This window comes from Zeugodacus cucurbitae, chromosome 6, assembly GCF_028554725.1.
Source record: "Zeugodacus cucurbitae isolate PBARC_wt_2022May chromosome 6, idZeuCucr1.2, whole genome shotgun sequence".
Classification (NCBI taxonomy): Eukaryota; Metazoa; Arthropoda; class Insecta; order Diptera; family Tephritidae; genus Zeugodacus; species Zeugodacus cucurbitae.
The window spans coordinates 13,367,749-13,428,696 of NC_071671.1; the positions used below are offsets into that span (position 1 = coordinate 13,367,749).

Below are 60,948 nucleotides of genomic sequence, written 5' to 3' on the forward strand. Positions count from 1 at the left end.
CCTACCACGATCGTTTTTGATTGGCATTCTCGTTAGTGAATCATTTTTCATCATCAGTAACCATCAGCGATTCCCAAATGGACTGAATCCATGAGGATTATTGCGTTAACTCGTGTGGCACCCATACATTAAGGTTTTTGTAGTAGGAAATCGTATCCTATTATTTTCTATAATTTATTCAGCTTTGTATGGTAAATATTTATTGCACCATTATCCTATATATGGTACGAATGAAGACCGTGAACCCCCACGAGATTGGTTAACAGACGAAAGGTACTCCCAAATTATCTTAGTATTCAAATTTCAATATATTAGGAGCATTTTTTTTACAAATTACACTGATCTAACTAAACTCCGCTGAACTAGATATTTAAATTTTTATGTGAAGATAACGTTTTCATTTTTAGAGGTAGAATAAACACAAAATATTCAGTCAGGAGTACGTCCAACAGTTTTCAATACGGAGGCGAATGATTTATAGACTTGAAGCGCGCTTTCAAAGCAATTATTGGAAATAATCTGATCTATTATTTCCTTGTAAACTTTTAAAAGGTTTGAATTCTAATTCATTTTTCTGGATATGTTAGCTTATATTTTTTATCTTAGTTTGCTATCAACTAATCTTTTCTCTGTCTCTCTAGAATATTTTCCTACTAATATCATCTACCACTCACCTTGATGTCAATTGGCCAAATATACTTCGCCGAATCTACATGAAAGCCCGCTACACCCAAATCCACCAGTTTATTCAGAAATTCCGTCAAATTTGCGCGTACATCCAAACGATAATGATTGAGATCGGGCCAACCGTTTAGCTCACAATTGCGCACCACATGAGCATCCATATAATTCAATAACTTACAAGGTTTATGAAAGTGACGGCTTGTAAATGGCAACGCCGTAAAGTCATATGAGCTCGCATTGGCTGTTGAACCGGCGAAACCCTCAAGCAAACGCTGGCCGCTAGCTGTCGCCTGATCGTAAGCGCCTGCCATATGATTGAGCACCACATCGACATAGACGCGCACACCCGCCGCATTACAAGCCTGAGTCATTTGTTGAAACTCTGCCTCGCCGCCAGAGCGCGATGCAATTTGAAATGAGAGCGGTTGATAGCGTTCCCACCACGGATGCTGCATAGACTCGGAGCGCACATTCAAATGCTCCGCAACGGGCGACACCTACAAAAGCGCGCGGTGTATTAGAGAATTATAGTCAACCTGAAAATAATAATAAATCTAACGCGCGCCAGACCTGTACGCCCGCGTAACCATGCGGACCCAAAAACTCTTCGCATTCCCTCGCTATATCGGCGAACTTCCATTCGAAGAGTTGCACAATGCCCGTGCGATTTGGCAAAAAATACGACTGCGTGTGATCGAGCAGCGCCTCGGCTGGCTGCTCTATTTGCAGCTTACTGCTGCCGCCGTCCATTGTATCTTCAGCGATGGCGTCGCACTGCAACACAAACGCCACTAGTAAGAGCAGCGCGGAAAGGCGCGCGCTCAAAACGCGTGCCGCGTTGCATTTCACGCACATTTCATTCGCTTTGCACTCTGTTCTGCGTGCGGAAAGTGAAATTATTTTTATTGCAATCGGAAATTATTGTGCGTGACGCGTTGCACTAAAGCGCGCTGTTACCGCGTTTCAACTTCCGCTTGACTGACCGCGCTGAATGAGTCCACTGACGACACTAACTGTGCGCTGTGACATCGACCGCTCGCTTGGTGTGTGACCTGTGTTGGGAAGTGTCACTTTTTTCACGCGCATTGTCTGATTGTCATCAGCGCGCAATGCATTACATGTTGGTTTTGTTGTTTTCTTTTGGATTGTTCTTTTCTTCTGCATTGTTTCTGCAGTTATAATCCATTGGCTGCACGCAACTGCACAACATTTAGATTGACAATCGCAGCGCGACCCCAAACACTTCCCCCTTTTACATCGTTATTTCAAAATATTTGCGCTTAATGAATCAAAACAGTGTAAACTTGTTCGCAATGTACACCCGAATCGCTTCAGTTAACCCTTGCAACCAACAACAAACATCGTTACTGGTTGCATGCAACTTCAGCGTATTCATTAAGCTTTTAAGGCGCCCCGCGCCCACTCCAGGTCTGTTCACCTCTATTCCACCTTTGCTCAACTTCCTTTTAACTCCATCTAACTTTTGAACTCCTCACCCCCTTTAGACCCATACACTCTTTTAGCATGTAGTATGTGGCACGTAAGACCACTTTTAACTTATCCGCTGTCACTTGTCGCTCGCCTTCCGCTGCTCGTCAGTTCATTACTCATAACTTGGCAGTATTTATACAATTTCCTCTTTCCATTCATCCATCCAACTTGTTTGCAGTAATCTTATTTGTATTTCCACCTCTCTTCTGCATTTTTTAGCTTGTTGCATGCCACATAATATACGACTCTCATGCTTATTATTGGACTAACAACAAAAGTATACTAAGCACCTACTAATCGCTATCGTTGTGGGACATTTGACAAATGAGAAATTGCAATTTACGAGCAAAATTTGAATAAATTTTTAATGAAGTTCCCGGGAGATTTTTGTGGTCAAATTGGGTTGTAATTGTTTTAGTGGAAATTGTTTTGAGCACTGACCTGGAATTGTGATAAAATTTAGTTATTTGTAGTTATGTGGAAAATGTAATGGTTGATAATGAGTTGCGCACTTCATTTTGTTTTGGGAAAGAATAAGTGAAAATAAATTCAGTTTTATTTCAAATTAGCTTATCATAGTTAATTTTTATTATTTTTTTCAGATTTTAATGTTGTTTGTTAGTCCTCCAGTCTTGGATAATTGCATAAGACTTTGTTTTTACATAGAGGGCTCTAATCCCAATCCGCGAGTAAAATCTTTAACCAAGTTAATATGACGCTGCATACCTTTGTGAACTCTCAAACCCAGTAAGTCGGAGTGGGTTCACCAAGGCTTCCTAACATTTAGCGAAGAGCTTGTACTCCAATCGGGATTACTCACGTTGTTCAGGGTTTTCGATGTGAACGAAGGAGTAGAAAGTGATCATGATAGGTAAACCAAACTCTTGACAACAGGTGCTATCATGGGCTCAGTTGGCTATTGAAAAATAGAACCCCTTCTCACTCATAATACCATGGATGGATGATGACAAACACTAATGAGCATTCAACATAGTGCGGCGCATATGAATACAGCGTCATGCTGGCCGTTCCGTTGGGGTAAGGAAGAAAACGATACAGTTCTCAAAACGTACGATACGGTGCCACCTGTAAGCAGACAAAAAAAACGAGGACCCAAATCTTCAATTGGCGTGTGTAAAGAAAAAAGACTGTTGAAGACTTATCGACGCGGCCAAGACCGATATATATATATATATATATGTATATATATTTGGCGTAGGAACCGCTTTAAGCGATTATAGCCGAATCCACCAGAGCGCGCCACTTTTTCCTTTTTGCTTTTTGGCGCCAACTGGATACACCAAGTGAAGCCAGGTCACTTTGCACTTGGTCTTTCTACCGTAGTGGAGGTCGTCCTCTTCCGCGGCTTCCTCCAGCGGGTACTGCAACGAATACTTTGGAGTGTTTTCTTCCATCCGTACAACATGACCTAGCCAGCGTAGCCTCTGTCTTTTTATTCGCTGAACTATGTCAATGTCGTCGTATAAATCGTACAGCTCATCGTTCCATCGTCTGCGGTATTCGCCGTTGCCAATGTTTAGAGGACCATAAATCTTGCGCAAAACCTTTCTCTCGAAAACCCCAAGAGTCGTCTCATCGGATATTGTCATCGTCCACGCTTCAGCGCCATACATCAGGACGGGAATAATGAGCGGCTTATAGAGTTTGATTTTGGTTCGTCGAGAGAGGACTTTACTTTTCAATTGCCTACTCAGTCCAAAGTAGCACCTGTTGGCAAGAGTGATTCTCCGTTGGATTTCAAGGCTGACTTTGTTGGTGTTGTTAATGCTGGTTCCCAGATAAACGAAATTATCTACAACTTCAAAGTTATGACTGTCAACAGTGACGTGGGAGCCAAGACGCGAGTGCGCTGACTGTTTGTTTGATGACAGGAGATATTTCGTCTTGTCCTCATTCACCACCAGACCCATACGCTTCGCTTTTTTATCTAGTCTGGAAAACGCAGAACAAACGGCGCGGTTGTTGCTTCCGATGATATCAATATCATCGGCATACGCCAGGAGCTGTACACTCTTGTAGAAGATTGTACCCTCTCTATTTAGTTCTGCAGCTCGTACTATTTTTTCCAGCAATAAATTGAAGAAGTCGCACGATAGTGAGTCACCCTGTCTGAAGCCTCGTTTGGTATCGAACGGCTCGGAGAGGTCCTTCCCGATCCTGACGGAGCTTTGGTGTTGCTCAACGTCAGCTTACATAGCCGTATTAGTTTTGCAGGGATACCAAATTCAGACATCGCGGCATAAAGGCATCTCCTTTTCGTGCTATCGAAGGCAGCTTTAAAATCGATAAAAATATGGTGAGTATCGATTCTTCTCTCTCGGGTCTTTTCCAAGATTTGGCGCATTGTGAATATCTGGTCAGTTGTCGATTTTCCAGGTCTAAAGCCACACTGATAAGGTCCAATCAGTTCGTTGACGGTGGGCTTTAGTCTTTCACACAATACGCTCGACAAAACCTTATATGCGATATTGAGGAGACTTATACCACGGTAGTTGGCGCAGATTGTGGGGTCTCCCTTCTTATGGATTGGGCAGAGCACACTAAGATTCCAATCGTCAGGCATGCTTTCTTCCGACCATATTCTACAAAGAAGCTGATGCATGCACCTTATCAGTTCTTCGCCGCCGTATTTGAATAGCTTGGCCGGTAATCCATCGGCCCCCGCCGCTTTGTTGTTCTTCAAGCGGGTAATTGCTATTCGAATTTCTTCATGGTCGGATAATGGAACATCTATTCCATCGTCATCGATTGGGGAATCGGGTTCGCCATCTCCTGGTGTTGTACTTTCACTGCCATTGAGCAGGTCGAAGAAGTGTTCCCTCCATAATCCCAGTGTGCTCTGGACATCCGTTACCAGATTACCTCCTCGGTCCCTACATGATAATGCTCCGGTCTTGAAACCTTCTGTAAATCGCCTCATCTTTTCATAAAATTTTCGAGCATTACCCATGTCGGCCAGCTTTTCAAGCTTTTCATACTCACGCATTTCGGCCTCTTTCTTTTTATGTCTGCAAATGCGTCTCGCTTCCCTCTTCAGTTCTCGATATCTATCCCACCCCGAACGTGTTGTGGTCGATCGCAACGTTGCGAGGTAGGCAGTCTGTTTTCTCTCCACTGCGGAACAACAATTCTCATCGTACCAACTGGTTTTTTGGCGTTGCCGGAGACCAATTGTTTCGGCTGCAGCGGTATGCAATGAGTTTGAGATGCCGATGCCTTCCTTGTGTTTGTTGACGGGCGTTCTTTGCTGCACAGAGGCGAGTGCGTATCTTTGCTGCTACTAGATAATGGTCCGAGTCAATGTTTGGTCCTCGGAGCGTACGCACGTCTAAAACACTGGAGACATGTCTTCCGTCTATCACAACGTGATCGATTTGATTGCGCGTGTTTCGATCAGGGGACAGCCACGTTGCTTGATGAATTTTTTTATGCTGGAATCTGGTACTACAGACGACCATATTTCGGGCCCCAGCGAAGTCGATCAGCCTCAGGCCGTTTGGCGATGTTTCGTCATGGAGGCTGAATTTTCCGACTGTTGTGCCAAAGACACCTTCTTTACCCACCCTGGCGTTAAAATCGCCAAGCACGATTTTGACATCGTGTCGGGGGCAGCGCTCATAGGTACGTTCTAGGCGCTCATAGAAAGCATCTTTGGTCACATCGTCCTTCTCTTCCGTTGGGGCGTGGGCGCAAATCAGCGATATGTTAAAGAACCTCGCTTTGATGCGGATTGTGGCAAGACGTTCATCCACCGGGGTGAATGCCAGGACTCGGCGACGTAGTCTCTCTCCCACCACAAATCCAACACCGAATTTGCGCTCCTTTATATGGCCGCTGTAGTAGATGTCACAAGGACCCACCTTCTTCCGTCCTTGTCCCGTCCATCGCACTTCTTGGATGGCGGTGATGTCAGCCTTTAGTTGTATGAGGACATCGGCCAAGACCGATACCCAGTTGTAATGCCAACCTGATAATGATAATGGTCTTAATTAGCTGTGAATATAATATTCTTCAAGACAATGTAGAACTTCGGGTAACATTGACTGCAAAACTCGAACTAGATTAAAAGATAAGCGCGAAAACAAAAAATTAAAGCCTGGAATGCAGTTATAACAACGTCTACATTATTTATCCAAATGGAAAATAGTAATATACTCATGACTCTTTTTACAGATAAACTGCCGAGAAAGACAAAGACGAATATATGATCCGTTCCTTAATAAAACAAATAACCTTCTTAAACCGTTACGGTGGTAAGAATTTCAATGAGTAAGATATAACATATATATATTAATATCATCCTGAAACATTTATTATTAAAATCTCTGTAAAATTTTTGCAAATATCATAAAATGTCAATAATGCCTACCACCCAACTATGCCTTTGTCTCTCAAATTTGTTCTAAATTTACATTACGTATACGCCATGTTGGACAGCTATTCACTATCAACTCACTTATGGGACTGGAAAAAGGGTATAAAACATCTAAAATGTATACAAGCCTCTATACAAAAATAGTTTAATCAAATAATTATTATATAAACCTAGTACAAATGAGTCCCCACTCTACAGCATTATTGACACCAGAAGTGATTTTAGCACAAAATCAAATGGAATTCTAACATAAATTCTGTCCATAAATTTAATGTTTAAAGTGGCGAAACAAATATGTTGGCATACCAAAGCATGCCAAACATGCTAAACAAAAATATACGAATATTGAACATGAAAGCGCATTGCAATACAATATGCACACACATGTACACTCACGCAGCAGCGGCGCATGGGAATTTACGTTGACTAAATCGCAATATTATAACTTTCTCACCCAAACTCACACAACAATTTGTTTGTTGGCATTATTTTATGCGCGTGGGTATGAGCAAGTATTGCTTGTTGTTTTTGTATGTGTAACTGTGTATATATATTGGATTGTGTGTGTGTGCGCGCTGCGCGGCGGCATTGTTTCAGTCTCAGCAACACCTAGCGATTAATTAAAATAACTTGTTTATCAACGAGTATTAATCGGAATTGCACATGTCGCCGGGCATTAGTTGCGGTTCGTTCGTTCGCTCACCTCGCCACGTACGCTTCGTTTCGTTTCGATTCGTTTCGCTTTATGCCAGCCTGGCCGCTCCATGTCCATGTACGTGCGCTGCCATACTTCACTCGAGGCGCTTTCATGCGAAAATAACGAGTGAAAACTACAACAAAATCAAAAGGCACACAACACCAACAACAAGAACAGGCATTGTCCTGCAAGGATAATAAAAAAAAATATTGTTGTGTATAAATCCACGATATACAACCGAGTCATGCAACAGCGAATCTGGATAAAAGTTATTTTATGGATATATGATATACAGGCGCCGTTTGTATGTAAGCCGCGCTCTATACACGCCGTTTGTGTTGTGTGGGCAGTTCGAGGTATGTGTGCTCGTGAGTTTTGTTTCAACTGTTGCTACAAATTTATTATATGACCAATGCTGGTACCCTTGGGACGCGTGACAAGCTCAACCGGAAAGGCGGTTCAATTGCAGTAACAAGCATCACCTTTTGGCTATACAACAAGTGGGCGTTCGTTGTTGAGGGGTTGGTATGTTGGACTCAATTACGAGGAATTTGATGTATGACCTTAAATGGAATTTAAGGAAAATTCGATTTATATTATAAATTTTAAATTAGCTTTTGAGGAAAAACTTTAAAATTTTTATAACATAATAATATAACCCTTCATATAACGTAATTAACAAAGCTTATCTGATCTCGATCATTTTTAAGAGGAAGTTACTCATGGAAGTTTATTCTCAATTATGAATGCAACAACAACTATTGTTGTAAAGGAAAGGCATTACCTAGATCTGAGATTACTCATCTAATTTATGAAACTAGCTGGAACTTTTCAATGAGTCCTCTATTAAGATCTATTTACACGTTTAAATATAAACTACTGAAGAGTTGACATTCGTTGTAGCAACCCTTGTTTGACATAAAATAATTGTTTCCGTTCTCACGATAGTTGAGTATGCGTAACTCGAAGGAATCTGAATTTACCACCAATCATGGACTGTCATCCCGTCATGGTAGCATTCTTTAAAAATATTTTTCTAAAGAAATCGAATTAGTCTTACAAATCATATTCAAATCTTTCAAGTCAAACACATTACTTCACCTACTGTTCGACCACATGTAGTATTAACCAAAGCACCCCGGCTCCAGTACCGCAGTGCCAGTTGAATTAGTTCCTCCATGTCAGGAATGCTAAATCCAAGTCAGTTCCTCAAAGGCTCCCTAAAGGTTTCTTTATCATTTTGGGTATATTAAAGCGATAGAGATTTTTGATGGTCCAAATCGGCTTGTGTGCTGGGAAAGCTGGGAAACATAAATTCATTTAAGGCTGCGACTTTAACTTTTTCATTATGACTTGGCAAAAAACGGTTGGTTAAACATATTTGAATGTAATGAGAGCTGAAAGTAGATTGTAAACTGAATGATTCCAAAATTCTGATTAGGTTAGTACAGAATATCAACAAGTTTTACGTGTATATGTACATATATTGCTTCCTGTTCAATGGCTATTCGTTTTTATGTGGTGGGTCCCAACCTCTACGCACAACTGCATAAGCGGATATCTGTTAGCTACCCAGAGGATACTTGGTCTAAGACCGGAAGTCGTGAACTGCTTGAGCCACATGCATAAGAATCGTTCCTGGCCACTCCCAAGTGAATGAAAGTCAGGAACTTTCCTCATTTACGTGAACTTCTACACATGACCCCATCCTCCATCCTAAAAATATAGTACGAGCCGCAGAGCTAAACAGAGAAGGTACAATCTTCTATAATAGTGTACAGCTACTGGCGTACGCCGATGATTAGTTCTGCTTTTTTTCAGACTGGATAAGGAAGCAAAGCGAATGAGTCTGGTGGTGAACGAGGACAAGACGAAATATCTCCTGTCATCAAACAAACAGTCAGCGGATTAGCGTCTTGGTTCTCACGCCACTGTTGACAGTCATAACTTTGAAGTTGTAGATAACTTCTTTTATCTGGAAACCAGCATTAACAACAATAACAATGTCAGCCTGGAAATCCCACGCAGAATCACTCTTGCCAACAGATGCTACTTTGGACTGAGTAGGCAATTGAAAAGTAAAGTCCTCTCTCGACGAACAAAAACTAAACTCTACAAGTCCCTCATCATTCCCTTCCTACTTTATGGTGCAGAAGCGTGGACAATGTCAATATCCGATGAGGCGATACTAGGAGAGAAAGGTTTTGCGGAAGATTTATGGTCCCTTAAACATTGGCAACGGCGAATATCGCAGACGACGGAACTATGAGCTGTACGATTTATACGACGACATTGACATAGTTAAGCGAATAAAAAGACAGCGGCTACGCTGGCTAGGTTATGTCGTCCGCATGAACGAAAACAATCCAGCTTTGAAAGTATTCGATGCAGTACTCGCTGGTGGAAGTCGGGGAGAGAAAGGCCTCCACACCGATGGAAAGACCAGGTGGAGAAGGACCTGGCTTCACTTGGTGTTACTAATTGGCGCCAAACTGCCAAAAGGAGAGCTGCGTGACACGTTGTTGTGGACTCGGCTATATATATAAATGTAGAGATATGGACATTTTCAGACAAAATTTCAAATTTCAAGTCATTCCAAATGCATATTAAACATTTGAGCAACATTGTGAAAGCCATTCAACAATCATCCAACCTCTTGATAGCGCTTTCGGAGAACTTTATCGTTTTTGGTTTTAAAATATGCCTCAGTCTCAGCAATTACATCTTGACAATCGGTAAATATCCTCCCAACGACCTCTGAGGACAGGAAAGATTTACCTGAGAACCAAATTCTGAGAATAATGGGATTTCGAAAGATATTCGAAGACAATTCTCCCAAAACGATAAATAGGAATGGATATACTTCTATATGAGAAAATCAGTTCCAACATTTTTTACTTAAAAAAAACACATATAAGTTATATATCACAGGCTAAATGATGCCCAATTAATTCTTTATTTATTATACTCTCGCAACAAAAGTTGCTAAGAGAGTATTATAGTTTTGTCCACATAACGGTTGTTTGTAAGTCCTAAAACTAAACGAGTTAGATAGTGATCAGGGTGACGAGTAAAGTTCAAATCCGGATGGAGGAGCACATTTGAATGTAATTTTTTTGGAAAATTGGGCGTGACCCCGCCCCCAAATAAGTTTTTTGTATATATCTTGCAAACCAATAAAGCTATGTAAACCAAACTTTATGCAGTCGTTTCTTTTAGCCGTTTCCTTTTACAGTCCAAAAATGAAAGAAATCGGATAATAACCACACCCACCTCCCATACAAAGGTTAGGTTGAAAATGATTAAAAGTGCGTTAACTCACTAAAGAGAAACGTCAGAAACACCAAATTTTACATAAGAAATGGCAGAAGGAAGCTGCACTGAGATTTTTTTACAAAATGGAAAATGGGCATGGCGTCGCCCACTTATGGGTGAAAAACCATATCTCAAGAACTACTCGACAGATTTCAATGAAATTCGGTATATAATATTTTCTTTTTTGGTGGAATATGGGCGAAATAGGTTCACAACTACGTCTACTTCCCATATAACTCAATTATGAATCCTTCTGATTCGTTCACTTTATAATGTATACTTAAGGAACCGATAAAGATAGCGAAATAAAACTTTACACAAATAAACCGGATTTTGAGCTGTGACATAACTTGTGGAAAAATTGTCAAAATCGAACCATGACTTTTCAAGGCCCCTGATATCAAACATGAAGAACTCAGTGCCTAAGGGTAATTTTTCACCGAAAATATAGGTAAATCTCTAAATAAATTGCGAGAGTATAAAATGTTCGGTTGCACCCGAACTTAGCCTTTCCTTACTTGTTTTTAAGTTACAGTTATATTGTATTGCATTACACTCTTATATGAATGAAATTTACTTCAACTTAAATACATATTTTATTTATTCGCAATTTTTCCGCCAATCACGCTTAAACACTTCACACATATGTAAATATGCAGGCGTTCATAAATCAGATGCTTAACGATTTTAATGTAGTTGAAAGCGATTTTTAACGCGTTTAAAGTCCATTAATACTATTAAAAAGTGTTGCAACAACAACAACAACAACAAAAGCAAAGCCGAAAACAATGGATTACCATGAAGTGAGCAACGCGCTGCAATAAATTAAAATTTTATAAGCTAAAAGGCAAATACAACAAAAGCAACATAATAAAAGTAATAAAAATTTACACACACATACAAGTACACACCGTAACCATACCGCAAATCGCTGACAATGTCGCTTAAGTTGGTGGCAGTGTTGCCATCAAAGTTGCCCTGGAGCGTACTCACTGCGCTCACGCAATTGAGAGGCGTGCGTTTGATAGCGTGCGACTGTTTATGGGTGTTCATGTGTTCGGTTGCATTTATTTGACAATTCGCTTGATTTATACAACACATTTAACCGCCCTCGTTGGTGTTTTAAGGACTCCAATGCCACCTCCTTCTGTGAACTGAATTTTAAACTACTCTGCCTCACTCCTTGCTCAACACTTTTAACTTGTTTTTATACCGTTAGTTGAGTTTTCATTTTATATTTACATATTCGACATAAATACTTGCATGTGTCTGTTCATCCACATGTTGTGTGTCATGTAAAAATTTGTTATCAGATTAAAAGTACTAATTAAAATGTTCAACTTTTTATAAATGTTGGAAAATTATTCAAAAAATATACATTACAAGCGCCTGCTGACCTGTATACCAAGGTCTTTTTGCAGACATTTGTTTTTACAGAGGATTTGGAATGGTGCTCGCCTGCCTCCCTGGACATATGTCAAATATATTTATCAGCAAACAGATGACCTTTAAATAACATGAAAAATGTGCACGCAGAACAAGTGAAATGATATTGAAATGATGTCAGGGTACAAATGCAAATACAAATATTAATGGGTATCATGCAATGTGCAATAACCTTGACAGAGGTAATTAAAAGTATCCTAATAAATATTTTAGTACATAGACATATTACTAGGAGTACATATGAAAATGTTCGAAAACTAGGAGGAATAAGTCAAAATTATCGATTATTTATTATCGATTAACGGATATCGGTAACTGACATCGATAACTGTTACTCAATAATATATTATTTGTAGCAAATTTTTAATTACACAGGTTATCGTTAATCGAATATACATTAACTGGTATCGATAACTGAAACTGACGATAACCGAGTTTTTTTCTTTAATGGCGTAGACAACACTTACGCGGTTATAGCCAAGTTAACAACAGCACGCTGTTTGGCGCCATTTGTTGATACCAAGTGCAGCCAGGTCCTTCTCCACCGCATCTTTCCAACGGAGTGGAGCGCTTCCCTCGAAAGCTCCTAGTACCGTCTCATCGGATGTTGACATCGTCCACGCTTCTGCACCATAAAGCGGGACTTGAGTGATGAGGGACTTGTAGAGTTTAGTTTTTGTTCGTCGAGAGAGGACTTTACTTTTCAATTGCCTACTCAATCCAAAGTAGCAACTGTTGGCAAGAGTGATTCCACATTAGATATCAAGGCTGATATTGTTAGTGGTGTTAATGCTGATTCCGAGATATGCGAAATTATCTACAACCTCGGAGTTATAGCTTTCAACAGTGCCGTGGGAGCCAAGACGCGAATGTGCTGACTGTTTGTTTGATCACAGAAGATATTTCGTCTAGTCCTCGTTCACAACCACACCCATACGTTTCGCTTCCTTATCTAGACTGGAAAAACAGAACTAATGGCGCGGTTGTTGTGTCCAACAATATCAATATCATCGGCGTACGCCAGGAGCTGTACACTATTGTAGAAGATTGTACCTTCTCTATTTAGCTCTGCAGTTCGTTTTATTTTTTCCAACAGTAGATTGAAGAAGGCGCACGATAGTGAGTCACACTGTATGAAACCTCTTTGGTATCGAACAGCTCGGAAGTGTCCTTCCATATCCTGAGCTCTTAGTTTTGCGCAACGTCAGTTTAAACAGCCGTGCTATTGAAATCAGCTTTTAAATTACCAAAAAGATGGTGTGTGCCGATCCTCTTTTCAGGGGTCTTCTCCAAAATTTAGCGCATGATGAATATCCATAATGGATTTTCCAAGTCTAAAGCCACACTGATAAGGTACAATCAGTTTATTGACGTTGGGCTTTAGTATTTCACACAATACGCTCGATATAACCATATATACGATATTAAGGAGGCTTACCCTACATCGTATTTGAATAAATCGGCCGGCAATCTATCGGCCCACGCCGCTTTTTTGTTCTTCAAGCGGGTAATTGCTTTTCGAACTTCTTCTTAGATGAGTAATGGAACATATATACAATCGTCATCGACCATGGAACCGATCCCCAGTTCCCCATCTCCTGGTAGCAGACTGGAGAAATGTTCCCACCACAAATTCAGTATACTCTGGGCATCAATCGCTAGATCACCTCTGCGGGTCTTACAAGAGAATGCTCCGGTTTGGAAATCTTCTGTTAGTCGTGCATTACTCTGTCGGCTAGACAACCATATATCGGGCGATGTTTCTTCATGGACGCTACATTTTTCACTTGTTGTGCCAAAGACACCTTCTTTATTCCAGTAGCTTTGAAATTTCCAAGCACGATTTTGGGAAGGTTTTTTTATGTGGTGGGTCCCAAACCCTACGCACAAGCTCCTCTCCAAACGACTGTTTGTTGACTACCCAGAGGATACTTCGTGAACTGCTTGAGCCACATGCAAAATAATATTTCCTTTCGAACTTTCCACATTTACGTGAACTTCTACACATGACCCCATCCCCAATAGTCGAATATTAATGAACCGATAACTGCTATTGAAAACCGATATTGATTATAGATTATAGATTATAGATTTCTGATATATTATATATCTTAATTGCAACACTGTTCAATAAACAGCACACACACTTTCAAGTATCTACAAATATCTCTACATATGTGATTTGCCACCTTTCCACACACTTCTCTCTATCAAAATAAAACACCACATAATTAAAACAACTTTTCATCGTAAAGTTTTCTCATTTAGCTGCAATCAAACCATGCATCGGAAGCCTCAATAACATCAATAGTGAATATGTGGCAACTGAGCGGCCTTGCACTGAGTTGACAGTGAAGAGTAATTAAACTGCCAATGAGATTGAAAGTCAATGCTTCCTGCAAAGAAAATATTTAGTTACCTAGAAATCTGTCTTACATATGCACTACTTGGAAAAACTTGTTTTGCCACCTAAAAGTAGACTAGAGTAAATAAGCTTCAATTGAGGAAGTAATTTATTGCACTGTAATGCAGCAACACACAGTATACTTTCTGGCTTTGATACCCGAGGTACATAAACTTATTGAAATAGCTGGAATATAATATATTTTAGTGAGTAAGATAAGATAAATGGTGGCGAAAAGAAGAAACTAATTAGAAGAAGCAAAATTCTAATAAACAAAGTTTATCGAGCATACAGTGGCTACTAAAAGAAGTGTGCAAGCGCGCTAAGATGTATGCTTAGTGTTTTATTCTTGATCACCCGATCACTACAACTTAACCTTAGTACAAATTTTAAGTGGTTTTTACTCCAAAATTTTACTTTTTAATTTTAATCACACTTTACCTCCTAAATTTCCTTTCATTCTATAGCCATAATTTTTCCTATTGCAAACCAATTACATCATTGTTTGCAGCTCATTCTCACCTCTCACCTTCTGTCATATATTTGCTAACGGAAATGAAAACGAAAAAATGGAACAAAATTTCTAACTGCCGCACAAACATGATTTTAATTTTAGATAACCATTGATAAGCGATTATTAGATGTCAATGCCACTAAACCAACACTATCGCCAACGGTTGCCATTTTGTTTGCACTACGGCGCCTAGAAGTATGCAATGCGCAACATAGAACAAGAAAAGAGGAGGTAAAAATTGTATGCATACTATTCAAGTACAGTGGCGGTGCAAATAGTAGTGACTGCGTATGGAATTTTTATAAAAAATTAAGTTGAACATATTTCCCACGACAATTTCCGCAAACTATATTCCCTATAATATATTAATCGAATCATTAATAAATCCTGTTATTTCAGACCTACATACTATACTCGTATATGCAAGATACTCTGATTTGTGTAACGCTTTTTTCTAAAATATATGGGTCAAATCTAAAGGTTGGAACCACATAATGGTATTGCTGGGTCTATAACGGTGGAAAAATAATGATTCAGAAATGTAAGTTATGAAAAAAGGATTGTGGTGATTATAACATGGGTTTAAAATTGTTTCCAGTTTAAGGATAAAGATTATCGCTTCCTTTTTTTAGGAACTTGGTGATATACTTCAATTCTAAAATTAATCGAGTAGCTTCAAAATCCATAGGATAGCTCTATCTCCGTAACGATAACCAATTATAAGACGGTGTAACTCAATAAGAGTTTCATCTAAAATCTTAAAGTTATGGTGGTAATCACATTTTGACGAGTTTTATAGTAGCGTTGCACAGTGGCTCCGCCCATAGGCCAAAAATCATAAAATCCATCTCACGATTTTTCGACAAAATGTATACCGAAGGTTTCTAAATTGTCCAAACTTCTTATTTGCGTTATTAGCTCTGGAGTAACAGATCAGCGTGTTCGATAAACCGACTTTCAGGGTACCGAACGTGCGATAGGTAACCGAGGGTCAATCTCAAAATATCTCCATTCCGCCTTTTTGTCTTTTGAATTTCGCGGCTATGTATAAAGCGCTACAGAGCTCGTATCTGGCAATACTACATATACATCTTTGAAAGGTCTTGACATACGACGCTATGCATGATTAGTTTGGATATTGCGTTCAACAGTTATAGACGTGTAAACATGGAGTACACTAACGCCGAAACTCGCGCTATTTTAAAGTTTTCCTTCGTTAAACTAAAATCCACTAGAGATGGTACTTTATCACTTCGAACTGCGGAGGAATGGTTTCGACGATACAGAGCGAGTGAAAACGACACCATGAATAAGCCAGCCGGCGAAATACCTGTGACAACGAATACCGATCAAATCATAGAAAACATCGACTTAGACCGACATGTGGCATCTCGTGACATCGCCCAGGAGATGGGAGTTAATCACCAAAACATTTTCAACCAACTGCAGAAGTCTGGATACACAAAACAGCTTGATGTTTGGGTGCCGCATGATTTGACACAAAAAAAAACCTTCTGGACCGAATCAACGCCTGCGATGCTGCTGAAACGGAACGAACTTGACCAATTTTTGAAGCGGATGGTGACTGGCGACGAAAAATGGATCACATACGACAATATCAAGCGAAAACGGTCGTGGTTGAAGGCGGGTGAATCGTCCTAAACAGTGACCAAGCCGGGATTGACGGCCAGGAAGGGTTTGCTGTGTGTTTGGTGGGATTGAAACGGAATCATCCACTATGAGCTGCTCTCATATGGCCAAACACTTAATTCTACCCTCTACTGCGTTCAACTGGACCGCTTGAAGCAGGCGATCGACCAGAAGCGTCCAGAAATGGCCAACAGGAATGTTCCACCAAGACAACGCCAGAGTACACACTTCGTTGATGACTCGTCAGAAGCTATGGGAGCTCGGATAGTAGGTTTTATCGCATCCACCATATAGTCCGGACAAATCGCCATTTGTTCCTGTTGAACTCAAAAAAGGCTTGTGAGAAGTGGCTGTCCAAGTTCTTCGCAAATAAGGAGGGAGGCTTCTAAGAGGGGGTATTTTGAAGTTGGCGTTTAGATGGAAACAGATTATCGAACGAAAGGACGAAGATTTGAACTAAATCCGATCACTGTAAAACTTTTTATAAAGTATTGAATAAAGAACAAAAAAGCGGAAGGGAGATATATGCCAACCTAAGATTTACAACTAGAGAAGCGGAAATATATTCGCTTGGTGAATACGTATATCGCTCTAAACCCCTCAAATTCGACAATTCATGGAGTAGTCAATTATTTCGGCTATAATAACATATGACTTTCCACTCCCTGTCAGAGAAGTGTTAGAGCTTGTTTTTGCCATTTAAATCTACAATATGGTATATTGAGGCCTGTTAATAGAATTAAAAAAGGTGGGATAGAAATTATGTTCGTACCGTGTAGGTGTTTGATGAATTGATAGTCAAGTTTTGACATTCCAAACTCATGAGTCGTGCAACAGGAAGCGAATGATTTATAATGAACTGACTTTCGTTGGAGATGAAACATGAAACAGATAATCTTAAGATTAAGTGAGTCGACGCGGGTTGGAACATGTGTGGCAATTTTTTAAACCAATATCTACCTAATAGTGGAAATAGAAAATTAGTGCTCCCCTGTACTCGAAATAAGCATGGAGAATACTTTCGCATAATTTTGTGTTTCGAAGCCATATAATTTGTGTAATTTTTTTTTTAAAGATTTATAATTTTTTGTGTGTTTTAGAGTTTTTATTAATTTTTTTTTTTTCATAATTTTTCACATTTACAATATTAATGGCTTTTTTGTATTTAATTTTACATTTAAAATATATTCTTGCTTTTAATATCATTTTATGCTTCTGTGTTCATTGTTGTTGTATTTTTTTCATATTTTTTTGTTTTGTATTACAAAAGAAATTCGTAAATATATAATGTACAAAATAAACTACATACTAGCAGAATTTCATAAGAACGAAGAAAAAAGAAAATGAATTGGAAGAAAACGTTACGGCTGTGTGTGAGTGTGTGTGCGTGTGGAAATTGAAATTGTGATCGGCTGTTGTAAAGCTTTCAGTTTATTTAAGCATTTCATAACAAAGCTCATTGTTGAACTAGAGTATTTTCACTATGTTCAAGCATTTTTCAAGATTTTTGAGATTCGTGGGAGTTTATGTGTATAACTTTAGAGATTCACATTTAATGCAAACGCTTTTCGAAAAAAAAAATTTCGCAAATTTTTAGAAATTTGTTTATCAAAAATACTAAAATATCTTTCTAAAATAATAATTTTTTAGCTTCAAAAATATTTAGTTTTCAAATTTTTTTTTTTAATATTACTCGACCTACACACGTACATATAAATGGACAGCTTAGCTTTCGCACATTTAAAATTTCAAATTTTCCATAACTATTTTTTTTTAATTTTTTAAGAATTGCTAATTAAGGAGCAGTGCTTGTTGTATTTATGTATGTATATAATTCCCATTTTTTAGTGTTACCATGTTGAGTATATCTATATATTTTTTATTCTTGTAAATAGTTTCATGAAATCCATACTGTTCCTGTTCACTAGTTGTATAACGGTAAATATGCATGTTTCCATATATTTTTAACTATGCAGGCATTTTTTGAAAATTATCTTTCGACTTTTCGATCACAAAACTGGCACTTGTTACTTGATTACCTTCCATTTTCTTTGCAAAAAAATCCAAATATCCTTCATTACTCAAGCTCTTTATGTTTCTAACTATTTAAGCGCGTTCTTCAACAAATTTTAATTGAGCTTGTTAGTTTTTGCCTTTACGCTTATTTTCAATAATTTTTGTTGCTTTTTAGTGCTTGCTTGTAAGTAGCGGACATTCTTCTTATACAATATATAATTTATATTTTCTTCATTTTCTTTCTTCTGCTTAATTAATAACTGCCACATATTACAAATTATATAACTAAACTTCTAACGCCTTCTCTCCAACACTCCGCACTGTCAACTCGTTCTCATCGTGCTCCTTCCTGCTTGCCGTCGTATAAAAAATAAAGTGTTTGCACTCCGCTCTACTTGCCGAGGTTCAATTTGCCGAGCAGATTGGCGGCCTGATTGCCAGCTGACTCTTGTGCGTTCACGGCGCCATCGTGTATGGTCTAGAGTGAGCGAATATATTTTATAATTTGTTTCATTAAGCTCAAAACTATTTCTTTATACCTTCTCCAAGTCCTCGCGCTTATGACTGACATATTGGTTGGCCTCGTTCATCTTTTGGTCGACCACTTGACTGGTTTGCTTTACAGCGCCATCAATAGCTTGCTCGGCTTCCTTCATTTTTGTATCGACTGTTTGTTCGGCAGCCTTGACGCTCTTGTTGATCGCATCGTTGGCAGCCTTCTTGGTCTGATCGACGGCGTTGGCAGCAGCCTAAGGGAATGAAGAAAAACGTAAGTTTATATGAAAATTCTCAAAAGCTGAAATCTAAAAATAATTGATTTTCAAACAATTCTTAAAATTTTCTTTCAAGTATTATTTCTTCAATAATGACGGCTGTTATAGTTTCTTATTCTACATTATTGATTGATTGAAGAACATAAACAAGTTATTAAAATTAGTTTACCCATTTTAGTCCTAAAAATATTTATTTCATGATTCTGGTACTAGGTTAGATTCCGCAAATGCAGAGAATCTCACTGAGACAGATTCGACTGCCCATTGTGACACCTGGAAAATTCCTAACGGATCACTAAGCCCCTTATGTTGCGACGAAGCGCTTGGATTCAATAATAAAGTTCTTAAGACGGCTAATGTTGATTCCAGTCACTTCGCTGGGTTCGCAGAAAATGTGCCTACCGAGGTGCTTTTACATAAGTCTGGCGAATGCTGGACATTGAAGGAGGAAGTGCTTGAACAGCTTTGGAAACTAGCGTCTGACATGATCCCTCGCCTCACCGCGTTTGTGCCTATTGGGCAGTGATCAGTAAGCACTCCAATGATCGCGGAGAGATTAACCTTACTGAGCGACAGTAGCTGCAAAGACCGTTTTCGATACACTGTGAGCCAATAGGACCTCGCTACTGCGCAGGTGCTGGTAGTTCTCCAGCGCTTGGCGAGCTCACTAAAAGACAGCGTGTCCAGCGCTCTGGAGCAAGTGGCCCACGGACTGCCCACACGTTTTCTCTGCGGCGCCAATATTGCTAGGGTACCTTCTCTTGCAAGCTGATCCACTTTGCAGTTTCCAGCGATTCCGCGGTGACCGGGTACCCACACAAGTCGGATTTTAAAGTAGTTCGAAGCTACTGATAACGATGTTAGGCATTCCCTTACTAGCTTAGAGCGTACTGTCATCGAATCTAAGGACAGTATTGCCGCTCTGCTATCGGAGTGAATACACACCTATCTGATGGATACTGCACTTCGAAGCAGTATATCTACTGCTACTTTGATGGCTGCTACCTCTGCCTGAAAGAGGCTGCAATGGTCTGACAGCCGAAAACTGGAGTTAATTGAGAGCTTCCGACCGAAAACTAACCTCCCCCCATTTAGGTATTAACTACTAGAAATTTTTATTAAAAACTTACTGGCATACATAATTATACAATCTAATAGTTAAACATTAGTACAAAAAAATTTAATAACAAAATGTTTCTTTGTAAGACATCTAAGGGAATAATATTTTGTACTAAAAATAACATGTTAACATAGTACTAATAAACTAGTTAAAATTTTAAAAAATTTGTACTAAAAGATAGTTGACAAATATTTTACTACCATGAAAATGAGTACTAAAAATCAGATTCTAAAATTTTAGTACAAAAATGTTATTCAATTTTTTCACAAAAAATATAATACCGGAAAATTTAGTACTTAAAATTTTAGTACTAAAAATTATGTACTAAAAAATATTTGTCTGCTGAACATTTTCACAATTTGATATTAAATGTTACACTCATAAAAACAGTACCGAAATTATGCATTGCGTATAAAATATACTTTATATACTAATTTAGAACATTCACCAATTTCGTTTCTTTTTTATAAACCATTCATTATTTACTACAAAAACCGCACTCACCTTCTGTGATGCCTCAGCCACATTGGCGGCGACTTGCTTGGCATTTGCTGCAACAGCATTCGCTTGTTGAACAGTGTTATCGATGGCTTGTTTCGAGTTCTCAACAGCGGCTTGAGCTTGGCTTACGCCGGCGTTAACAGCTTGACCGGCCTTTTGAGCTTCAGCAGCAGCCAATTCGGCGGCTTCCTTGGCTGTAAAGGAAAAGTGGAGAGTTAAATAAGCTCAAAGCATAGCATAAGCAATAAAAAAAACTTCGGGAAAATATTAAAAACTCTCAATATATTTTCTTAGACATTTTTCTCTTCTTCCTCTAATGAAATTCTTATTTTTTTACAACTTTTATTATGCTCTTCTTAATTATTTACTAAAATTCTTCGAACGTTCGAACTTAACTCACCAGTACTGGCCGCCAAGTTTTCTGCCTCACTCTTGGTCTGTTGCACCGATTGTCCTACAGCCTTAGCCTGCTCCTCAGCCATTTTGGCGGCATTGTCGGCTTTCTCTTTGGCCAATTTCTCAACATCTTCCTTCTTGCGGCTGAAGAGGTTGGCGGTCTTGTCGCCCAAGCTCTTGAGGGATGCTAAAAAATTAGAAGAGAAATAATTGCAAATTATTTATTTGTTTATAGAGATTACTAAATAGTTTCTACTCTATTAAATGCATAGTAAATATATTTCTAAGTGTACTAAAGCTTTCTAAGAAGTGCAATAATTTGAACGGTTTGGAAAGCGTCTAAACCACTACGTATAAATAAAATACTAAGAACTATGAAAAATTAAATAAAACATAATAATTGAGAACTTCAAACATTTGAAACAGAAAGCTTTTACTACTTTCAATACATAATTAATAGTTTGTACTAAAATCTAAAATGTTTAAAACATAAATATAGGAGTGAGTACTAAACAAATGTAGCTATAATTTGTTCATTCAAATAAACTATTTTATTTTTCATTATAATAAAGCTTCAGATATATATCTAGGTACTAAAGATAAAATAGTGCTAGAAAAGTTTAAAGCATGCGATTCAAGAATATCGGTATGTAAGCTTTCCGAAATATGTGTTTCATATGGAGTACTAAACTTTTTTCTGGCAAATTCTAATGATGAAAAGCTCTTTTTTTGTTTTTTTAAACATTTAATGCATAAATGAACCATTATTGAATTTAAAAAAAATATTGAAGGAACAGTGGTGGAATGTGGATAATAACAAGTAGCAAATATATACTTGAACTAAAACTGTAATTACTAATGCATGCAAAGACCATAAAACTATATAATTGAATATACCATTAAACGCTGGTATGAAGTTTTAGTACTGATGATATTTTAGTACTGTTGTTAAATTTACTAAAACATTGAATACCTTCATCTCAATCTAAGACTAATTAGAAGGGACTTTAAGTTAAAAAGTTAGTACTAAAATTTAGTACTAAGTTTCAGTAGTCATAATATTTAGTACCAAGTAAAATTAATTTGAGGTGTTTCTTAGTAATTAGTATAATTAACAATTACTAAAGTATATAAATAAAATAAAAATTAAATTTTAATAAAACTGTGTATAAAATATGTGTACTAAAATTATTTATTGGATAATAAATATAATTACAATTCAAACAAAAAGCTTAATAACGGTATATTTCTGTCTATATATAAACATTTAAGTTTCCTAATCACATCATATTTCACTACAATGAAATTTAGTACTAAACCTACTGCACTTTTAACACTCAATAAAGTCATATATTCAGTACTCAATAAGTACGCAACAAAGTTTTGAATGTATGATGACTCTAACTAACACCAGGTTTGTAAAACAGAATTAGTACATGTGTACTAAAAAATTTATAATATGAATTTGAGTTTTCCAAGTGTGGATATGAAACACCTAACCCGTGTGACACGTCAAAATCGTTGAAATTTACGAAAATATAATTTCATAAAAACAGATTTTTTTAGTTCAAAATATTAAAACAGTCATTCATCTCCTCGCCTTATTTCCTAAATTATTTCATTTATTTCCAGCCTTAAATAATTTAGTAGAACACATAACATCAACACTGTTCAAATTTTTTTCACCACTACTGGTCTCTTGAGTCACCTAATATATCAATTTGATTATTTTTTTTGCAAATTCCATAACTGGTATCCTTCACTAACGGCATTAAGTCATCACTGCGAAAATTGTTGTGCGCACACTCAGTAGTGACGTTACTAGAAAATTATACACTTGACCTTCTACGTTTTTTATACTCATAAGCTAAGGTAAAAATCGATAAATTCTCAAGTAAAAGCAAGGCGATCAACAGTTTGCTTGAAAAATATATGTACAAATTAAAAAAAATAAATCTTAAACATTTTTTTAAATTTTTATTTATTTTATTTTTTTAAATAACGTTTTTTTTATTATTTTTTAATATTTTATTTTTTTTAATATTTCATCAATTTAAAACCTTAGATAACCATTTTCAATATTTTTATTAATTTTTTAATGATTTCATAAAATCTTTATTACCCGTACAACCGCTGAATGCCATTTTCACTACTTTTATGTATTTATTACAACACTAAATCACAAAACTCAGTCACTATATAGTATAAATTATAATACAGTTATGTATTGAAAATTATACGGAATTCCTGGAACGTCCTCAATGACCGAACCAACTTCGATAGCTGTTAAACGCGAACTAAATCGTTGCTTTCTAACTTGATTTGCCACAACAATGGTGAAAAAAGGCGAAACTTGATTCTAAATGCTTACTTAGTTACTACATGCGAGTATGCTGCGACCACCACAATGCGACGCAAAGGTGGAACGCGGTTAAATTACAATTTTTTTGTTTGTTACTTCTATCCATTTTTATTTTTTCGCTAGTTTTATACGTGTTTTCAATATACATACATATCTACATATACATAGATGTGTCAATGAGACAGCCGATGCGCGCTGGAGCATGAGAGATTGACTTAATTAGCTAAGAAATGTGGCGACGACACAGAGGCACGAACGAACACAGCATTAAAGGAGACTACAGGTTTTCGTTGGGTGCACAATTAACTAAATGACAAGCAATGTCAAGTGTAGTTGTAACGGTTATGAGAGGTTTTGGTATGTGGAGTAACATTTTTGCAAAAAAATAATTTTGAATTAAAATGATTAAAAATTCGTAAAAGAATTTTTAAAATCGAAATGAGGAAATTGTTTTAAAACTTAGTAGAATATAAAAAATATATTTTTTATTGCTGTTGATACAATCTTTATAAACAACAAAATTGAGGAATTTTTAATTTTCATTTCCGCTTGAGTGATACAATCGCTAATGAGGAAATAATTACAACAAAATTATAAATACGTTACTTTCCATAATTTGAAATAATAACAAAAATAATTAGAAGATTAAAGAAAAATATTGGTAAAAAAAAAATAATAATAATAATAAATATAAATAAAGGGCGCTTCTAAAATTAGAAAAAAAAAAACCTCAACCAAAAATTTTATTTATAAAAATATTGTTTTTTCAGTAACTAAAAATGTTTTCATTAAAAAAAAATAATAATTTTAAGAGCTCTTAAGTACCAAGCCAGCACCTTTTAATTTAAAAAATTCGAATCAGGATATCAATCAACATGGCGTATGAGTAACATTTTTTTTTTTTTTTATAAAAGAGCTTAACTCTCTGGACATCTTATTTCCATAAGTCAAATCGCATATAAATATAAGCGCATACTTCAATTGCATTGTACAACGCTCGGATCGGTCATAAGTAACCAAAATTTATTTTCCGGTTTTCGGAATTAGTCTCTAAAATCGAAATATTTGATTTCGAAGTTCGCAAAAATGCTTTTTTAAAATAATTATTATTAATTACTGAAGTTAGTTACTAAAAAAAAATCAAAATATGGATACAATCTATGTATATTTTCCTCTTAATTCAATAGTGTATACAATTTTCCGGTTAAGCTTATCCAGAAACAAGTAAGGAAGGGCTAAGTTTGGGTGTAACCGAATATTTTATACTCTCGCAATTTATTTATTTAACTTTATTTATGTTATATAATACACAATTTGACCCACATATTCGTCATGTATATTGTATAAAGTCCATTGAAAGTTGGAAACCATAATATTAGGTTAGAAGCACCGAGGTCCTCATGTTCGATATATGGGGCCTTAAAAACCTATGGTCCGATTTCGGCGATTTTTAGAATGGGGCTGCCACACTATTAACATAGTCTTTGTGCAAAGTTCTGCACCGATATCTTCACTAGTGCTTACTTAATATATTGTAAAGTAAACGATTCAGATCGTCTTCAAAGTTCTGGTATATAGGAAGTAGGCGTGGTTGTGAAGCGATTTGGCCTATTTTCACAACATATCATTGGGATGTAAGGAAACTATTACAAACCAAGTTTCATTGCAATCGGTCGAGTAGTTCCTGAGATATGGTTTTTGACCCATAAGTGGGCGACGCCACGCCCATTTTCCATTTTGTAAAAAAATATAAGTGCAGCTTTCATCTGCCATTTCTTATGTGAAATTTAGCGTTTCTGACGTTTTTCGTTAGTGAGTTTTCGTGTATGGGAGGTGGGCGTGGTTAATATCCGATTTCTTTCATTTTTGGACTGTATTAGGAAGTGGCCAAAAAAACGACTGCAGAAAGTTTGATTTTTATATCTCTATTGGTTTCCGAGATATGTACAAAAAACTTAGTAGGGGGCGGGGCCACGCCCACTTCCCCAAAAAAATTTATATATTATTTATATATGCCCCTTCATAATGCGATCCTTCATACTAAATTTTATTTCCATAGCTTTATTTATTGCTTAGTTATGGCACTTTATGTGTTTTCGGTTTTCGCCATTTTGTGGGCGTGACAGTGGTCCGATTTTGCTCAAGTTACAGCTTGCACAGACGGACGGACGGACAGACAGACATTCGGATTTGAACTCCACTCTTCACGCTGATCACTTTGGTATATATAACCCTATATCTAACTCGTTTAATGGTGTTACAAACAACCGTTATGTGAACAAAACTGTAATACTCTCTTTAGCAACTTTTGTTGCGAGAGTATATGTTTCAGCTTTCATTTCCTAGTTCTTATTCATTTAAAAACTTGAATTACCACGAAATTGTACTTTTCAATAAAATAAGCTTCTGAAGCTCCTGGATAAAATATACAGTTAGTGAAAGCTTTGTTGAAACTCAAAGCTCAAGAAAAAGTTTGTAAAAGCTCCATGATTTCTGTCTTCTGAGATGAGTATTTCTTCAAAATTTATTTTTGAAAAGCCTCCACTTAGGGTCACAACTTCGGCGATCGCCTTACTCACATCGTACTTCATCGTACTTTTTCATTTAAAAACTTGAATTACCACGAAATTATATCCTTCAATAAAATAAGCTTCAAAACGTCAGAAACAAATATACAATTAGTGAGAGCTTTGTTGAAATTCAAAACTCAAAAAAAGTTTGGAAAAAAGCTCCGATTTTTTTTTCATCTAAAATGCGTATTCCTTCAAAATTTATTTTTAAGCCTCGACTTATTTGATATTATCATTTTTCAGATACTTTAGGGTAACAACTTCGGAGATCGTTCCCTTACAACAAAATAATAATTTTTAAAACGACCATTGCAATAAAATTATTTATAGGTCTCATATTTTGAAAATGTTTTAGGTTAAACTTTCCTATTTATGCGAATTTCAAACCTACAATGGCATCCAAACAAAGTTATCCAGTTAAACTTAATAGAAGAAATAGTTCATCACTGTAGTATAAACTGCAAAATGGTTTCCCCTTAAAGCTCCCACATCAACTAAAGCTAAAACAACTTGAGCGCCATTCATTAAGAGCCCATAAATCACACAACTCACAGCAATGCATCAAACAAGCTGACGAAAATTTGTCACAAATAACTAACGCTCAAAAGAAAATTAGCAAAAGAAAAAAAAGGATAAGAAATTTCAAGAATTGTACATACTCGTACAAAATACATATGTATATTGTGCCCCACAAATTTACTTAAGCGGAAGCGCAACTCATCAACGCCCATCAACTTGAACGCCCACTTATGTGCATTAACTACTTTGATTGCAGTAAATTAAATTGCCGCACAGAGCTTTCTTAGCATGAGTCTTGTGGATATGGCGAAAAGAAAGGCGAAAAAAAAGAAAATGAAATAACAAACGAACAGTAAATTAAAATAAAGCCTAAAAATATTCCAAAAAAGCAAAAACAAATAGAATAATTGCAATTGCGTCGCATTTTTGTGAAGTTAAGGCTAAAAATAACACGCTGTGGGATGGCTTTGTGGGGGGCGGAGCGGCAATGCGACCTAGTATTAGCATTGCGGTCGTGCGCGCGAGTATAGACGAATGCATTCAGCAGCGGTTGAACGAGATTTTTATAGCGCGCAACAAGCTGTGTGCGATGTGTGTAGAAAAATGCGCAGCGGCTGTGGCAAAAATGCTGCTGCGCCCAAGTGGCAACACTGCACACAAACGGCTGAATGAACTCATGCGTGCGGGCGCTATTGTTATAGACTAATATATGTATATATGTATATAGATTCATTCTCCTATAGGCAAATATCTAGCTGAAGTCAGCATTTAATTGCAGCGCAATAGAAATATAAATTAAAATACTTTTCTCTTGCTATATTTATTACACCCGCACATATGTATGTACATATGTATGTATGTATAAATTGCCTCCGACAGCTTGTCAACAAAGCAATTTCTATGAATTAACATAAAATTTTCGCTTTTAAATATTTTAACAAGTAAGGTAGAGTTAAGTTCGGATGCAGCCATAATATTTGGCAATTTGCAGAGGTCAAAGGCCGAATATATATTCAAAAGACGGAATTATATTTACTATATATTGGTTATATGGGGGCTAGAAAAATATATGAATCGATTTCATAACTAGCATAAAGACTAGAAATGAAAAATTTGGTATATGGGGGCTAAACTGAAGGGTCTAACGAATTTTCCACACCAAACCTGTATTCTCGAACACAAGTGCATCCATATACCAGACATACTGACCGATATATACGATCAACCGGATGTTCGAAAACCGCTATACTGTTGTTCGAAATTTATTATATTCGAAATATGAGGTAATGGAAGTACTCAACCGATTTTATCCACTCTCAGACCACAAAATCACTTCAAAAATTTGTTCACTTCATTTAATTCAGATATCTATAAACTGAGTGATTGTTTTTCAGTATTAAGGTAGACAAATGTAGGGCCGGAGCTTCTAATATTCTGTATCTGGGGACTTGAGAAAGTATCTACTACTCTACATTACTATACTTTTGATAGTTCGAAATTAAAAACAGTTTTCTTTGGCTCAGCTGGATGTGGAGACCCTACTATGTATGACCTTTTCTTTTTGGATTCTTCGGATATCTTCAAGTTTATATTTTAATTTTACCTATATTTGGGATAATCTCTCACATAATTAGTCAATAATTTTGTAATTATGTTCTGGTTTCAACAATTTTTGTATGAGAGCTAAGACACCGTGAGAGCTCTTTTTTTTGCAATTTTATTCCGTTATTTTCAATGACACTTGCTGCATCTATTGTCGTATGTCTGTCTAATGCGATTTAATATTGCGTTATATGAAAAGTAGGCGTGGTTGTAAAGCGATTGCGTTCGTTTCCTAGATATAACATTAAAATGTCAAAAAAATATTGTATACAAAATTTGGTGCAAACTGATCGAGCATTTGCAGAGTTCGCAAAGGCTACAGAACATTTACAACCAGTGCAACATGTTGCGAGAGTATCAAAATCACATGCAACACTTCACTCACACAACAGCTACAACCACTACTGCTAATTTTAACATTACCTTTATGCTAATTTCAAAGATGACGTTTTACCGCTGCCATTATGGCTGTCATACGGTTGTCACTAAGCAGTGAACTAGCCGCTGGCGCATAATCTTAAGCAGTCCCATGCTTATACTCGCAAATATTTATATACTTATATTGGAGTATATGCAAATATATACTTATTCGTGTACTTTCGCGAATTTCTCGTCGCTTTTTGCGTCTAATAAATCCGCACATGCTCCGTTAACGCTTGCTGTTTATAGGAAATTCTTGCGGTATGATGTCATTTTAGCTGCGACTCGCGGCCACTCAATCCACCAGCTGTTCGCAATTTTTGTTTATAAATACAAAGCCACGAGCGCACACTGCTCACGGATGGCGTTGGAACACGTACGAGCACTTGCCGGCTGTGTGCAGCCGTTCGTTTGTTGTGTGGATTTTGTGTCATATAAATATGTATGTATGTAAATATACTTTTGTACATATCTTCGTATATACAGTTGTGAGATTTAATTTTGTTTTTGCGCCGCACTTTGTGCCAAATTTAACATTCATATATACTTATATTTCGCATGAGCTTAAGCCTTTAATTGTGTCAGTGGGGAATATAAATATGGGCACTTTTCAGTGAAATGACAGCGGAACTGTACATATGTATATCTATTGAGTGTATATCTTTTCGGAAATGTCAAATGAATGACGGAAATTGCAGCGTGTTTAAATATTTTGGAAAAACTGCCATAAATTAGAAGAAGATCTGTGCGCTTTTGCGTATTTTTTCAATTTGTGAATTCAGCAAATAATTAATTATAATACATAATTACATACAGACAAATGTGTGTATATATGTAAATATATGTTTCTATTTAGGGATCGCCATAGATAGCTTAGAGAGTTTGCGTGCGTGACTACGAGCAGCAAGCAATGGCAAACCATCTAAATTTTATGGATACAGTGCTGACCAAAAGTACTGTTTTATTGGAAACAGTAGAATTTGTTTCAAAAAGCATATTGTAAGCGAGTGGCGAATCGAACATTAAGTTTGTAGAAGAGTAAAAATAATATGCGATCAAATATAGATGGTTATTCATATAGAGTACAAAAACTTCACAGAAAATCTCTCATAAGAAAAATAAAACCAATAATTTTCCAAAATTCTTCGAAGAAACCAATAGAGGAAACATTTATTTTGCCTTGAAGTGGGTATCTCTTAATGTAATTGAGAGAAGTTAGGAGCATCTAATACAGAATTTCTCAGCAAATGGGAAACAAGTGATTATGGGTTGAGAATCTCCAGAAAAGCAAAATTTATTGGGCGTAACGATTGTATCCGTTTCGATCGAAAAATTTTACGTCGAAATCATGAAACCGTATCGAAATTAAAATTTACGATCACATTGAACTCACTTACCGACTCGAAAAAATACATTCCGCGGCTAATAGATGTCGCTAATTACGAAATCATTGAATCCGAAAAATTGAAAATTTTGATCGAAATCTATCCGTTGAGTTGTGGAAATTTAAAAGAAATAAAGCATTTGGAAGTTTTTATGTTAGCAATTACTAATGACGGTCTAAATTATGTTTTAAATGGGTATTTGTAAGACAAGAGACAAAAACAGACTAACAAAAATAAATTGAAAGTTGTCCCCCAAAATAGCGAATGAATTTTCTCAAAGAGCCCCATGCGATTAAATATTTTTTGAAAGAAATTTCACAATAGTTAAACATCAGTTTTAATTTTTTGTTGAACAAAGCAAAAAGCACAGACACTTTATCAAATTTTCGCTTTTGTCGATAAAGGTCGACAAAACAGTTTTACGTTCTCACTTTGTGGTTAAGCAGTTTATCGACGGAATCAATGATTGCATAAACAATTTCGATCTTTATCGTATCGAAATCGAATTCGCTGCGGATTCAATAATTAGGCCCATTCATTAAATTTCATCATAAGGTATTTTACTACTGATGTTGGTGCAGAAGAATGAAACAATCTTATTTTTCTGATTAGTCCTAACTTATTCATTAAATAAAAATTAATTGGTTTTACCCATTTTCCTCTCCTTACAAACAAAACTAAAAATCAACAACCATCCTTACAAAATAAAAGAGGAATAAGCTTTTCGAAGGAATCTTTTCAGCTTATCCTTCCTTCTACATTTTGAAACACCCACATTTTGGACCCCTAAAATCCGTTATTTTTATCGAATACGATGCTATAAAAGGTTTACAGATGCTATAAATTATTGGTAATTTTTTTTTTGCATTAATCCAGAGGAATATTTTTTTGAGCTCTTATCTAATAAAGTGTATCTTAATCAGTTCAATCATAAACATGTTATAAATTGTAGTTTTAGCACAAAAATCATGAATCTTGGTTTATTGTGGGTAATTCTGATTAGTTAAGAGTTATTGGAGAGAAATTATTCCGTATTTATTCTAATACATACATGGATAGAACCCTACTATACAGTCCTGAGAAGGGCCAAAGTAATTGTCGTACGGTAGCTGATGGACAATTTTTATTGCTTGGGCTGGAGCATTCACTTATAAATGGTTTTAGATAGTTATTTTTATTCGATCTTAACATTTTTAAAGTACTCAACTATACAAACATTTTCTTATTCCACTCTAATGATATTTAAAGAAAACTTCGCAAAAAAATTTAGCGGTAAACACTCGCTATCATAAAATAGATACAACAATAAAACACGTAAAACCTTTACCGAAAGTAGAAATAATAAAATAACAAATAAACAACAACATAGACAACATCAAAACACGACTTTCTACCAAATAAAGCACTATAATGTGAAAAAATTAAAACGCAATAACCCAAGCTAAACAAAGCAAGACGACTCTGAACCCAAAAAACAAACAAAAAACATCAAGAAATATATGTATGCGAAAGAATATTAAAAATGCACGATTAAAAGAAAACGCTTTGAATTAGTTAATTAAAGAACTAAAAATAGATGGACGGAAATCACAAAAAAAAAAAATTTTTTTTAAAACACAAACACAACAAAAAGACAAATGACAATGACGCATTTAAAATTTTGAAAGTCAACATTTTCAAACCAAAAAAGTCTTCACGATTTCTAGGAACAGCGCTGAAAACAACAGAAGAAACAACGCAGACTGGCTATATAGTAGCAACCGAACCGGCTCGCGCAGCCGGCAAATCATGAAGATAAAAAAATAAAAAAAAAATAAATGAAAACTGCTTTGCGCGTGGGATAAAACTTGAACTGGTTGGTAGAAGATTCGCAAGACAGTTTTTGTAAACAAGCGCAGAGATGCGTGCGCAGAAAACGAGCGTAACGAGTTAGTGGCTATCTGCTAGCTTATGACGGGTAGGCAACTCTTCTAGTAACATAATTGCGAAAGAGTGACGATTATTTGAATAGATTATCTAGAGAGCGAAAGAGTAGTTTGGATCGTACGAGTTAGTTCGTTAAGTTGTTGTTTTGTTGATGAGTAGCAGATTAAGTCGAGTTTTTTGAGATTACTACACAGTAACATAAAACAGCAATGTTATGAAAATAAAACTAAATATAGTAAAAAAAATTCTTTGCATTTAATCTAACTTTTTATGGTGTCGTTGACGCCAATTTATAGTGAAAAGTGTTGCATAAGCCATAAATGGAATTACTAAAAAATATTATGAAGATTTATATTTCATTTATACAACTTATTCAGGTAGTGTAGTTAAAATGAAGAATGCAACGAAAATGTGTTACGCAACAAAATTTCGTCACGAACATTTAAATAAATTTTTTTGATGGAATGCCATTTGTTAGAAATTTTGAGTAAAAAATTCGATAGTATAAGAAAAAATAATAATTTCAGACGTCTGTGTCTTAGCTTAAGACTAAACTTCGCGAAGATGCTTCACTAAGCGCTAAGCAAATACGTGCTTAGATCTCATAAACATAATTATATACACACATATCCAGTTGTTATCTCATATTGATATCTTGTTTTGCTTTCAAGTATTAAGTATTTGCATATGCTTGTCATTATCTCACTGTCACAGAGCCAACACCAACTAGTGCCCTAGGTAAGTTAACCAACAATTGGCAGCTACACTCCCCACTACAGAATACACGACACTTTATTATTAAGCAGTTTTACTACTTTATTTATTTATTTACGTTCTACCGCAGTCACAACAAAAAAAAAAACAAAAAAACGAAAATAACCAAAACAAAAACACAAATAAAATCAACCAACCGTGCAAGTCATTTGCATTCAGTGTACAAATTAATTTGCTAAACAAGAATGCATGTGAATCAATGAAGTTGTTGTTATTATTGTTTTGTTGTTGTTGTTTTTTGTAGTTCACGCAAATAAAGTAAATGGCAAACGAAAAGTGAGGAGTTAACAAAGCAAAAGTTAGTAACACTAGTAGAGTCTCCCACAGCAGCAGAGCGCGCGCACAGTGTGTGCCAAATGTAGGTGTACAAATGGAAATTCACACATACATACATATCCATTTGTACATAAGTGTTGCGTTCTAAACCACAACCGCAAAACAGAATTCAACACTTGAACCAACATCAAAGCTCAGGCGGCGCTATTTCACACCGTCACAACTGGAGGAGCGCTCATTCTCGGTGTTGGGAAAGGATTGTGTGTAAAACATCGGGAATATCACGTGTGTACATATTTACTATATGATTATTCTCATAACAAACCTTGCTCCGTGTGCGACTTTGACAACTTGCCCGAAGCCCCTTGTCTCTACTACTACTCTACTCATTACATACTCCAACATATACATATGTATGTACACACATATGTGTGGCCTGTCTTCCCTTGCAATTTGATCATCTGTTCTACTGACCAGCCGAACAAAAAATTACCCAAGAACCCATCAATTGTTTTTCAGCTTAAAATATTAGGGTGGTACTTAATTGTAGGAAGGTAGTTTTATTGAAACGACAGAAAGATTTGACCAACAACCCATCAGTTGTTATTCAGCCCATTGTACATATTAAGTATATTAGGGTGGTAACACATTTTCCGAACAAATATCTGAAACCGGATTTCTATCGCGATAATATACAGTAGTCAAAAAATCGATAGTCATCCCGATTGGGCAAGGTATAGTCATCTTGAACCAGAATAAAATTCAGATTGTTTTACATTGCCCAGAATACTTATTTTTAAAGCTAAAGTTAATATAAGAACAGTCATATGTCGCTTATTAATTTTATTAACTATGAAAAAAATATTATAGGGATACCTTGAATTGGCTTTTCTGCGACATTTTTCCAATGTCTCTAAGGTATAGATAATCTTCTTAAGAATCGTAATATTGATATTTGGTAAAATATTCAAAATTTTAGAGTGCCTGTTAGGATTAAATTTATACACAATATTTTTGACTGCAGTATTATTCATTCATAAGTCAGAAGAAAACCAAATTTTCCAGATTTTCGAAAAATTCTATAAATTTCGCCAGCATAGCGTAATTTAAACGTAGACCACTGAAAGATATGCCTTAACCGTCTCTAACTGGCATCAAAAATGTAAATATGTTATTTTGAAGGTGTTCCAACCGTGTAAATATACTATTCATTTCCTACTATAAGAACCCCGTTAATAATATGATACATATATGTATATAGAACCCTATGAAAATGTTAATATGAAATACTTCATCGCGGAATTATCATTTCGGTGTGGAAAATTGCAAAAAATAAATTTTGAATATTTAAGAACCTTTTTTCTTTAAAGACTTTCTTTATTATTAATTAAAAGTTTTAAATATTTTATCTCTGATGATGACATTAACAGAAAAAAATATTAAATTAACAAAAATAATTTACTTTGCAATTAAGGACCACCCTAACACAAACACAATTTACTTCATTATGATCATCATTATCAACGCGTATGTAAGTATCTGCATCCGTTCATGTGCACTACGCCGAGTACAAGCACACCTCTGGCATTGTGTCGCACTTTTCAAGGGCACAAGTCAGGCGAGTTGCTGGCAGCAGTCAACGCTTGTTGCTGCTCAGATTACAAAGCTCCACACTCAAGCCAGCGCCATAACTCAGCTGGCAATAGGAGTAGAGGTGTGCCACTGTGTATATATGTTTGTATGAAATTGCTTTAGTTGTTGGGAACACGAGCACCGAGTTGTGCACGCGTTTACAAAAGCGTCATTTGTACGTAATTGTGGTAAAATTCATCTCAACAGCGCCACATCAGTCGTCTATACGGGGGTTTGATTTACATAGTAGCACCATTATATATATGTACATATGTAGACTATATAAACACCTCTATGTAGGAACTTAGGCATATGTGTGCTTTATTTGCATGCAAATGAGTTTGCCATAGCACAATTCTATGTTAATGTGTTTATTGTTGTTGTATTTTTTGTTTTATTTATACCTATTTTTCAATACCCTTTTTAGATTTGTTTTTACTATTATTTTTGTTTACTACCGTAACTTCATAAACTACGTCGTATTTATTTGCACAGCAAATAACTGATATTTGGTTGATAGAAGGTGTATTTGGCGTTGAAAAAATATTGCCGTGCGATTTATTTATATATTCATATATTTTAAAATGTAAATATGTATCACATGTAGATTTGTGTCACCAGTTTCTAGATTCAATCGTTTGCTGATGTAGGCCTGAGTCAGCAGAAGCTTGTACTAATTATTTTATTAGTGTCTAACCGAAATCGAAACCGAAACATGAAAATCGAATATTTATTTGAAATAATTTTATTATTTTTTTTTAATAGAAAACTATATTTTTTCAAGATTTTTCCCTTCAAATTTGTTTTAGCTGAAACCTGTTTCCACAGTTCTTATTATAATGACATGTTTACCATCCAAAATTTCTTACGAATACTTTTGTCAAAGACTTTAGTCCCCTATCAATCCCAAAAAGTTATTTATTCTCGAACAAGTGCTGAAATGCTACACACACAGGTGTTTTAAAAGGATACCTACAAGGAGCTACAGAGAGACACCATCATAAGCTGTCTTCGATTCGTATTTCCTTTGCTCCGTCTATTTGTACTTCTCACTTTCCAAAAATTTAGTATGTGAAAACAAAGATTTAAATTCGATGCTAGAAAGTATTCGGAAGTTTCATTAAACTGGTATAACCGTTATTTGCAGTGCGGCCAATTTCTATTCTATATATTTTAGACCAGTTTTGTTATTGTGAAATGCTCAATTGATAAATTTTAAATGATATCATTGTTTATAGGAAACGTAAGGGATATGTAAATGTTGCTCGAGAAATTACTACAGCGAAAAGAAGTATTTCTCTACAAAAGAAAGTAATTTGGAATCATAGGACATGCTAGCACCAAGTTGCAACTTGTTTCCAAAACTGGTATAATGTGTTCGTTTGGCTACTTTCTTAGTTTATGAAATCTGAGACAGCTGCATACAATACAATAGTACTAATACCCAGAAGAACGCTAAAAAAGAACATAAAAGTACATAAAAATTAAAGACATTTGAAAGCGAATTCAACACTTGGATTGAATTGAACTTGAATTCTAACTTGGAGTAAGTACTGATGTAACCAGCCCTACTTTTTCGCAGAAAATATTCAATGTGCTCAAAACAAACTATTTTTTTTTTAACATTGAAGTCTGATTTAGATAATGGGCATCTAATTATCATATATTTATAGCCACTATAGTTGAGAATATCAATTTTATATACCCTTCACTAATCACTCGTTTACCTTTCAATAAAAGATCTAATTTCGGCAATTGTAATTCAGCAATGAACTCACGAATAACAACAATAGCTAGAATGATTTGCCGAAACCTTTTTACAACCTATTTGAAATCATACACTGACGTAATTTCGTAATTTCATCACTAAAAACACGAAAAACAGCTGCTGACCCAATGCCTGTGAGCAAATGGCAGAAAAAAAAAAATAAATAAAAACAAACTAGTAATGAGGGTTAGTCATCGGTTAACGACATAACCGTACATGTCCTTGACAAGGTTTTTGTTAGCACTGGAGCATTGGTGCAGTAAACACGAACACGAAATCTCATCCTTTGACGGACGCGCAGGAAATTCAAACGAAATGTAAAATGAGTAGTTTCTACGGCACTGAAGGGCCATTAAAGATATTTAAGAGACTAAAAAGGTATGTGCGTCAAGCAGAAATCACAAAAAACTGTAGTAAATCTATGAGTCAATTGCATATATATTTGTAGACAATGTACCGAAGGCAAAATAAACAACAAAAAACAATGAAAATAAATGTTAATTTGTATGTAAGAGTGAAAAAAAAACAATTGAAGATTCCAGTCAGTTAGCTATTACATAGAGATAAATTCGAGCGCTTTGACCGGTTCGCGTGTCAAGGCCAAATGAGTGGTTCACACGACATGGTACTGTATCGCCACTGTAATTTTAACGTTCTTGCTTCTTCTGCTTCCTTTCCTCTCATTACTTTTTGCTCGTGTTTAGCGCCATTGTCTGAGGTCATTCCAATTATTTTATTAAATACTAAATGTGCGACAAGCAGCAAATGCAACCCGAGTGGAGGGGTGCAGAACTTCGCCGCGAGGCAACGGACAAAGAACTTAATTATTTATTAGTTGTAATTGCTAAATAATTCATTGGTGTGGGAAATTAAACATGAAATGTGCTTGTATTACAGTAATATTGATTTGACTGCTGGTTAGGTAGGGTCAAACCGAACGTTGACTTGTTGAACATAAAAGTTTATGTATTTTTAACACACCAAACAGTTGACCCAAGAGCGCAATTAGATATTCATAGAAATTGTGGCGCCCCAAATGAGGTAAACGAGTGAAGACTACTCAATGGAGAGGTCACGACTTCTGTTGATTAAATTTTATATAATCGTGGCGCGCAAAGGAATTCATCCTTCAACCTGACTTCTTCTCTATTAAGTCAATATTGTATTCCTCTATTTAGGTCAATTTGAATTCCTCGCACCGAAAATATTTCATTCCGGTCTTGAAAAGTTGTCCGAACTGTACCGAACAATACAACCCGAAGATTATAATCATCAATATTAAATTGTGACCCACTGTCTCACTAGGGATGCAAACAGATCTCTACAAATATTTTGTTGGGTTAATGTTGACACAAATGTCCAAGATCGATATAAAAAAAAAATCGATTTAATCGACCAGTCCTTGACGCTAGAGACATCTATTGGGAAACGGCGGAAGCTAAGTTATAGAAATAGTATAATTCAGCGAAGAAAGTCCAAGGCTGAATATATATTCGGTAGACTATAAAATATAAGGAAGATTTAGCTACGGCGAGTATCTGAAAGGGTTCTACTTTAAGTTGTGAGATATAGAACACGGGAAGTTCAATGACTGGAAAGATTAAATTTGGAGCAATCGATGTTTTGAGATCGGTTAAAAGCGCGTCGACCTTTATTACGCGATTCGGGAAGTTGCAGCTACAATAAAACAATTACGGAAGTGCTCGACACTTCACTGCGCTCAACATATTCTTATTATTTCTCAACAAAAAATCTCTTGACTGTTGCTGACCAAACGCGACCACACCCAACTATCTATAATAAACACAATGCGCTTGCCAAATAAACTCGTGTCTTTGCAACACATTTCTCCGTCGTCAACTCGCTAACGATTCAGTGAAAGTGCTTTCTTTGGTATTTTTAGTTTATTACGAAATTCATTTGGATCTAAGCCAATGTGGTAATCAATAAAAACGTAAAGTGGGAACACATGTAAAAAGCTTGAAACAAAATCAAATACAACAAAAACAAAAAAGGGATATACGCGAGCGCCAAAGCAATAAAGAAAGCTGTCGCCACCAAGTCGCTGACATGTGATTTAAAGCGTAAAGGCGTAAATTGGAGTGGCACCAAAAGGAGTAGCACACAGCCGAAAGATTGGTTGGTCGAGCAGAGTAGAGTTCAACAAAATCAGTAGTGACATAGGTTTGGTAGTGAGTCAGTAGCGGATGATGTCACCGCCGCTGTCAAGGGAATGTGATTGAAGGCGTCAATTTGGCTATCTCAAACACTAATCAAAAGTTGTCGAATTTTGTTGTGGCGAAATAGACGTGGAAGCAGTAGAAAAACAAAGTTGAATACTCCAGCGATTATAAATTAATCCTGCATAATATGCAAATAACTGTATATATGTGCGTAATGTGGTCATTCCATGTAATGTGTTTACGATTAAATCGCAAAAAAATCAATATTGAGCGCGCGAATTGCGTGGCATGAGTATTCATTTATAGTGGGGTCTGAAATGTGGAGTTTATATGGAAGTAAAAATAATAATGTCTATGAAACATATTTTTATAGTTAATGAAGTATTTAAAATTGGGAAGTTTTCTCAAGAATTATTCTTAAAATCGATCAATATGTGATGACTCAGGAAATTACCAAGATACCATTTGAAATCTAAAATCAGTTCCAATCAGACTTAAATCGAAGGTTATAAGAGGTATAAAAGTTTTGAAATGTCAAATCCAACTGAAGATTTTGAATGTGGTCATAAATGGAATAAAAATTTCCGAGAACCGAGAATTTCTTAAATATAACTTATATAATTCTATGACCCTAATCTATGAGGTCGTATATAAGTAAAAGTAGAATCGTTGCAATAAGAAATAGCTCTACGAGAAATATCTTTTGTATTAAAGCTTCATATTCGGTATGTATGGTACCTCTTAACATGAGAAAATCACACCTTATTTCTCCGATTTACCCAAAACTATACCAGACCTAAGGTTGAAATCTCAGGAGCATCCTCAAAACTATCGAAATGTATTTCTGAGTTAAAAAACAGCTTCACACAAGGCAGTACTTAACTTAAGCGACTTAAAACTTGGTGGATCCTTTCGAAAGAATTCATTTACAATCGACTTGACTTTCTAATATAAGGTATATGTAATTTAGAACTGGTCCACGATGACATCACCGAACAGTCTCTATAATCAAATCAAGGCTCATTAGCCTCACAACTATAATATTTACAAAGTGTAATTAGAATACTCGGTAAAAAGCAATAAATCAAATTTCCATCAGACACACCCCACAGATTCCTAATTACTACGTACAACAAGATTCCATTCATAATATCTAAATAATTCATCTCAACAGACATTCCTAAAATCTAATTTATTAAATTACTTGAATGCATTTGTCATTCCCATCGTTACATACACTCCTGCAGTGAATTCCGCTCATCAAACGTCATTCATTGCACTTCTAATACAGTTATATACACTTTGTATTAAGGCCAGTATGGACTATGCATACAGTTATATGTATGTATATGAAGCTGTTTCGACGAATTCCACATTCAATGCCCACAAAATGCATCCAAATGCCGCAATGCCACTCACTCAATTTGCTCAATTTCGTGGTGTACAATCAAGTTGAAGTTCAAGAAATTTCGGTTGCATGTCAACGGCAGGGGAGGTCCTCAAATTGAATTGTGCATTATAGATACATATACATTTGTATATACAATGACTGCATAAATTTGTGATATGGAATTTGTAGAAGTGTGCGTAATTAATTGTTAATGCCGCTTTAATTCAATTAGTTGTGGGGTAGTTCGTTATTACAGCTATATTTATTAAACTCATCTATTACTTCGAATCTATAATTGTGTGTATGTATCTTTAGGCATTTAGTGAAGGTTAAAGGGGGTCAAATGTAATAAATAATAGCGGTAATTAAATATTTGTTGTAGATAATTTTTGTTTGGACTTTTTTATACAAGAAATTGAAGAAATGGTCAAAAATTTTAGGAAGAAAACCATATTCTTTCGATAGGAGACTTAAATAGCGGGGAAAGGAACCCATAGCAGCGTCGTTCGCGGCTAGAAATCGGAGAGAGAACTGATAAACTGATGGGCGGTATTTATGACGGATCGTCCACAGATTTGTAGAGGTGTCCAGAGATCCCCTTTTGTTGAATATGAATATCAAAGTAAATATATTTACAACGTTGGACATATTTTCGTATATATTATATAGTGATTAACATTATTTTCGTATATATTATATAGTGATTAACATTATTTTCAGAGCCCTTGAACATATGCCGCCTTTTTTATGATCTCTAACTATACTATAGCATTCGCTTCGCTTCCTTATCCAGGCGCGGTTGTTGCTTGAAGCATGGACGATGTCAACATCAGATGAGACGACACTAAGAATTTTCGAGAGGTAAATTTTGCGCAAGATTTATGGTCCTCAGAACATTGGCAACGGCGAATACCGCAGACGATGGAACGATGAGCTGTACGAGTTATACGACGATATTGACATAGTCCAGCGAATAAAAAGATAGCGGCTACGCTGGCTAGGTCATGTTGTCCGAATGGTCAAAAACACTCCAGCTCTGAAAGTGTTCGATACAGTACCCGCCGGAGGAAGCCGAGGAGGTGTAAGGCCTCCACTCCGTTGAAGGGACCAGGTGGAGAGCGACCTACACTTGACGATTTCTCTGGAGAAGAATTTTATTTATAAGAACATGAAATAAATACGAAGTTCTTTGTCCAAAAACATCAACTTTTTTGGAATGAGACTGACGCGGCTTCGTTTCTTATTCAATATATAGAGTTGAGAACCTCTGAGATCTTTGCAGAACTAGCTTTTTCAATACTCCAACAACAATTTCTTTCATTTTTTATATCTGACTTATATGAGGAAAGCTTTTTATGATCTTACGAACCTCATTTACTATGGTTATAAAGCAGGCTTCCAAAGGTTTTACTATTAAAGTGACTTAAAAACCGAAAACAATTACTTAATCAGCCTTATTGACATAGATGACTACTCCGCTGAAAGCTTGAAACCCCTTACTACTCTATCTACGCTTAAAGCATTACTAAAGCAATTGGTTACACAGATTCGGCATGCCTTATTAACAGTTTAGAGAATTAGCTTTAAACCTCACTTCATTCACTTTCAAATGCTTCTCATACAAAAAAACTGACGGCAGCCATGCCTCGCTTGAAGTTTAAAATGCTGCTTTGCTGCCTAATACTTCTGCCGCTGTTGTTGCTGTCGATACCAATAGGTAAGCGAGTCCAGAAAAATATTGTAATCTAAAATACATAATAATAATTTATAATTAAAGGACTATATATTCCAGATCACCGCTTGTTAGGCCGAAGCTGTGGTCGCGCTAAAGGCGCCGCTCGTTATTTCATACCCTTTCATGGCAGTTGCTTTCACATTCCCAAAAAGTCGGTGAGTTGTCAAATAACTGACTTTTAGCCAAGTTTCACACCACTTTTTTAAATAGATGGACTGGTTTCGGGGTTTGCGCTATTGCCTGGCCAATGGTCTCACACTAGCCACATTGGATGAGCACGAGAAAATTCTCGTGATTACGCGCCATTGCCAGCACAATAATATGCGTCAAGAATATTGGTTTGGCGGCACCGATCTGGGTAGTACAGATGCATTTTGGTATATAAGTAACGGTTTGCCAGTACGATATGGACCAAACAAAGTTTCTGAGGCTGAATCTACAGGGCACTGCTTCAAACTGAATGTCTACGCAAACTCAACAAGTATCGCGAGAGATTCATGCCTCGCCGTACATCCAGTGATTTGTGAGCGGAGAGAGAGTGCAAGCTTTTTTAGAAGAGAAGGGGAATTTATGTGAAAAGCGTATTGTGTAAGAAATTGTGGCTAATTATATGCAGATCAGCGAGATAAAATTCCGCCACGAGTTTCGTATCTTATCTCAAATATTAGCATACAAAAATTAATTAAATAAGTAATAACAAAAACAAAAATTTTAATGTAATTTGCGTGTTCTTCACAATACAATTTCATTGTCAACAAAATAAAAATGATTAATGTTGTGAAAAAAGGCTGTGGAAAATTATTTTTAATTACAACGATCGAAACTGAACCGCATTATTCTCTCATTTAAAATTTTAATAATTCGAAATTTTAATCATCATGCGCCTAACTGCTTAATATAATTGCAGTAAGTTGACTTATATTAAGTAAGGTGATGATAAATAATATACAGAAGAACAAAGGCGTCCATTCATCGTAATATATGCCGTACAGAGATTGTGTTCGATTAAAAAAGCTATGGATAGCTCGAACGGATTATGATTACTTCATAAAAATGTATATTTGTAACAGTAGAACAACAATAACATCGTCAACACAAAAAGAATAAAGAATTGATAGAAGACAACGACTAAAAGTAGATTATTGAAGATAATATATTTTGGTTTTTTATACAAAAATATTAGTCGACTTCGAATTGCCCTTTCTCTGCTCGTTATTTGAACTCTGCTTTCAAGTTAAGAGAAAGTAAGATTAAAGCAATTCAAATTAAATTTTTAATTGGGAGTGGATTATTATTGGATGATACCACATTAATTATGGATGAGGGCTCAGAACAATATCTATTTTAAATTTATACCAATTGTTTGTTCGATTCACCATTTCCAAAGTTCTAGTAAATTGGAGATTGTTATTATTGAGCCTAATCATTGAATCCGCAGTGAATTAGATTTCTATACTATAGAGATTTTCGATCGAAAATGTTCCAACAATCATTGATTCCCTCGATAAACTGCTTAACCACAAAGTGAGAAAGTAAAAATGTTTTTTGCGACAAATTTGATAAAGTATCTGTGCTTTTTGCTTTGTTCAAAAAAAATTAAAACTGCCCTTTAATTATTGTGAAATTTCTTCCAAAAAATATTTAATTCTCCTAAGGCTCTTTGAGAAAATTCTTTCGCTATTTTGATTGGGCAACTTCATATCACTTTTAAACATTTTTAATTTATTTTTGTTAGTCTGTTTTTGTCTCTGTTCTCTAAAATACTGATTTAAAACATAATTTAGTCCATCATCAGTAATTATTTACATAAAAACTTCCAAATTCTTTATTTCTTTTACATTTCCGCAACTCATTCACCAACGGATAGATTTCGAGCAAAATTTTCCATTTTGCGGATTCAATGATTTCGTATTCGAGTCGGTAAGTGAGTTCAATGTGATCGTAAATTTTATTTTCGATACGGTTTCAATCATTCCGGCGTAAAATTTTTCGATCGAAACGGATTCAATGATTAGGCCCATTATATCTCTATAAGATTTATGACAGTTGTTTGTTCGATTCACTACTTTCCTAGTTCTAGTAAAATGGAGATTGTTCTTATTACACAAAATTCTTTGATATTTTGTCAAGCAAGTTGCCATAGACTTCTAAGAATATACAGCAAAAAGTATAAAATATTTCAACATCAAAATTTACTCTGAATATTTCAGAGAATTTCAAGAACAGAGAAGATATAAATCTTCTTATTTGAACAACAACATTATGGTAGAACAGTGTTCATTAAGTTTTAAATTCAGAATATCTTGGAGCTCATCCGGTAGCCTGGATATCTCTAGTCTTTTTTTTTAATATTGGAATATACTATTTGAACGAACTAAGCAAGAGTTCAACTCTACTTCGTAGGTTATATCTATTGATGATCTCTTCAAAAAATATTCAAATGGAAATATGAAAATTAATTTCTGTACTTCAATAAATAAATACTTAGGCAACACTGAAAATACAACAAAAAATCGAATAGGTACAACAAGTTTTTTCCATTAAAATATTTTGAAGCATTACTGGTTGCATAAACAGGAAATGCATATAGTGTAACGAAGTGCATCCGGTAAATAATTAACTTTTTCTATTGATTTGAATGCCACATTTTTGGAAGCATTGCTGTTGTAATATGTTTAGGAGCACTTATATAATTTCTTTATAAATTTTTTTGGAACTCATGGAATTTTCCATAAATAATTGCCTTGTATATACAAAAAAAAACAAGCATAAACAAATAACAAATACAAGCGAAATGCATAGCAGCTGCATTATTTTGAGTCCGAAAAATTTGGTCGCTTCTAATTAATCACATACCATTTAATTGGCAGCCACACCCAAATTCAAGAGAAATTTTATACAAAATTCATTTGGAATGAATCAGCATATCTTAAGCATTCAATTCAATAGAGATTAACATGTATATATTTAATAATTTCCAAATATGGAATGTGTGTCAGTTTTTAGTGAGACCAAGATTGATTACTTTTGATGTCTCACGTTGATGGTGGCCTAGGCAACACTAAGTGTTGCCAGGTGCAATCTGACATTTCCATTGGAAAGTTTGACATTTTTTAGCATAACATCACACAGAACGTTTTGTCATTTAATCATGAATTGTTTTATTTACAGGGAATTAAAAAATTCATCTCGGCCAAAAAATGGAATTAACTCGTGAACATTTTCGTGCGATCATTTTTCACAACTTTCGACGTGGATTATCGCGACAAGAGTGCATCGATGAATTAAAATCTTTGTATGGCTATGAAGCACCATCTTATAGCACTGTGAAAAACTGGTACAACGAATTCAATCGTGGCCGACGCTCGCTCAAAGACGAATTCCGTGAAGGTCGTCCAAAAACAGCCGTTGTGCCAGAAAACATCGATGCCGTACGTGAACTGATAATGCAAGACCGTCATGTAACATACCTTCAGATAGAGGCATGCCTATGCATTTCTCCCAGCAGCCATTCGATATTGCATGAACACCTGGCCGTAAAAAAGGCACAATTTGACAATCGCTCAAAAAAAGGCTCAAAAAAGTGCTTCGAAAATTGGTTTGAGCGCATGCAAAAGTGTATAAATCTTGATGGAGAATATTTTGAAAAACAATAAAACCATTTTCGTTGATAAATATTCCTATTTTCATTATTAGGCCAGAAATATATACAGCAGCCCTCGTATTTATAGGTTATTATGGTAATGTGAGAAGGTGCATAAAAAATTTTCTCCAAAAATTCATTGTAAATTTGTTTTAAATCACTAAGAGTTTCACCATAAACTCGAGTTTATCAGTAATTTTGGTATTTAACAATAAACACTGCCCTTAAACATTGAATTTGTAAAAAAAAATTCATTTAACTTGACTTGGGATTTTTATGAGATATTAGTTGTATATAATAAACTAAAAGTAGACCAAAAACTCGAGTTTAACGTTAATTTTAGTATTTAAGATTATAAACTGTTTAAAAGAATTGAATTTCAAATAATTTTCATTTAACTCGCCTTAAACTCTAAGTTTTTCATGTCTTTAAATAAATACAACTCTTCCAGGTAGAAATTATTTTTGGCTTTTCTAGTCACTACATTACAATGATTTTCTATTTTGAATTTCTCGTATTTCCATTTAATCCATCTATTCGCCTACCTATTCGACTACCTAATCTCTTCAAAGTATTATTTTTTCATTTTCGAGTTGCATTGAGTTCATTGAACTCTCACCACCTCTCATAGCCATTGCATTAGCTTTGCATGCTCGCTTTGCTTGTGTGCCCAATTTTTTCATGTCACTCACAAGCGCAGACACACATATCCCCCGTCACGCCCTTTTTACAACAACAAAAATAAAAGCAAAAACAAGCTAATGCCGACCCACATGCGCTGTGACTTGCAACAGCCGCCGCTATCGCCCGCTTGTCAGTTCACCGTCAGCTATTTGTAGCTTCACAGCAGTGAACCAACAGCACTCAGCCTCTTTGTGTTATCTTCGTCTCGATCTCTGTGGCATGTTGCTTCACCGCATAGTTTATGTACGTATGATTCTTCGAATACATCCGTCACCGCCCGCCTGCACTGCAGCACGGTGTTACTTAAGTACTTCGCTCAGCTGCTTAATTAGAAATCTGAAATCTGTGTCGCCTTAATTGTTGTAATTTAAATTTTCTTTTTGTTTTTCACTTTTTATTTCTCTCTTTTTATTAATGCTGTTAATTCGTTGCCACTAAATTATTTCCGCAAGTCTTGCATTGTTTATTTTTTCCTCATTTTATTTTATTTTATTTTTGTTGTAGTGTTGTATGCCTAACTGTGCATTGTCATTTTTAATTTATTTCTTTCGCTTTTTGTTTTATTGCTTAAATTTCTTCATTTCCTCTGCACTTAGCTGTGCGTGAGTTGCATTTATTTGATTTGAAGTACTTTTTTTCACTTTGCTTTTTTTGTTTGAAAATTAAACATTTTCACTTTTGCTATTTTTGGCTTAATATTTGCAGTAATTTTTTTTTATTATTACCATTTCTTTTGCGTAAACAATCCACATTAATTCGGTATTTGGCAAGTGTTACTCAATTGGCTTTCTTTTTTTCGTATATAAATTTTTTTAAGTTCGTTGACCTGTGTAATATTTGTTTTCATTCGTGAAGTAATCGTACTTAATCGTATATACGAGTCGATAACTGTTTCCATGTTTTTTACTTGGGTCGGACTTTTTTTCAACTTTACTTAAAAATATCAGTTTTTGAAAAATGGTTTAGTTATATTAAGAGTTTAAATAAAATATATGCCAGGTAGAGTAGATATATGAAAAGTTAATTCAGTCTCTACTTTTGGATCACTAACTCATTTCTCCTTGAATAAAACGTCCCTATATGTACAGAGAAATCTATAAAAATTAAGACGAGTTAATGGATATTTCATTAAGAGATTATCTTCTTTTACAAACTGAAAGGATTATAGTTACTTCCATTATAAATAAAAATCATTCTTGATCTTCTGTTGGATATCAAATATTTACATAAAACTTTACGAGATAGAATTCTTTGATCTGGAACTTTTCAAACTTTCAAAATATAAGTCCTATGACGACGAATATCGATCAAATCAAGGAAAACATCAATTTCGACCGGCATCTCGTAGCCCAGGAGATGGGAGTTAGTCTCCAAACCATTTCAAACCATCTGCAGAAGGCTGGATACACAACAAAGCTTCATGTTTGGGGCCGCATGATTTGACGCAAAAAAAACCTTCTGGACAGAATCAACGCCTGCGATATGCTGCTGAAACGGAAGGAACTCGACTCATTTTTGAAGCGGATGCTGACTGGCGACGAAAAATGGATCACACACGACGTTCAAACAGTGGCCAAGTCGTGATTGACCGCCAGGAATGTTTTGCTGTGTGTTTGATGGGATTGGAAGGGAATCATCCACTATGAGCTGCTCCCATATGGCCAGACGCTTAATTCTACCATCTACTGCGAACAACTGAACCGCTTGAAGCCGGCGATCAACCAGAAGCGTCCCGAATTTTCCAACAGGAATGGTGTAGTGTTCCACCAGGACAACGCCAGACCACACACTTCGTTGATGACAGAAGCTACGGGAGCTCGGATGGGAGGTTTTATCGCATCCACCATATAGCCCGAACATAGCGCCAAGTGATTACCAACTGTTCCTGTGCATGGCGAATGCCCTAGATGGTATAAAGTTGAACTCTAAAGAGATTTGTGAAAACTGGCTGTCCGAGTTCTTCGCAAATAAGGAATGGGCTTCCACGAGGGGGTATTATGAAGTTGCCGTCTAGATGGAAACAGATTATCGAACGAAACGGCGCATATTTGAACTAAATCCGATCACTATAACACTTTTTATAAAGCATTGAATATAGGGAAAAAATCGGAGGGGAAATATTAAACATATATTAAACAGCGCGTCAAGAAAATATCAAAGGAGCAAAATAAGCGAGATGACCTAGAATGCAATCAGAGTAATTATTATTACAAATTTGACCTCGTCCCAGAAGAATTTGTGAAAGATAAATTGTACTGAATTCTCTTCTCCGTCTGTTCTTAATCCTCGAAAAAAATTATATAAATTTGGAATCTAATTTTTTGTAATTACTTCATCATAAAGTCAAGTTCATTGACAAGTTTGATATTCTACTTTAAACACTATTCACATACACTTAACTCTCCTTAAACACCACTTTTTAGTGTTTATGAAAATATAAAACTGCTTGAAACTCTGGATTGCCTAGTCTCACTGTTGAATATTTATAAAATTTTAAGACGAATTTCAAATTAAGCTCAGAGTTTCATAAACACTACAGTGACACTACTGACACTTTTTTGCTGCTTTCTTCGAGCAGCTGAAAAGAAATTTTATTAGTGCAAATCTTTTATAACATTTCAATATTTTATGCATAATTAGTTTCAATTTCACAAGCAAATATTTTCTATGACCTCAGCCAATCTAAAATAAAAAGCGACAACAACTACGCAATTTAAATGACTCACGAAAATGAGTTATCTAATAACTACATTAATGCAACATATTTTTCTAATCTCGCAAATATTTTTAAATTTAAATTTCTATATTTAAAAAATTTGTTTTGAAATGTGTAGAATATAGTAACGTGAAATATTTTTTTATATAAAAAGTCAAACAACGCTTGAACTCGAAAGTGATAAGAGCGCAACTCGAGCAGCTTGGAGTATGACTAGATTATGAGTAGATTATGAACGCTAGCTTTTTATTTTTGCTGAAATATTTTTAGCAAATGTTTGTTTTGATTTCTGTTTTAATTTCTGTTATATATTTTGAAATTTTTATGAGTTTGTTTATTTTTGGTTTAAAACCAATTATACTTATGAGCAGTCTGTATCAAAAATAAATATATAAAGATGAAAGAGTTTAAACATTTCCACTTATATTTTCTACTAGATTTATAACTAGCAAATATTTTGTTTTTGTAAAACTCTTCAACTCGCAGTCATTGTGATTTATTGCTAATTTTTTTCTAGACAACTTCTTTGTGTCGCAATTTTTTTGCGATTGTAAATTTTATTTGTATGTATATATATTATATGACGCCTTTCGCATTTTTTACTACTTTTTAAGTATCTTTTTATAGATTTTTTATATTCGCCAAATTTTCTATTTATACACACTTCATATTTTTTTTATTTCCTCATGATTTCAGCAACAATTGTGGTTTAAAAAATATTTTTTCATCATATTTCTGTGCTCATGGAAGCAAGCTTTTTTGTTCTAAGCAATAAAGAACCCACAATTCTTCCACCATAAAATAGAGGAAGCATGAAACACACAATTTTATATAGGAGTGAGTGGTTTTTATAGGTTTAAAGCCGTAAAAAACTTCTCTCTCTGTGAGATCATAGCATCGCACTTCTTTTTTATCGTCATACTTTTAAGGCACCGAGATGTCGATTCCCCAACACAAATAGTAATCTGTGGAACCCGAATTCAGTTCCACTTTTCACAAAACGTATAAAATATTTAAAGATATTTTTTCAATCTAAAAGCAACTTGGATTTATAGGGTTGACAGCATAGATTTTAAGATGAATGGGTTATGAGACGGTTATTTCATGTTTCAAGGTTAAAACTCGGTATCTGGTTTCTCTCTTTGTTTTCAGACTATATTATGAAACCGTCATACATATTAGATACATATGTTACTTAATAAGATCCGCTTAGAATTATAACTACTATTTTCTTAGATATATAAATTAAGGATTGGATTAAGAGTTATCTGATAAAATGTTTTGAAAGTTTGAAAAATTCGCTGTATAAAAGCTAGCGGTGTAAATGTGTTCACTCCGTGTTAAATGCATGAATGCTGAGATCATATGGTTGCGTAAAGAGAGTATAATTTTCGAAATGAGTTCAAAGATAGATCTGAAGAAAGTGTGTCATAAAGGGTACTTACATTTGGAGTTGTCTGCGTGTTTGAAACATTTTTAGCAGCGAAAAATTAAAGAAAGTCATTTAAAATTATTTAGTTATTAAAAAGAGAGTATTAGAAATGGCGGATAATAAAGAAAATTTGAAAATTTTGAAGAAATACTGAAGATGTTCCAATAAATACTCATGAGTACTCATGTGGTCAGATAATAATGAGAGTTTGAAAATTGTGAAGAAATACTGAAGATGTTTCAATGAATACTCATGAGTACTCATGTGGTCAGATAAATGTTTCGATCACTAATCGTAATTAAAAAAATCGTCACAAATCCAGTGGTTTTGTGGAAATTTGAAGTATTTTTTTTAGTATGTACATTTACGTGACCGACAAGGGGGTATAGATTTTTATATGAAATCAATCTTATGCAGTATATAGTATTATAAAATGACGATAAGTAAGTATAATACTACAAGAATTTAAAAACGTGTTGCTATAATTCTAGCTATAAAGTTTATGGCTGTGAGCGATATTTCATTGATAAAAATGTGAAAAATGGCAATAGTAATGTTCCAAATGTGAGTAGTGGATTTGAGTTTTTATAGTTTTGTTGAGTATTTAAAAAAAAAAAACTAAAATAGTTCAAGATTTTTGAGGCTGACGTATGCTTGCGGTCTTTGAAAGGAAGGTATTGTTGTCGCATAAATATATTTTAATACATATATAAGATATATAAAGGTGTTTATGATGCGCTGCTAGCGTAGCGTGTTTAAAATATTTTTGAGCAATAATTCTTATGTGAAATGAGACGTGGCTAGGCTGTGTACTTGCAATGTGTGCTTTGTACGTTTACTTGTGAGGCGCAGTGTACGTTTTATGAGCATGTTTTTATGACTGTGATTTTTATTTATTTTTCTCATTATATATTTTTTGTTGTAGCATTAACCATATATTTTTACAAAATAAGTAAAATGAAGTGTTAAAAAATATAAATATTTTTTTTAGAAAAATAATTAAAATTAATTTAAAAAAATTATTAAAAAATAGTATAAATAATTATATTAGGTCTACAACTTTGCTTCCGCCGTGGTTTTTGTAAATTTAAGGATTTTTTTGTATAAAAACGGTTACAAATGTCGTTTGATATTGATGTTTGTGATGATTTTATATACAATTAATGATTCAGCATAAAAATGGCAATTTATTTAATAATTTTATATGCAATTCACTATTTGTTTTTAATACATTCTTAATAAATTTTTTAAATTATTAATAAAATGCTTTTTTTTAAGAATATATTTATATTATCATTTATTAAAAAAAAATTGTTTAATATTTTTTTTTATCAATTTATTAATATTATCATTATTTTTTTTATAATATCATTTAATTATTGTTTTATATTTTATTTATTTTTTCATATTAATATATGTAAATAAATTGGTTAAATACATTGAAGATTTTTTTATAAAATATATTTTTTAATTGTTCTCATTATATTTTTTGTTTTATATATTATTTGCTTTTATCATCAAATAATTCGTTTGTTTTATAAGGGGCCATCCATAAATTACGTTACACGAATTTAAGGACTTTTTAACCCCTCCCCCCTCCTTGTCACAAGTTGTCACATTTTGAACTTAAAATGTTTTTTAAATACAAATTTTATAATTGCACTTTTAATACTAATTTTATTTTTTAATAGTTTAAAAAGTAAAAAAAAAATTAAAACAAAACAAATATTTTTTTTTTAACTTAAATAGATTTTTTTAACATTAATTTTATAAAATATAATTTAAAAAAAAAATCTTAAATCTTAATAATACTTTTATTTTGTAAATTTGGATTTTAATAGAAAATTATAATAATAATTTTATTTTGAATTTATTTCTCATATATTTAATTTAAAAAAAAAAATTTTAAATAAATAAAATTAGACCATTTTTTTTAATTTTTTCGTCATTTAATTTAATATTTTGTTGTTGTACATACCTAACCATTACTAATGCTTTACGCCTATTACCTTCATTACACACATTTATTTCACACTTCCCAACACATAAAATTGCAAATTATTTGTAAAATTCATGCAATAAAATACACACTCATAAACAAAATTCTGCGAAATAGTTTCACGCACACATACTTGTACATACATATAAACATACGTATGTGCATACATATACATATGTACATTTCTCATACAAAATTAGCCACGTGCTACATCTGATTTACATTAAATTTATTTTTGTTCCATAAAATTTTAGAATTTTAGTTTAAATGCCACACCCTTATATGTGTGTATTATATATAAATTACAAAAAATAATTTTAAGTTGTTTCTGCTTTGTTTGTTAATTATATTATAAGTGACAGATTTAAAAATTCTCCAATTTTCTATTTAAAGTTCGAAAATTTCCTTGCAATATGCTTTTGCTATTATTTCACCATTTCACTCAATCACATATACACACATTTCTAACTGTGCATGTTGGAATTCAGCAAACAATTGGAGGAAGTGTAATTACAAAAGCCAAAAATTGCTAATATTTTCTGCGCAAAATGAATTTTCTACAAATCGATGCGTGTGCGGAATTCATAATTACAAAAATTATTTTCTCAAATAAAATTGGAAAATAATGTAAAAAAATATGCTTGTAAAATAATTACAAATAACTTAAAAATATTTAAAATAGTTTAATAAAAAAAATTTTAATTTTAATTATTTCAATTTTTTTTTTCAATATTTTTCACATTTATCATAAACAATGATTTCCATGTGCGAATATCCACACGCGCGCCAAATTCTAAGTGGCACAAAATATGAAACGAAATTTAAAAAATTTTAAACACTTGCGTTACGCTAATTTTCACGCAAATCTAGCATGCTTTCATAAACAAATATATACATTAGGGTGATGCTTAAATGGGGAAATAAAACTAAAATACTTGTTTTTTATATTCCGAATCTGAACTATAGTCCAAATGTGGTTCTGATTGGTGCTATTTAAAAAATTCAAAATTTTCTTTGAATTTTTTTAAAACAAAATATTTTTTCATCTAAATTTTTTTCCAATACTCCGAATCGGCTAGAGTCAAGCATAATGAAAAAAAGTTAAGGTTAGTCTGCTAGGCCAATGCCATATAAAGACCAATTTTGGTCCTTTGCGATACCAGCTGGAGTGCCGTCACGTAGTCAATGAGGAGTGGACATCCTATATATAAGTTTAAGTACAACCCTAATGTTTATAAATATTTGAAAGTTTTATGTATCAAAACAAACACACGCACCTATTTTCCATTTAAACAGGGCAAAGATCATAAGTATGCCGAGTGATTTTTCCGATTTCAGCGTTGCTAGGCACGCGCTAACCTTGAAACTGTTTGTATATATAATACAATAAATATTTATAAATACTTCTAGTTCTGTGATTATATATTTTAGGGCATTTTGATTGTGTGGGTACTGCGTCAAATTTAAAAGCTCTTTTTTGCTTTTGTAATAATGATTTTTCAGTGATTTCAAAATTAAAGTCCATTTCGATTACCAAAAAATATAATTTTCAAATTTTTGTACCCTTTTTGACATTTGTACTAATCCAGTGGTTTGGGAACTTCACTAAGAATTGTCAAAATTTTTTTGTAACCGTACTAAGTTCTCTTTCTGAACATTCTGATCATCCAAGTTTCATATAAGAAGCCCTATTTTCCTTGTTTGTTTTCTGCCCCAATAATCAGCTGGTTTTCTAGTAGCTGAATGAGATCTATGTAGAAAATGTCTTCCAAGTTAGATATTATTCTTATGACGACATACAAATTGTGTCCAAAAAGTAATGTGTTTATAAAATGCTTAAGAATTCTTCGCAGAAATAATCCCAAATAACATAATATAAACTCTTGAAACTTTGAGTAAAATAAATATCTTACTTGGATAACATTACCAACTGGAATTGAAATAGTAAAAGAAAAGGTTAGAGGAAAAATATAAAAAATCCTCTCAAAAGTGAAAGCCGAAGCAAAAATACAAAATTTCAAATTGAAATTCAATTTTAATTGGCGAGTATACTACTGGAATTTTGTCTCAATTTTGTTTCTAGTTTATTTTATTTATAATATTCTCCAATATTCTCTGCTCTCCCGCATTGCATTCTTTCATTGCTTATACTGCTCTAAGCTGAAAATATCGACAACGCACAAGAGCACTTACAGTGTTAAAATAAAATTTTGAAATCCCATTAAAAATTGCTTTCAAAGCGCCATTAATGCCTGCGGGTGTGGCAATTATGGTATTCGACAATGTAGACTAAAAGTCTCTGTGTGTGTGTGTATTTTATTTTGTACATAAACATGCACTTAGCTACTGAAAAGGCTTTTCTACTTACGCTTTCTAACACAAGATCCATAAAGCAATTGAATAGCAATTTTAAAGTCACAAGCAGACATGAGCACACAGACTCAAAAATATTTAGATACATACTCACACTCATTCATATATCTACATATATACATAGTCCATACTCCATTCAATAATACCGTTTGCCAGTTGGGGGATCACATGCACCGCAGCCACTGTTTTTGTGGTCGCCGCTGCGTTGTTGTTGACAAAATTAAATAATTAATATTAATTCTGACACATCACTCAAGTGGGTAAGTACATACTACATCTGCTCGCCGGCCAGCACGCTGTCGAAGGCGCACAAGTTATACTTTTAATGCGATTAAATTGAATTGCGCACATCAAGCCGGGATGGTCATGATACCTCTGGGACATTTTTTACACAAGAGTATTATGAAATTGTTCTTCAACTAACGGTTACTTATAACGGTATTCAGAAAGTGCAAAAGAATAAAATATTACGAAGAGCGTAGGAAGTAATACATAAGCGCAGAATGCGTGAATGCAACCTTGCATGTTGTCTTAAAAATAGTTTTTCCTATGCGAACTCAGTTATTGCGTCATAGAAAACCCTTTCGAGTTGGCTTATAGAATGCCTTATAGTTAACTAATAAGGCATGAGTAAACCGTAAGTAAGAACGGCTTAAATGCTTTTGAAATAGTATTTGTGCGTCCTCTCTGGAAACGTCAGGAATTATGAGAAATAGTTTGGCATTCTTTCAAAGCGTTTAATAACCTGGATATAGGTTTGGAAGATTTACATCTATATTATATTTTATATTGAGATCAGATAGTCCATAACTCTGCGAAACAACTGCAGATAGTAATTTAACAACACGACATTGAAAAAGTTGGATCCCAAACAAATATGTAAACGGCAAAAGGGCGTCATCAATCTCTTTTTCCCTAGCCCTGTAATTGTTAAAAAGACTGGCCCTTATAGGGCAAAAGTAAGGTTAAAAACTCATTACGATGAGTCTTTCATTCAGATAATCTAAAATTTGTTGCCCCAAAGGATTAAATCCACAAAAGTCTGTTAAAAACTTATTGTTCATTATCTGTATTTAGACAAAATTGGTGGGAGTAATAGATTGAGTATTGATAGCACCAAATGAGTTTCCAAAATGGCAATCAACTATCTCAGATCATACAGAGACGTCCAATATAGGTTTAAATTGTGGTCTAGGGCCACAATATACTAGGACTAGCAGCCACAGCGCACTTGCCCCTTTGTTCAAGGTTGAACGTCTTCCAAAGTGACTTAAGTATCGGTCTCAAAGAAATTGGAGACGAAGTGAAAGACATTGATCGATGCGTCAGTTAAATTGGTAATTGGATTTTAATTAGATTTTTTTGAGGGAAAATATAAGGACATTAAGTGCTGGCTGATTTAAGCTGAGACCCGATTAGGCAATTTATTAACGAGTTCTTAGAACCTATTTAGAATCGCAAAATAATTTGGTATTGTTGCTGATGAACTTGATTATTAGACCCTTTGTTAAAGAGAATGTTTATAGTTAAAATCGAAAAGGATGAAGGATTACTGAAGCATGCTGAAGATATTATGACACCAAGTGGTCAGAATAGAGAATATAAGGCTTGGGAAGGTTGTTGATGAAACCATGTTAGCTTGATATATAGTATGTATATTTATTGAGCTGGAGAAAGATTATGCACAGTTCTTGCGTAAGCTGATTAATAACTAGAATTCTCACTCTCAAAAGCCTTTACTTATAAAAAAGTGTTTATATAAAATATGTAGTATATAAATTATATATCAATATACATATTTACAAATACAACAGCTAGGATATGTCTATTATTATTTCTTATTAAAATAATTATTCTCCGAATTGAAATGTCAATGCCGTCATATTCTCATTTATTTCGATAATTATTTTGCTGTTGTTGTTATTTAAATTCACTCAGACTGTCTTACACCATTCATTACTCATTCTAACTCGCATTTTATTGATCATTCTTGTTTTATAGTTTTTTAGCATATTAACTTTTTATTTCCATTCATTATATACTGATGTTTAACATTTTTTTTTTTTGGTATTGCTGTACCACCACAAACCAGTGTGGAAATGAAGTCATACAATACAACACAGCCACTAACAATACAAGCAAACAACAACAACAGAAGGGAGCTAAAGAGTATTTCTACGTCTCTGTTTGACAGCAAAGAGGGGTTAAACGCCACTCAGCTAATACCACAGTCATTCATACATATATACATATATACATATATATTATCAATATATACTAAGTAGGTGTTGTTGTTTTTGTTGTTGTTGTTAATCAGTTTGCTACAAATGATGACATAATACAATAGAGAATATGAGCAAAGCACGTCGGCAGCGTAGTGAACTCAACTCCAACTCGTGAAGGCGAGTGAAAGAGGAACTGTCGGAGAGTGTGTGTGAGCTAGTGGAAGTGTTGGCTGTTGGCACATCCTTGAAGCGGGTAAATATAGTGGAACGAACAAAAACAGCAAAAACAACAATAACACAAGCAACATTGAGTCGCAAAAGTAGCGAAATGCGCAAAATAACAACAACAACTAACCGTTAAAGGAGAAACCCCAATGAAAGCGCCAGCAAAAACGAAAGTGCAATGAAGGTGCATTGGAAAAAAATTGCTGCAAAGTGCAAGGAAAATGTGCAATGCGCCATATTGCAAGGATTAACTGGAAGCTATAGTGAGTTGCAAGCACACACATACAAACAAATATGTAAATTTTGCATTTTTGCTTTCACATATGCATGTATCCTCACTAGCCAACTATGAGCCTTCAGCCGATAACCTCTTCTCACACACTGTACTTCTTTTTCCACCGATTGTGGGTGTACTTTGTGTGTCAAATACAAATTGACCGCGCCTGGTCTGCTTGGCAACATGTTGGGTGTTGTTGCTACTATCGCGTCTGTATAATTGCACATTTCTTTGTATATATTAATGAGTGTGCGTGTGTGTGCAAGCACTGGCCGATTTGTTTATACAAGTAAAAGTCCAAATAAACACGGTTGAACAGAGTTGTTTATGTTGTTATTGTTGTTGAAATTGATATACTGATTTACTGGCATGTGCGAGATGTTGCAGGTGATGATGATGATGGTGATGTTGATGTTGGCCACTGCTTGTGTTCGATGACTAATGCATTTCGTAATACTATGGCTGTCTACATTTGTATATACATATACATATAAGAGTGTAGCTATGTTTGTGTGTACATTAATTATGGGCAATGTGTTTTTTTAAATATAATTTGTGCGAATCAATTTTTTTCTTTTTATAGAATTGAGAGACCTAATTATTGGTACAAACAAAGTTTAAAAAAATTTAAGCACAATTAAACAAATATTTGATTGCAAAAAAAATTAATTATAAAAAAAATAATTAAAAATTATATTCTTTATAATAAATTTATTTAGCAACAAATGTATATGAATTTATATTAAAATAAATTTTTAGACTATATAAGTAAAAAAAAATTACTTTATCTTAAAATAATTTATATATTTTTATTTACACTTTTGTCTTGACAATAAAAGAGGTGTACATAAAAAAATATGAAAACCTTCGAAAAGTAATTTTGCATTCTAAATTAAAAAAAAAAAAACATTTTTTGGAATTCAAAATTATTTTTGTATTTAAATTTTATTTTATTTTTTAATTAAAAATTATAAAATTTAAATCAATATATTTTTGTTTAAAACGAATAAAACTAAAAATGCATAAATAGCTCTGAAATCCCATGTTTTTTATTAAAAAAAAATTAAAAAGTCATTATTTTTTGAAATATAAATAAAATTCTTTATTAAAAAAAATTAAAAAATTATTTTTTTTTCAATAAAATATTTTAAAATATTTTTTTTAATAAAAGTAATAAAAGTATTTTTTTTATTTTTAATAATTTTGTATATAAAAATAATATTTCCGTTTTGCAACGTAAAATAGCAATATACAAGATGTTAATTAAATTTTAAATATTTAGTACGTTTAAAGTTTATTTAGTTAAAATTGCAATTTTTTTTTAATTTTTATTATTTCTTTAAAATGTTTAAAATATAAATGAATGCCTTTAATTGAAAACTAAAATTTTTATTCGTAATATTTATTGATTTAAATTTTATTTGAATAGACCTTAGTGCATAGGAAAAATTATGTTATTTATTGCTTATTGCACTAAAAATTTTAATTTATTTATATTATTTTTTTATATATTTTTTTTATTCTAATTAAAATTTTATTATTTATATTTAATTCATAATGTTGATTATTGTCTTTCTGTTTTTAATATTTGTTTATATTTTTTATGTTTATTTTTATTTTTTAATGTAGACTATTGCCACTTAAATTATATATTTTAATAAAAAATATAATTATAAAAAACAATTTTTTAAACCCACTAATATTAAAATACTTTTTGGATTAATTTAATTGTTTAATATTTTATAACAATATTTTTAAACTATTATTTTTTATTGTTTATATAGTATATGTTTTTTTTCAGCAATCGACTTCACTTTTAATAAAAGTAAAAAAAATGCAAGCTTATTTATGTGGTTTTACAAAAGATACTTTTTTATATTTTAAAAATCGGATTCTTTATCATACTGGTTTTATTTTTTTATTAATTTTTTATTAAAAAAATTTATTATTTTAATTAGAATTAATTAAAAATTTATAAAAATATTTTTTATTATTATTAATTTTAGTCTGTTTTTTGTTTACGACTTTAAGTTATTTTACTAAAAGTATAATTCAAATTAATGTTTTGTATGAATGTATTTTTTTTAATTCATTAATTCTTTAATAATACGATTTTATAATATTTTCTTGTGTTTTTATGTAAAAAATGTACATAAATATTATTTTAAATTTTATTTTATATTTTTAATTTATTTATATGCATAATTTGAGATAATTTTTTATTTATTTATTTTTGTTTTTTGTTCAAATGTATCTTACAATACATTCGGCACTTAAATACTCCATTCTTATATTATATTGATTATAGATTTTTTTAATTTTGTTTATATATCTATTAATTTAATTACATATTTGTATTATTTTTTTATAATATCTGTACCTTTTTTATAATTACTTTTATATTTATTATTATTTTTTTATTTTGTTATGTATTTCACAATGCATTCGCTATAATTTTATATATATTTATTTCATTTTTTATTGATTACTTTTTATATCAATTCTTAAAAAAAATTCAATTATATCACAATTAATCTAATTAAATTAATATAAAATACTTCAACTCTCCAATATTGAACCATATTGTTACTAAAAACAATAATTCACGCACTTTTAGACACAATTTTATTATAAAAAATTAAAAAATAAAACCTAACCTCACTTTCCAATTGCAACGACTGTTACGCATTGACTGCTTTAATTTAAAACTATTTTTTTTATACAAAAAAAATATAAATTCTTTAAATATTTAATTATTCACACATTACCTGTGAATGAGCTGAACATCTTGTTGCTGTTGTTTTTGTTGTTGCAGTTGCAGTTAAAATTTCACAAAAGAATGCAAAAATATGTCTCGCTTTGATTTGCGCTGTTACTCTCGCTAAAAATTCGTCGCAATTGCTTGTGTGGGCGGTCGAGTTATATGGGCGTTGTTGTTGTTGTTGTTGCTGCTGTTACTGCAAAAGGAAATTGACGCTCCAAACACACGAATATTGCAATATTTTATATAAGTAAAATAAATTTACCACACAAAAGAATTGCGTTTTAATGAAAAGTGCACTTTATTCTTGATTTTAGTAGACAATTTTCAAAATATTTGTTTTTGTTTTTATTTTGCTTGAAATTTGTACAACACTTGAATTAAATCGACACGTATGTTTTGTAATTGCGTCCAGAGCCGTTGGCAGCATAAACACGATTGAAGACAATCGCTGGCTGTTGAAGAAGTTGCTGCTGCTGCTATCGCTGCCTACGCCACTGCTGCTGTGTATTGTTGACGGCAAAAGCACAAAGGCAATAAAGTAAGAACAGCAACAAACACAGCGTGTGTACATTAATCACAAAATACCAGCAGTCACAATAACAAACATGTACGTGTGTATATACATATGTATGTATATATATATATATATATATGTGTGTGTGTGT

The 60,948-nt window shown here is 34.1% G+C and overlaps 3 protein-coding genes across 6 annotated transcripts in view; 1 reads left to right on the top strand and 2 right to left on the bottom strand.

Moving 5' to 3' along the window:
* LOC105215124 (uncharacterized) overlaps nucleotides 1-1,720 on the bottom strand; it is a 5,138-nt gene extending 3,418 nt beyond the window's left edge. Inside the window, exons 1-2 of the mRNA XM_011188899.3 lie at nucleotides 1,255-1,720; nucleotides 675-1,181 (exon numbers count right to left, since the gene is read on the bottom strand). Coding sequence (XP_011187201.1) covers nucleotides 675-1,181; nucleotides 1,255-1,539 — 792 coding nt within the window. The 5' untranslated portion in view covers nucleotides 1,540-1,720. The remainder of the gene's footprint in view (nucleotides 1-674; nucleotides 1,182-1,254) is intronic.
* A 16,345-nt stretch (nucleotides 1,721-18,065) lies between these two features.
* Nucleotides 18,066-60,727, bottom strand: LOC105215122 (uncharacterized). Of its 3 annotated transcripts, XM_054233177.1 has the most exons (7): nucleotides 60,546-60,727; nucleotides 60,288-60,476; nucleotides 50,434-50,445; nucleotides 21,408-21,590; nucleotides 21,011-21,201; nucleotides 19,153-19,362; nucleotides 18,066-19,091 (listed from the first exon to the last, which is right to left on the bottom strand). In XM_054233177.1, the coding sequence occupies exons 2-7, from the start codon at nucleotides 60,304-60,306 to the stop codon at nucleotides 19,005-19,007; spliced, it is 702 nt and encodes a 233-aa protein (XP_054089152.1). In that variant the 5' UTR covers nucleotides 60,307-60,476; nucleotides 60,546-60,727; the 3' UTR covers nucleotides 18,066-19,004. The 3 variants fall into 3 exon arrangements, with proteins under 3 accessions (XP_054089152.1, XP_054089155.1, XP_054089153.1); XM_054233180.1 differs by lacking the exon at nucleotides 50,434-50,445 and having other exon boundaries at nucleotides 60,288-60,726; XM_054233178.1 differs by lacking the exons at nucleotides 50,434-50,445; nucleotides 60,288-60,476; nucleotides 60,546-60,727 and adding an exon at nucleotides 23,526-23,705.
* On the top strand, nucleotides 41,678-42,704 carry LOC105215123 (uncharacterized). 2 transcript variants are annotated; one of them, XM_011188897.3, is made up of 3 exons: nucleotides 41,678-41,927; nucleotides 41,988-42,100; nucleotides 42,156-42,704. In XM_011188897.3, the coding sequence occupies exons 1-3, from the start codon at nucleotides 41,852-41,854 to the stop codon at nucleotides 42,519-42,521; spliced, it is 555 nt and encodes a 184-aa protein (XP_011187199.2). In that variant the 5' UTR covers nucleotides 41,678-41,851; the 3' UTR covers nucleotides 42,522-42,704. The 2 variants fall into 2 exon arrangements, with proteins under 2 accessions (XP_011187199.2, XP_011187200.2); XM_011188898.3 differs by having other exon boundaries at nucleotides 41,684-41,927; nucleotides 42,003-42,100; nucleotides 42,156-42,702.
* Nucleotides 60,728-60,948: the final 221 nt, after the last annotated feature.

Excerpts from the sequence above, each read along its gene's own strand:
- LOC105215123 (XM_011188897.3), top strand. The coding sequence starts at position 41,852 with ATGCCTCGCTTGAAGTTTAAAATGCTGCTTTGCTGCCTAATACTTCTG. Across the intron at positions 41,928-41,987 it reads GTTGCTGTCGATACCAATAG|GACTATATATTCCAGATCAC; the intron begins GTAAGCGAGTCC and ends TTATAATTAAAG. Across the intron at positions 42,101-42,155 it reads TTCACATTCCCAAAAAGTCG|ATGGACTGGTTTCGGGGTTT; the intron begins GTGAGTTGTCAA and ends TTTTTTAAATAG.
- LOC105215122 (XM_054233177.1), bottom strand. Across the intron at positions 21,202-21,407 it reads AAACTTGGCGGCCAGTACTG|CCAAGGAAGCCGCCGAATTG; the intron begins GTGAGTTAAGTT and ends TTTCCTTTACAG. Across the intron at positions 19,363-21,010 it reads TGGCTGAGGCATCACAGAAG|GCTGCTGCCAACGCCGTCGA; the intron begins GTGAGTGCGGTT and ends TCATTCCCTTAG.